The following is a 72,089-nucleotide window of genomic DNA, read 5'->3' on the forward strand; positions in this document are numbered from 1 at the left end:
GGACAAAATTAAGGGGAAAATATTTTTCCAAGGTTTCTTCACAAGCCTTGTATCGCACAGCTTGTGAAGAAACCTGAAAAAAAATAAAGGAACGTTTGTGCCTTCATGTGATCCCTTATTTTTTCCCCTCAGTATATTTAGGAGAAACCATTCGACACTATAGACATTCCTTTTCCAGCAAGAAACCACTCGTCTTCCTGTGCATATTCCTTTTGGTCATATTGAAAGCAGAACAATATCCAGGTGCTATCTCGATTCAGCAAAATATCTCCCACATTGTTCGTGAATTCTTGGATATGGTCTCGGGACCATTTGGACCCATCTCTTGTTACGAATATCATAATCTATACAGATGCCTCAATACCAAAGGCGGACATGGGTTGCAGGAGGATTCAGTAGAGATCAGAGGAGAGCCCAACACATACCAATATTTTCCTTTAAAACTATTTTGCTCCATTGCACGAGATGGTGACACGTACAATTGCACCAGATATTGCATGGTGTGTATGTTGGAAGAGGTTACACGAATAGTAGCGACTGGAATAGTGGTTCTGCATGCCACAATCAATTTACGCCATTCACCGTAAGGAAACGGACAGTTTCCATGTTAATAAACGAACTCGTTCTGGACAACAACAGGCCCAAAGCCAAGACGACATAGATTCAGTGATTCATAATTACCGCTTTCACGAACAGTATTTCAGATACCATCCTTACTTGACACAGATTACAGGCCATCATTCAGTCGGAATCGTACGGAGGCAGACACATCTTATGATTTTGAAAACGGTTGCTTTCATGTATGTCGTGATATGTCAGTTTAATTCCAGAGGAAATATGGCACAGATCGTACATGGTGAGCGGATCCTAGTCACTTCCAATCCATGCAGGATCAAGATCTCGGTCATGTATGAACAATAAGTTCCATATGATTCTGCTATTGTTAAGAACTGCCCTGCTGTATCCAACCCGTGAAGGCCCGGGTGAGAATTGATCTTCAGCAATCCATGCTTGTCGGAAGAGGCGACTAACGGGATCGGGTGGTCAGTTCACTGACTTAGTTGACACATGTCATCGTATCCCAATTGAGTATCCCATGCTGTTGATCACTGGATTGTCGGGTCCAGACTCGATTATTTACAGGCTGCCGCTATAACTGGAATATTGCCGAGTGCGGCGTAAAAACAACAAACCTACCAACCAACCTGCTGGGCCGGACGATGTACCAATAATGTGCGGTTATACATATTTATTTTGGACAGAATACTCACTTCCGGCCTGATAGACAAACTTGGAGGCTTCCGCCACAGGATCCACTGTGAAGACAGGACTTAGTGTCTGGAAAATGTCGGGGTCCGATAATGTCAGTGTGGCAATCAATGTCCCGGCCGGTGCGTCTTCGTTGAGTGTGACGTTGAGGGGGAGGTTCTGTACACTCGGGCGAGTGTTTAAGTCTGGTGGCAATGCAAAATCATTAAAAGCTGTTATCAATACATTGCACGAGTGCATAACAATTGATAACAAGCTCATTAAGACGTAGCGCTTTTCAGCATTTCTTAGGTTAGATAGCCTGCGAGTTCCTGCGAACTGCATCAAGACTACCGCGCGTGATGTATAGGTACACTAAGTCCCTTTTGATAAGGTTGTCTAGCGTTTGTTGTCGTTAGTCTATAGTCTGTTTTTATATATTTTATACTGATATACTTGATATGCTATTTTCTGTCCTTTGTCAACAGAAGGGTTAAAATGATTAGCATGTTATCAACGCTAAATGGCTGTAATATTGCCGATGCTATGTTAGATTTTAAGTCATTGACCACAGTTATTGCGTATGTTTATCCTCTACTGCATAGAGCCCTGTGTAACGTAGGACAATTCTTGTTCACGAACCGGCAAATATTGGTATGTCTTCCCTGACGTGACGTCTCTCTGCGTGGGTAGCAAAATTAACGTTGACGACTAAGTCTTGAAGTCTATTGAAGTCATTTTCCATCCTCTGGGGAAAGATGACCTATATATATGTCCACGCTACCACAGGTTTGTTGTAGAACCCTACTTGAATGAAGATAGGGTTTGAACAATCTTATTGCCCCTGATCCTTTACTTACTTTGAATGTTGACAGTGATGGTAAGGGGGCCTACAGTGTGTTTGCCGTCGCTGACGTTGACCCTGAGTGTCACAGGGGTCACGGTTGCCGTTAGCAAGTGTTTGGCTGCGGTAATGACTCCATCTTCTGCCGACAGAAATTGAGGGATCCATTTACATTAACCCGCAGTAATATAATTCTCAAAAAGAAATAAAAGTTTCGAATTTTCAATTGATAATAGTGCTGGTTACTTTCTGACTTAACGACTAGCCCTTCCGCTGTCAGATGTAACATTATTGCCAGGGACACATTTAAACATTTCCATACTCGTTTCCTTGAATAATTTAGATCCCATTTACTGTTATCAAGGTTTTGTTTGGTTTTCATTAATTTTGCAAAACTATTATGAATCTTTATTTGTATTAATGTGTTTATAGTCGCTAAACCAAAAGGTTAAGTAATAATGTTCATCGCGGTGTGACTATTCCTCGCATTGCTCTAACGAAAATGGATATAAAAAAATGAGAAGATACATATTCCCGTTTATTTGATATACTTACGTTGGCTGATCTGGAAGTAGTCGACTGTGGATGGGTCGACGGTCATCACATATGTAATGGGATCGGTTTCGTTGTCGGTCACTTGAACATCGTACACCAAACTACCCACTGTCCCAGTCCGAGCATCCAAGGTCACCGTCACTGAAAATTGAGGAGTTACTGCTAAGTACTTTCCTGAAGTAAGGTTCATCCATCCATCATCCATCCATCCATCCATCCATCCATCCATCGATTCATTCATTCATTTATTCATTCATTCACATATGTACTTGGATAAATGAAGGCGTGGTTATGGTCAAAAGAGTCTTCATAAAATATGAGAAAGATACCTTCATATGTATGTTAATGTCATCACAGGAAGGCATCAGCATTGGAACTCATTCTCGTTCTGTGGCTGTTATGAGGCACAATCCAATTACAATACGTTCAAATTCTACAATAACCGTTTTTCAGTATCAGCTCAAGCTTGGCAAACGTTATGGAGCATGATCTCAGATTTCGCCGATGACATATTACACTTTGGATCATACACTGTCATTTATACTCGGCTTGCTGAAGAATATTTCAAGTTACAGAACTAGTTCACATACACAGAGAGATGCTTGAGATTGAACATACACACGTAACACGAGTGTAAATTTAACAACTAAGCAGAGATTCTGCCAGATAACTGTCGTGTTGCCCCAGTGTTTAAACGGGGAAGGGGGGCGGTGGGGTAGCCAAGTGGTTAAAGCCTTCGCTCGTCACGCCGAAGACCCGGGTTCGATTCCCCACATGGGTACAATGTGTTAAGTTCATTTCTGGTGTCCCCACCGTCATATTGCTGGAATATTGCTAAAAGCGGAGTAAAACCAAACTCAATCACTCACTCACTAACGGGGAAGGCGTTGAATGTTAGAATGAAGAAAAGCGAATGCATGATATATTCAGGTTACCGGCTACGACAAGGCTTGGTGATGAAATGAATTACACTTGGTCCATATAGGCGAGTTAAAGAGGGTAGTATTATAATTAATTAATTTGCAATATACATCGATATGTTTAGTCAGGGATAAACTGACAGCACTTTCAAGAGACAAGATGAAATAGGGAATGTAAGACAGACGCTACCTCCGGGAAGGCCAGCCACGACTGGAGCCTGGTTGGGAATAATGTCAACTTCCAGTATCTGAGACGGGCTCGTAGTAATAGTGTCAATCCCGACACACTGGACCTCGATTCTGTACGTCCTGATGACGCTGTAGTCCAGGTTTTGTCCTTGGTTCGGGACGTACACGACGTAGAATTCTGTCACAGAAGTAACATGTTCAATTCAACTTCTTTGAATCATTGTTGTAAATCATGGAGATAATATTTCCTAGTTACCTGCACATGTATGTAGTTGTCAGTAGTACCAACTGAATGATGCATGTTTTCAGTAGAACCATTTTGCTCTAATTATGCATATGGAACTGAATATCTAAGTGAACTTAAACCTCTTCACACTGTTCGGGATGAGGCCACACAGGGGGACTTCAAATTAGAAGAACCAAAATCTTCAATAAACCGATCCCAAGTGACACTGAATATCAACGCCAGCGTTTGGACATCATCGTTTTCTTTTGTACCGTGCAACGAAGACGATGGCGGGGAAGAGATAGACATTTTGATCGTGATTTCTTCCGGGGTAAGCAAGACAAAATACACGAACCATTGGAATCCATTCGAACATCTGATAAACTGTTCACCTTTTTCATCAAATGTGACTGTGTTGACACAGAATATTACACATACAATGTTGATGCAGAAAAATGTTCACTTCAATTAGTTTATAATTTCATGCACTAAAGATATTTGTTGTCAAAAGGTTATATTTTTATGTTGCAAAGAACAAAGTGCTTAAATAGTGTAGTAAGTTTCATTGTAAAGTTTAGTTCAGATGAAGTTCAGAAAGTCTAGCTAGGCTATAACTGTTATTAGTTTTCCAATAAGTATTATCATGATTATCATACCAGATTACTTCCCCTTATTGTTAGTGTTGCTCCTCATCAGAGCACATGGCTTGTCACTGCCTCCATGTTGGAGACATCAGCTGTTGTAGTTGGCATGAACACAAATGTGAGTAGCATTGTTTGCTATTGTAATATATTTCAATGCATAATGAGGTAATATTATTTGAAGGTTTTGTTAATTGTACATTTTATTCATTTATTTTGTAACTGTTAATTTTGAAGTAATTTATTTAGAATTTTCATATTTTGCTGTTAAGAATAAATTACTTAGTAAGATTTTATTTCTGCTTTGTAGTTTTCTGAACCTCATCAAGCCAAAGAAAGAAGTGAAAGTGAAATTGAACGTATAAGAGAATAAACGTTTGGTGCGAGTAAAGCATTTTCGTGTCTTGCATCCACATACAATGCGACATGAAGTTTATGCCCCTCGGGAAATAGTTACAAATAAGCCCTATATAAATGTCGTAAAGCTGGAAAATCATTTCACTCGGGTAATAAAGTTGGTTCTGTATAAGAGCTCGTGTAATATAAAAAAAGTTGGAGGAATAATCAACGTAGATGAACCTATGGACGCGTCATTGTGTCACTGTCCCAAATGTTTGTCACCTACGTAGAAGATATTTTCATCTACGTAGACTTTGATGCTTACATCTACGTAAATAATACTCATAACTACGAAGACCATGTTTTACTTCGATTTAGATGAGAGTCTGACTTATTTTTTTTCCGAATATTATATTTTAGTCTACTCCGTAAATGTAAGCATCAACTTTGTAGGCGATAAGGAAAGGGGTAGACTCTGGCACAACTTAGGTCCCTTATGAACCAAACCTGCCACAAATAAGAACTTACGGTTGTTATTGGTCAGAAAATTATTGTTTATCCTGAACACATCGAATGGTCCTCCTCTTAGAAGAATGTTAGTATTGGTGAGACCGTTCAGGAATACGGTGCCATCGTTAGTGATTCCCACTAAATTGCACGTTCCACACTCGTTGTTAATAGCTCCGGTGTCTGTACAGTTGATGAGGGCCAGCGTCGTCTGTGCGACGTTGTCTTCGTGAATGTTGACTACTTGGAAGGGCTGAATGAGGGGCATAAGCATTGCAGTCTGAAACATTGGCATAATTCACTGTCAACATTGAATTAATCTAAAAGGTGAGAAAGGTGATTAGAACTGAAGGAATCCAGCACAGACAATTAATTTAATTTAAGTCCCAAGCGCAAGACCGCCTCCCTGGTGTAGTGGTTAGAGCGTCCGCCCGGAGAGCGGAAGGCCGCTGGTTCGATCCCCGACCGCGTCATACCAAAAAAACGTTAAAATATGGTACTTGTTGGTCCCCGCCTGGCGCTCGGCATTAATGGGTACAACAAGGACTGGTCGGCTCGGAGTCAGTATAATGTGTCTAAGTGGGGTATTCATGCTTCACTGCGGCAAGGTATCTCAGTGGGCTAGCACTATAAAACCAGCTTAAGTCTGGGCTAGTACAAGCAGCCGCACATACACATACACGCGCATGCACGTCGTCATATGAGCGAAATATTCTCGAGCACGACGTAAAACCCAATTCCACCTCACCTCACCCAAGCGCAAGGCAGGAATAGTGTCCGGTCACGGTTGATTACCGGGTTTCAGCTTTCCTTCGTATCTATGATAACCACAGTAGGTATGTCCTAGCAATCACAAAGGCTTATGGTAGGGCTGGCTATCGATATAGAACATAAAGATCGATACTGGTTAACTAACTATCGATTGATTATCGATGAATATCGGAGAACTAACTTTGAGCAAAAACATTAAAATTATGTCTGAAAGAAATGAATATATTTCACACCACTGGTGAGCGGTGACATGTTAATGCATGGGTTACCAACGAAACAGCGTCCTGAAAATACTTTAGAAGCAGCGTACGATTAAAAAGCAAACTTTGTGTATTGTGTGAGTAAATTAAAACTGTATTCTATCAATATCAATATTTATTTCCGTACTCCGGAGGCCGCATGCCTGTACAGTGAATAACAATTGACAGTTAATAGAATTCTTAAGAATGTATTTTTCTGTATGTGGTAGCGTGATAGATATACACAGATAATCTTTCTAAATGTACTTTACTAGGATTGGTAAGCCCAAATACTAGTAGCTACCAGATTCTATCAACAAATCATGAGATGAACAGCGGAATTGCGCAAGGCTTATTCTGAATTGTCTTACGTTTACCACAGACAGATACTGTTCTTTGTGCATAGATTGTTTAATCATTATATAGTAAACACATTTAAAATATTTGCTTGAAATGGATATCACAAACGTTTATGTCCGATAATATCGATAATTTTTTGTATCTACGATATTTCCGATTATCGATCTTTTTACCCAGCACTAGCGTATGGGAATTACATAATGTATGTATATTGTCAATCAGAGAAAAGGGTTTTGTTTGGACAGGCTGTTTTATTACTCTCTAACCACCATGCCTACACCCATACTCAGTCTCCAACTGCAATGCCTACACAGAAGGTAAGTGATTTCAGGATGTATCTCCTCTGTCATCGCTTACTCTCAGTCTCCAGTTTCCACGCTCAAAAAAGACTTCTACTCATTTGCACAATCTGCCTGCCCTCATACTCACTCCATTGTGACTACGCTTATACCGATACCCACCGTCCTTCCAATAATTGCAACACTAATCACTCAAAATCTAAATCTGAATCTAAAACGTCACTGTCGGTGAATAACCAATAACAATTGTCTGTCTAAACAGATTATAACAGGTTAAATCGCAGTAAAACAAGTGAATGGATCATTGATGACACGAGGTGTAAGGGTACCCCGATCTACCGTTAGCAAACGTTACACACAAAAATATATACACATTCAGTCGTTTGTTGTTAGTGTTCAAGTCAACATCAACATTCACATCCATACAAACACTCCCTTTCAAACATTAGAACTAGCACAGATTCACCCTCTATACACTTAATACGTAGCTGAATCGCAAGACTATTTCGTAGTTGACCAGACTAGCATAGATTGTAAAGCTTAACCGAAAGTATGTACAACCAAAACAATACAACTTCAGTTAGCAACTTTCTGACCTTTCCTTCTTATTCTCAGGCGTATGTTTCTTTTGAATATTGCCAAGAAGTTAACAGAAGAGGAATAAAAGCCACTAAAAAAAAGTATTTAACAATTAATCAAACAAGGGAATGATACTTACCACATTATAGAGACTTGTGATGTATAACAGGGACACCAGAAGGAGCAGCTGTCTTCGACTGTTTAATGCCAGCACTGCAGCCATTTTGACCGCAGACTGTCGACTGCCTGACTGTGAGACGTGAATGTTTATCTTGACACACCACACAACCCTGCTTTAAAAAAAAATCTATGTTATTGCCTTTATACTATGGACAAATGTGATTTCTTGAACTTTGAAACGCTAACTGAAGGATTGCCGCGCCATGTATCAATAGCTCCAAACATATATACACGAAACGTGATATTGGTTTTTTTAGCGATATGTATTGTGTTGTGAATACCTTATTGACGCATGTAGTTACTGGCGTATTTAAACTATTAATAATGAGTTTTATTGTCGGTGTTCATTATCACTGCGCTGTGCTCAGCAAATGTCGGGTTTTTTTTTCAACACGGTTCGACAAAATGTAGTTGAATACATTAAAGAATATAATGGGGTGTGTTTCACTTTCACTGTATAGTGTGTTTAGTTTGTGTCCGTGAGCATTTTGTATGTATCATTTAGAAATCTCGGCAATGACAATCCACGAAAACCGTTCTTTGATATATATAAGGCACACATACAAACATATGGGGTTGTCCCAGCGTCTTGCATTGCTATTTTCAAGTATATTGATTAGCATATACTGGATACATTTCTCGTCTGGATAAAGCCAATGAACATCCGCTGGGGTCATATGCGGATAAAGATGCAAATATGAAAGGTCAAGTAGGGACAAGTCATTTCTTTCAGTGGTTACAAGCATGGCGTCGACCTCGCCAGTCGGCGATCGAGGCAGAATTGAACATCGATAAACTACTGGGATAATTGTTATCATCATCAAAATAATCCACTAAGACACTGGAAATCGGTGAGTTTCCTCATCTGTGCCGGTAGACCATCTCACTGTACGCTTAGTAACGTTATGACATCAAAGGGACGTAATATCCTGGATAAAGACTGGGGTACCTTCCCTTTGATAAAGGGCGGTTACTCTGGCGAGTGGACTATAATTTAGAAACCGCATGTTCCGCGTATAGGTTATCACCGCGTTTCCTTCAACTCTTCAAACTAGACAACATTTCGGACATTGAACCATCATTTACCAATAGAGACTGGCCGCTGGAAAAATATACCAAGGATAAACAGAAATTGCCATCTTTGTAATTCACCGGCGATAGCCGGCGAATTCCTCTATTTAGATGTTCGGTTATTTTGACAACATAAGATCCCAATTTATCCCGACTTATTACAGTAAATGGACGAATCTCGCAAAATGTAAACTACTGTTAACGTTAGATGATGATCCACTTATTAAGAATAACACTATGGAAAGATAAACACACTAATATAGTCACTGTTACCAAGTGATCATAACAATGTATCATTTATGTTATGACTTTATTTGTACTGTTCCTATACCACCAATGTTGGTTTGTCAGAATACAATATTGAATTGAATTGAATTGTAACATCCTAGCACGCTATAGACCTGTATTCCTACACACAATACATCAATACATACGTGTGATAGAAGGAGTACAGTTGACCGCCACAAAGGTAGCCAGCTTCACTGTTTTACGCACAGTGCTTACGCTGATCCTCCTTGACTGCTGTCCATTTAGACGAAGTTATTGACTGACATAGTACACCAAAACACTCTCCGTCCGGTTTTGTAAACAGTTTATTTTAACCGTCATAGTATGTTAGCTGTTGTCGCCGCTTGTGCATAAGGAAAACTATGACGCCATGAAGGTGCAATAAAACTTCCACAACGGCCATGTAGACCTCCTTGAAACCCATACCTTCCCTATTGGATCGGTAATATTGAAATGCTTGTTTTGGATCCATACCAGTGCGAGATAAAAAGGTACGTTTGTGATTGTCCTAAGCTGACTTCATGTCCTTTTGATACGAGTCTCTTGCAGCTTCCAGCATGAAATTCCTCATAGAGAACTTTATTCAATTCACGAATCATCAAATCCGCTCCCTTGATGTAATATTTGTGGGGTAAAATTCATGCTAAACAGGTTTACATTAGATGTTAGCTACTTAAAGTTGTTGTTTTTCTGGTGAATACACATGACAAAATGTATTATCAGCGTCTATCAATGCTTTGAAAAACATTGTTGAACAATATACGTAGTTTTGGACATGGAGTTTTGAAGAATACAATAAACGTGCAAAAGAAAGTACACTTGTCCAATTCCACAAAATCCGTGTTGATTTGTAGGTGCTACTGTGGAAAGTCACAATCAAAATATTTTTCTAAATATTTACGTTGCGTTTGTCAAAATAATCCCAAAACACAAGGTGTGAACTTACTTTTGTACGTACGTGTATGGGTAATTCTGTTGGACTCAGACTATTCGATAAACCGTAATCCAGGAGCATTACTAATTGCCTTGGTTAATGAAACAGTAACAAACAAAAACTCAAATCCATGATTCATTTATCTTCATAGCGGCCAATATGCAGATTTACAGATAAGATGTTAAAATGTCATGCTGTGAGTGAGGTACTTCTGTGTTAGGCGTTTCAAAATTAGTAGCAATGCCATCCTGTTGTAATAAGTCAACATTTCACTACAATGCCGCGATGGTAACTCTGCCTAGTATAAAATTCATTTCAAAACATATGAATATCTTTAGAGTGAGTGAGTGAGTGAGTTAATATTTAACGTCACATCGGCAATATTTCAGCCATATAGAGACGAGAATATCTTTAGATTAATATGCCGTGTACATAAAGTATAAACTAATCGGTGTAGTGTTTTCTTTTGTACATAGGAACTAATGCCACCAGAAAATAATATTGTGTTGACGTATCGATTGCAAATTCGATCTTCACATTGAAATACTAAGGAGCCTATCTGCAAGGCGACTGTGTCTCCGTTAACATAATAGCTTCTTAAATGCCACTAAAAATATTTAATCCCCTGTGAAATAAGATATAAAATCAAATTAGCGGACTATATTATTGGTATTGATTGATATACTAGTGTGAGGTAGCAACATTGTTTCCGTGAGCACTACTGTGCGGCTTGCGGACACAAACAAACACTTACATCTTCATGAAAATAGTGTGGATAATGCAGGTGGGTAATGGTGTCACAGATTGTCCTGATCCATCTATATAACTTTCACCGATATATTTTCCACTCACACCTGTAGAATCTGTTCCGTTGTACAGCCATGTTGGTTATTCTCTGGCTTTGACGCTAACTTTCTGATATGAATACTAATTGTAATTACTCCAAGAATTATAGCTTTACCTTGTTGCCTACACTATATCTATGTATGAATATTAGTGGTTTTGCTAGCATCGTTCAGCTGTTGTCATATAATATAACGATTTGTAAAACATACCGATGGACACTAAAACTTAATGATAAATTGATATGTTTTAGGAAATGAAAACAATCATATACATGTATCTTATGTTCGTGTCGTAGCCTCCGGTTTCATAAGTGACGGTAGTTTTTGCACATGTACAAATTTCTTGGAGCGTTGAGCAGTACATTGTACCTTGATATGCTATACAGTGTATGAGTGAATGATCAGGTTTTTCCTCTTTTCAAAATTTTAGTCATGCTGTTTATCACTGGATTGTCTGGTCCAGACTCGATTATTTACAGGCCGCCGCCATATAGCTGGAATATTGCTGAGTGCGGCGTAAAATTAAACTCATTCAATCAAAATCTTAGGCATACCATCGCTGGCAACAAAACGAAAGCTTTCTCACATTATAAATAGCTTTGGAAGTAGTAACGGATCTTTTGCATCAAAACGAAGATTGTAACAACTATTTTTCTATAAAATAAATCTTATATCGCATTGAAATCTTATATGTCATTGAAGTTATTGTATCTCATGTATGAATAGGTAGGTGATCATTATCTTAATAATTTATACAGAAAATACCATGAACCATCGCTGTAGAAGAGGTTTAAGGATAGAATACTGTTATCAATTGGCTTCAACCTGAGAACAATATGACACAGATTATAAATACCCGTCGAAGACCAACATGTATGCAAGTAATGAATTCAACAAAAATACAACTATAACGATAACAATAACAACGAAAATTGAAACGGAGTATTATACATTTTAAAGAAGCCCGAATTCATTCTGAGGCTAATACGGTCGGTTTGACGGGAGCGCCCTCTGGTTGCCGCTTGGCGAGAAGCCACCGATGCGGACAGACTTGATGGAGCGAGGTCTGTTGTCGATATAGCCATCATCTGAAAAATCAACAGGTTTCATTGAAACAAAATACTGAAATCCTTGGTATCCTTGGATTGCCGACCTACGCAATGTCGAGTGGGTGAATGAGGTTTTACGCCGCTTTTAGCAATATTTATGTAATATCAAAGCAGGCGACACCAAAATGGGTTTCACACACTGTAACCATATGAGGAATCAAACTTGGGTCTTTGGCGTGATGAGCGAAAGCTTTAACCACGAGGCTACACCACAGCACAATGTGGAAATGTCAGAAGTAAATAGGTGATATTCTCTGGCGAAGATGTTGATAACGACATGGGTACAATGTGTGAAGCCCATTTCTGGTGTCCCCCGCCGTGATATTGCTGGGATATTGCTAATAGCCGCGTAAAATTAAACTCATTCACTCAGTCTTCATAACGACAGTAAAGGTCACGTGGTATAGTCTTATTATACATGTTTAAGCAACGTACATACTTTTACCAACTATGTCAAACGATATTTTACTTTTTGGTTTTGATATGTCATTTTTACCCTTCAAGTAACTGACATAAAATCTGCATGTAATTAGAATAATGTTTAGCTCACACAGATCATTAGACGAAGAGGCTGGTTCTCTTGTTACTTATTTTGTAAAACTTCCATATTTTTAAACGAAGCAGTAAAATTTTTGTTTTTAGAAAACAGTCGTTGAGGGTTTACAAAGGGGTTGGGTGCTGTACATAGTCGAGCTGACCAGTCAATACAGTGATTGATACTAATGGCAATCCTCGCCGTCGGGTTCAAGGAGGTCCATCCGATCCATTTGATCGCCTCTGGAGTTCAGCACAGGTCGGAACCTATTCTAAAGCAGCTGGGATCTAGGGAAATTTGGAGTCTTAAATGACGAGGAAGAGACGAAAGCCACTAGACCGAGAAATCTGCATACTGTTATTCCAGAAGTCATCCTTGTAGTCGCCCGAGGCCTTGTAGGTGTTGTTCCGGAACCCGTCCTGAGGGGGAGGAGTCCGTAGTCTAGGGAGTGCAAGGAACGATGAATTAATTACAAAACTAACACCAGTTATTTACTAACACCGGTAAATAAATGTTCATGATTTTATTGTACAAATTTTCAGACTATCGTGTATTACGTATCATTTATTTCCCGAGTTTAAATCACAACGGCAAATGCTTTTTTGAAGTTTTAGGAAAATTACGTTTAAAAATTGTTGACATTAACAGAATGAATACAGGTGTTTGCTTGTGACGATCACTTAGGCATATCTTCCACGAATGTCGTAAGGTTAAAATGAATCACGGATTCGACATAACTTTTCCGTTAAGGTTTGTTTTGAGTTTGATAGGAAGTGTATTTTCGCTGTCATTTCTTAACTTGGTATGCTGCTGTTAATATGTATAAAAACAGTTGTATGATATAGAATGTAGTTCCTACTCACTGGCCGTAATCTGGACCTTCCGGCCTGGGTCGGACCTGATTCGGTTGATCCCTGTTGGAAAACATGCCAAAATTATTTAGTTGCTTGAACCCCTTTAACAAGATAGATTAGCCAAATGTTATTGCTGGTTTGACATCAGATTGACGTGAATCACAGCATAGCAAATAAACAAATACAAAGAGTGTAAGATGCATTTTAAAGATGTTCAAGAAAACAGGAACGATTGTTAAAGAATGAAACTTATGGGAGCGAATGGGGCCTGTGCAACAGAGATGTCATTCATTAGATAATCGAAAATGACAAAAGATGTGGGAAGATAAATATGACTATTAGTTTAACTCACTGTGGTCCGCCACAGCAGTTTCCACACATTCCTCCGCCTCCACCTCCTCCTCCACCTATCGCACCGGCTCCATTGGGTCCGGTTGGGCCGCAACATGTACCGTACGTACAGTACCTGTACAGGAAGTAACCCAACACCAGCAACAACAGAAGGATCAGGAGGGCGATCAGTATACCCAAGACTGCCGCTCCAGCAGGAGTAGAAAATGCGTCAGATGAAGAAACTACAGCAGCTGCCGTGGTGGTTGTGGTTGTCGTGGTCGTTGTAGTGGTGGTCGTTGTAGCAGGAGTGGTAGTGGTGGTGACGAAGCTCACGTAGTATGTTGTCGTTGCGGTACGGGCTGGAGTTCCTCCATCAAACGCTATAATTTCCAGTCTACAATCAGAGCAGTCTTTGTTAGCGGGGAAGCGGTTCAAATATGTTATCCGACCGTCATTAGTGAATATAACGTTGCTTCCCAAATTGACGCTACTTTGGAGGCGTAAGGTGACGTCATTGTTGGGAGAGGTTAGGTCGGCGTCGGTAGCGGTGAGCGTTGCCAGCGTCGTGGGCGGCGTCAGCACGTTCTGAGTAATCACGACAGACGTGGCACTGCCCCCAAAGTCTGGTGTCTGGGTGTTCTGGTCTAAAACATTCACCTGAATGAGAGCGGATCCTGTCGCTCCCTGGTCGTCCGCTACCTCTATCGTCAACGTTGTTGATGCGGGGAAGGCACCACCGTCGACTACATAGTTGTTATTTATTCTGAGGTTGTCATTCTCCAGGGAAAAGAGATTGCTGTTGTTTGCGGGATTCAGGAACGGGGACAGAATTATGTCCCCTTCTGGATCTCTTATGGTCAGACCGAGAGCACACGTTGAGCCAAATTGCTGAAACGATGAAACACTATTATCAAAATATGTTAAACTGTTGGTGTAGATAATGAAGCATACAATTTTATTGGTGCCAACTTCTTGTTTATTGCATAGAGGAATGTTTCGGTGCAGAATCTTGCACCGTTATCAAGGTAAAGGTGACTCAACCAAGTGATGAGAAGAAAACATACATAGTGTGTTATGAGTGAGTGAGTGGGTGAGTTTAGTTTTACGCCGCACTCAGTAATAGTTCAGCTATATGGCGGCGGGCTGTAAATAATTGAGTCTGGACCAGACAATCCAGTGATCAACAGCATGAGCATCGATCTGCGCAATTGGGAACCGATGACATGTGTCAACCAAGTAAGCGAGCCCGACTACCCGATCCCGTTAGTCGCCTCTTACGACAGGCATTGGTTACTGAAGATCAACAGTGATGGGGTACTATTATTTTGATAGTAGAACTGGCTAGTAAAACAGCCAGGTAACCAACAGGCGTGTGTTGTGAAATTTTAATTTCACACGTGCAACTCGAACACCTGGCTGTACTACCAGCCGAAGCACATGAAATCATGTGTTGACGCTCAGCTGGCGGTTCTCATGCTCTGCAAATCATGCAATCGCCTAAAATCTGAAGGGCAGCCGCCATGTTGCTAATGAACCGGAACTGAACTTGAACTGAAGTTTATTTACACTGCGGCCGCGATCTTCGGCATCAGAGGTACAACTTTACATCATAATGTGCAACATAAATACAAGTATGAAACACGATGTGGTCATAAATACATATCGCTTGGTTGCAAGAATAAACTGTCCGTACATACATTTAAACCAGTTAAATAAACAATGTTACACTCGTGCGTTATTGGTTATCTTTTGTTGGTTCGTTGCTTAAAATGAGACATTATTTTGCAAAATAATGCTAATTTCCTAATTGTTCCTAGTTTGTTAGAGTGAAAAAGCTGGTTCCTTTTGTGCATATTCGGATTTCTGCAGAAATAGCTGTAAATATATTTTATTTTCGTTTCTACTTTGATTGGACTATACATGGACTGCAATTAATTCCATGCAAGCTGTTGTTTTCTATCGTATGTAAGTTGCTATTGTTCGACGAGTTAAGTGATAAGGATAGAATGATATATTGTTCCGGTTATCTTATTTCTAAGTCAAGATAGAGAGTAGGGACGGCTTGCTGAGAGGTTATACAACACCTTTCAAATAGAAAAAAAACAAAACAATGAAAAACAAGAATTAAAAGCTGAATAGACATGCATAATGTCAAAATCCACACGGACTTTCTCACCATGAACCGGTTAGGCATTGGTTTACCTGAGTAGCTGAAGTATCTCTACATTGACTTGGGCCAGTTGGGTAGCATAGTGGTTAAAACGTTCGCTCGTCAGGCCGAAGACCTGCGTTCAAATTTCTACATGGGTACAATGTGTGAAGCCCATTTCTGGTGTCCCCCGCTGCAATATTGCTAAAAGCGGCATAAAACTAAACTGACTCACCCACTCACTCACTCATTGCCTTACAATTGAGGTACCTACATTGCCTTCCAGCAGCGTGCAGAAATGAACAGGTTTGCTGAAGAACGGCGGTTCATTGACACTGGCGATAGTGAGAGAGATGAATGCGTTGACGGAGGGGAGGAAGCCGTCGAAGAGGGAGAAAGACAGGTTGACACTATTGACAGACTCGGCGTCCAGGAGAGTTGCACCGGTAGCAACTGTGTTCAACCGGACTTGATTAGCTAAAATATTGAAAATTACAAAAATTCTTGAGAGGCGAGTATATGGATGACAACGTCTTCTTTATTGTATAACATGACGTTTCTGGGCTACTTCTTGTCCCTTCTTCAGGTGATATATGATATATATCCAATTACAAAAATGTTTATCTATTCATATATGATGTGGGTTCAGTGATGTTAAAGGTTGCGCGCTCGTCCACCGCTTCGAAATTTGTTGCAATGAGATTCATTTTGATTGTCTAAATTTCATCATCATTGTTTCGAAATCCGATTTTTTGCATTGGGGTTTTATTTTTAACTGCGCCATACTCGCATGAGACTGACAGTTCATGATGAAGATACACTTGTTATCGACACCGAAAACGATACAAAATGTGAATTGCTGATCGATGTAGCACATGTCTGATCTTATTGTAAAGTGGCATCGTGTTCTTATCTAACATAGTTATATGTAAGGTACAAATAATTTTAAATATGACCATACAAATGAGATAATTCATGTATACAAAATATATGTCTACTGGTGAAGTGAAGCAAAATCTAAACTGACGGACAATAGAAAGTATACACTTCAACATCCACACTTTATTACTGTGTACAGTGAAACTGAGACCAATGTTTCTCATCGAGACATCACTTGTGATACCGATTAATTTGATGCAGGTGAGGTCGCCTGTGAGATCAAATACAACATCATCGGGTTGTTTTGATACAGGTGACATCGCCTACTCATAATCATTGAATAACAATCTCCTTTGTTACATATGTATCCACCATCGAATATTAACATATTCTTCTTTTGTCCACCAGTTCACACAACAATCAACTAAAAACTCAATGTCAAAGGAACACGTTAAATATTACAGCTAAACATTGTTTTATCTATATTCTACATTAGCATGACTCACTTCCGGTATTGAATATGAACTTGGATGCCTCTGAAATAGGATTGACGTTGAAGACAGGGGCTATTGTCTGGAAGATGTCTGGATCAGATATGGTCAGTGTCGCAATCAATGTCCCTGCCGGAGCGTCTTCGTTGAGGGTGACGTTGAGAGGGAGGTTCTGCACTGTAGGACGACTGTTCATGTCTGGTGGGAAATATATAGCATTGCTGTAAACATTGGTATCCATGTAGTCCAAGATCAGTGAGTAAAGAACCGACCCTACAACGCTCATAGAACATGGTTTTGCACACTCTGCAGTTGCTATTCCTAAAGGACAATAGGCCAGCAATTATCTTACCGGGCCCTTGACAAATTTAGATCATTTTAATCTTAATCCTATATGTGGCTGTCAGACAACAGCTGGTCCATCGTCCTCGCACATCTTATCTCGAGGGGGTGTATAGGTGAGGACAGTTGTGTCGCAAGCAGCATGTTTCAGGATGAGAAGTGTTTGTCCACCTTGGACATTATAATGACTAAACCGCTGTGTTGAGTGACCTTAAGAGAGTTGTTGAATGACCTTAAGAGAGATGTTAGCACTGGAATGAGTTGGAATGCGTTTAAAAGGCAAATTTGTGTGAGCTTATAAGGTCATACTATAATATATATATGAGCTTATAGGTCTCTAAAAGATAGGGAAACTTTTAGTTCACAAACCAACAAATATTTGCATGTCATCCTTTACATCGCTCTGCATTGCTAATGTCGTGGCTTTCCCAACCTAACAAACGAACATTCTCAATGTGCATATATTTCATAAGTTCTGTATCATAAGCTTCTAAATGAGTAAAACACTATACTTACTGATAAAATTGACAGTGATGGTGAGGGGCCCGACGACGTGGTTGCCGTCACTGACGTTGACTCTTAATGTCACTGGCGTGACGGTTGCCGTTCTCAGGTCTTTGATGACAGATATTATTCCATCCTCTACAGACAATAATTGAAGTGAGTGAGTTTAGTTCTCTATTGAATTTGGGTCCGCGGCGTAACCTGAAAACGATGTACCGGTAACTATTGGGCTAGCCCCAATACGGTGTATCAGAGATATATTGGTGTTTATTGCCCTAGCGAGTATCACCACTAATACTACTACAGTTTGAGATGTCATAACAATTCCCAACCGTAGACTTGCGACTTCACGGTGGTCACCATGATAAACGTTCCTGGTACCGACGTATACTCGAAAGTGCAGCTTAAATGAATGTTAGGAACAGCCTGTAGGTTTACAGTAGTACGTTTACTTGTCTGGTGTGGAATAAGCCGAATACAGGAACACATTTAGCTGTGTTACAGGACCCTGTGAAATATAGCTGAGGGTGGAGGTGAGGTGAGGTGAAATGGGGTTTAACGTCGTACTTGAGAATATTTCGCCCATATGACGACGTGCATGTGTGTGTATGGGTGGCTGCTTGTACTAGCCCAGACGTAAGCTGGTTTTATAGTGCTAGCTCACTGAGATACCATGCCGCAGTTAAGCATGAATACCCCCTCAGACACATTATTCTGACTCTGAGCGGACCAGTCCTTGTTGTACCCATAATTATAAGCACCAGGCAGAGACAAACAAGTACCATACTTTAACGTATTTTGGTATGGCGCGACCGGGGATCGAACCTGCGAGCTTCCGCTCTCCGGGCGGACGCTCTAACCACTACACCACGGAGGCGGTGAATCAGCTCAGATCAACAACAGATCAGCCACGTTCAAATAGTACAATCAGCATGTTAGTATAATATCTGATCCTGACGCCAAGTACACGACGGTACTAGGGACCTTGTAGACACCTGTATTCCGTAAATCGTCTCCCTGAAGTTAGTCTTTATGTTTGAAGATATTGTATGATAATTGTTTAACAAATCACCATATATCACAACGTTTTATATCTATTGCCGAACTATACGAACAATCCTTCCTTCATAAAAAGTGTAGAACTTCAATGTTCGAGTTGGAAATTTCTCTAAATATTCGAGTGATAAATTATATATTGCTGAAGAATATAGGTACCCTAGGGTACCCTACTACCCTAACAGAGTTGTATTTCCTCTGACATCATTTTTTTTATGGTCGTTGTGAAACGTAAATATACAGTTGTGTGGCAGAAAAATTATTGAAAATTGTAACCCACGCAGATTAAATACCGACATGTGGCACTTGCATGAACTGCACATGTGAAAATTCGTAGGTTTGCTTCTGGACAATTCCCGCAGGTTGTGTTTGGGAGACACCTCCCGTATAAAGATTTGTTCGTCTTATGGCAACCAAACTATTCAAAGCTGTTATGATGTATTTCAAATAAGCCTTCATAGCTGAAATCTACTGAATTGAAACATACATTTGCAATTTATAATAATCTTGCACTCTATTATATGCGCTCCATGTGTATTGGCCCGTGGTGTTTCATACACTAACATTTCAATATTATAAAATAGTGATGATCGTATTTTCTTAGATCCACTGTGTCAATTGAAGCCGTAAATGATTGTACTTACGTTGACTGATCTGGAAGAGGTCGATTGTGGATGGCTCGACGGTCAGCACATATGAAATGGGATCGGTCTCGTTGTCGCTCACTTGAACATCAAATACCAAACTGCCCACTGGACCATTCCTAGCGTCCAGGGTCACCGTCACTAAAATGTAGGTCAATATATTAGTCATTGAATGTATAGTGATGACCAGACACATTCCGTTAGTTTGCTACTATAACGGTAAGGCTATTTTTTAGGGCATTATCATTTGCAGAAGCCCGAGGTCTTCCATTAAAGACCGAGGGCTTCTGCAAATGATAATGCCCTCGAAAATAGCATTACCGTTATTATTGCTAAAATACATGGAATTTGTGTTGAAAAGAAAAAGGAAACAATGAAGGAATTAGACTGTAAGTTTACTCAAAACCAACTTCTGACGGGGTTGACTGCCCGAATGCAATTACGGCATCGAACAATTCAAGTGACTTGACAACAGAAAGTGACGATATTCGACCTTGACCTTTGACAAGACCATAGCTTGCAACATGTCAAGCTATGTCAGTGTTCGGGTTTTGGTCCAACAACAACGTTAATAGTGCAATTGTTGAGGTTAGCACCAGCAAGAAAGCCAATATGACCGCTATTTAAAGAGGGAATTCGGGTTGTTTTGACTTGTTTCACCCAGAATATCTGCCAGTCCAAAGCCAATGTCGAATGAACCGTAAGCCCATGCACCCACTATGACGTCACTTCACAACAGAACTGATAGTGTCCCGTCGTTAAGGTTGAGCGGTCCAATATCATTTGCAGCGGCCCGCAAATATCTGATAATGGGAAGGCCGCTTCATGATAATTCCATGTATTTTAGCTATAAAGCGGAATATACAATGACACACATGTATTATTCATTTGTTTGCATGATGTTTTACCGCCGCACACAGCAATACCCAATCTACATGACGGCGGTCTGGAAATAATCTGGACCAGACAATCTTGTAATTGATTTGATGCACATCGATCTACGCAATTTGAATACAATGAGTGAGTGAGTACGGTTTTACGCCGCTCTTAACAATATTCCGGCGAAGGGGGGGGGGGGCACCAGAAATGGCAACCTCTTCCCTACCCCCACCCGGCCGCTGACCACTAGATACTGTTTAACCCCTCTTACGACAACCATGGAATGCTGATGTTCAATAAACGAGAAGACGCATGTGCAAGGTACCATGCGGTTACTTATGAGATGATGTGAAAGCAACCAATAGTTATACCGATTCAGAGGGTTAACCTTTTTCAATAAAATGGTAATAAATAACATGGTAGACAGACTATAAACTCCATAACATATGGCGGCGTAGCCTATGGGAACAAAAGATAGTACCTTCACCTCATCATAGTTCTTAAAATGTGGAAGATGCGTTATAAAAACGGTTAGATAGTTTAGTCTACCTCTGGCGTAGTAGGTGAATAAAGTCATGGAATAGAGATGTACGCGTCAATAGAATGGAGGTTTGAGACGTGGACCAGACTATATGACTACTTATAGCACGGTAACTGGGTTCGTCATGACGTGTGAACAAAAAGAAAAAAAAGAAAAATCAAAATATTTTCCATCTCATTTTTCCAGCCGCTATGGAAATTATGCTTTGATGTGATGAACATAATACCGTGATCCTTGCACACTCCCGTTGATTTATGGTGGAGTAAAGAAACACATAAAATATTACGGATGGATAAACTGAACTTGAAGTGTTTTGGAGATAAGAAGAGTTCATATTTAACAAGTAAGCAGATACGTATCAGGTCAACCCAGTGTCTTAAAGAGGGCGAAAGTTAAAATAAAGAGAAGTGAACGCATAATATACATGTACACAGTAAGAGGTTACCTGCCGCGACAAAAACGTGGATGGGAATTACGCTGATGTCGTAGAGAAAGAACCTTCTTGTCAAAGAGGATCATACTGTGGTTAAATAAATTATAACATCATCTCGACAATAAATAGCGAGGGGTAAAATGATGATGTTTGTTTCAAGACCATCCCATCTTGACAAGATGAAGTACAAAACTGATGAAGCAGGTACCTCCAGGAAGGCCGGCCACGATAGGAGCCTGGTTGGGAATGATGTCAACTTCCAGAATCTGGCTTGGACTCACAGTGATGCCGTCAGTGGCGAGACACTGCACCTCGATTCTGTACGTCCTGATGATGCTGTAGTCAAGGTTTTGTCCTTGGTTTGGGACGAACACGATGAAGAACCCTGTTGAAGAGGTAACATATTCAAGGGGCCACTAGTACAATACAGTTGCACTATCATAATGAGTGAGTGAGTGCGTTTCGTTTTAAGCCACTTTTAGCAATATGCCAGCAATATCACGCCTGGAGACACAGGAAATGGGCTTCACACATTTCACCCATGTGAGGAATCGAACCCGGTCTTTGACGTGGCTACCGAACACCACGAGGCAACCCCACCATCCGCCAATAGAAACCACATGTCGATTGGTGAGGAATTCGAGACATCGCTGACTAATGTTTTTTCCTACTATGTTTCAGTATTTGACAGGGATAACCATGGTACCCCAGGCTACATAAAAGCGATAATGCTGCTAAGGAAGTGTATGCTATGCAGAGGAGCGAAAATAACATTCGAACATTTACTAAGATGACTGATTAACTGAAGTAATATGAATTTTGTTTATACACAGAGAGAAAGAGAGAGACACACACACACGCACACACAGACACACAAACGCAGATACATAGTTGCATACATACATGCATGCATACATACACTCATACATATATGCATGCATGCATAGATACATGCACACAGACATTCATGCATAGATACATGCATGCATACATAGATACATAAATACATAGATACATGCACACAGACATTCATACATAGATACATGCATGCATACATAGATACATACATACATACATGCTATACATACATACACATACATACATACATACATATATACATGCATGCATATATGCATGCATGCATAGATACATGCACACAGACATTCATACATACATACATACATACATACACTCATACATATATGCATGCATGCATAGATACATGCACACAGACATTCATACATACATACATACATACATACATACATACATACATACATACATACATACATACATACATACACATGCACACATACATACATACATACATACATACATACATACATACATACATACATACATACATACATACATACATACATACATACATACATACATACATACATACATACATACATACATACATACATACATACATACATACATACTTTATTTGTAAATGTTCCGTGGGTCAACTTACTGTTTGAATTGGTCAGAAAAGTATTACTTATTCTGAACACATCAAAGGGTCCATTGTTGAATAAGTTGTTGTTGACAAGATTTCCGGTGAAGAATAAGTTCCCGTCGTTGGTGATATCGACGAGGTTGCAGGTGCCACATTCGTTGCCGTTTGCGTTTTGCATATCGGTACAATTGATCAATGCCAGTGTGGTCTGTGCAACATTATCTTCGTGAAGGTTGACTGTTTGGAAGGGCTCAATAAGAGGCATAGGCATGGCCGCCTGAAAACGTTAACATTTCATCACAACACAACAGTGGAGGAGTAGGTGTGTGTCAGTTTGAGAGTGAGTGAGTGTGGTTTCACGCCGCTTTAAGCAATATTCCAGCAATATCACGGCGGGAGACACCAGAAATGGGCCTCATAAATTGTAAACCATGTGGGGAATCGAACCGGGTCTGAGGCGCGACGAGCGAACTCTTTAACCCCTAGGCTAGCCCACCACCCCGCAAGTTTGAGAGGAGGGTGTCTAAAGTGATAGGGAAGATTGATAGGGCTGGCTATCGATATAGATCATAGCGATCGATAATCGTTAACTAAATGTCGCTCCGTTATCGATAAATACTGGAGAAGTAACTTTGAACAAAAATGCCAAAGCTGTCTGAAAGAAATGATATAATTCCCACAACTGGTGAGCGGTGACAGTGGCCTGAACATAATTTAGAAGTAGCCCGTGATTAAAAACCTATCTATGTGTATTGTGTGTGTGTGTGTGTGTAAATGAAACTTTATTCTATCACAAAAGTGTTGGTCCGATATTATCGATGACACTAATTTAATGTCGATAATCGTTAATAATTGTTCCAATCTACAACATTTCCGATTATCGATCAGTTTAGCCAGTCTTACTCAGTAATGAAACCCATGAGCTGAAGAACCTAAAATCGGAAAACCCGGCTGTATTCAAGACCAATGATCATATTGTCACGAGTTCCAAGACTTGCATGGCTAAGCCAATCATGACTCCATCACATAAAGGCACTGAATCTGACAAATTAACATATTTGTCACCTTATTATATACTGCTTCCTATTAATACCCATATAAAGTTCTATACAGAAACAGTTATTTCACACAATGGCGATACGAATGTCTATCACTGGAGAGCCAACTTCACCAGGATTCACAGACCATGTTTTGTGGAAAAGGAACACATTTTATGGATAGACAACTTCTTCATTCCAAAGATGCGACGTTTCGGTGTAGATCCTAACACCGTTATCAAGCATCTATTGCAATAAAGTTGGCCATCCATAACGTGTGTTCCTCTTCATCATACCAGCTTCTAAAATGACACTTAAAGAAGTGTGTTTTGTGGGGTTTTAAAACCAAATTGGCTCGCCACGTCCAAGTCTCTGGTTCCAATTGGGACATGGGTACAGTTTGATGTCGTGACCTGATGTTCGAACGTTGACACAGAATACTGAACACCTACACACTCTACAAATAATGCGCACCTACAGAACACACTTAGAGGTAATTAAAGAACTTAGCCAAAGAATGAGATCAAGAAGCAGATCAGAGAGTGACACATATGTTTAACAAAACATATACAACAGACGTCTTTGGCCGAAACAGTACATCGTTTAACTAATCCCACAAAACACTTTTAAACTCAAAAGATGTGACATTTAACACGAGTAGAGGGCAAAATTATTTTTGGAACAATCCAGAATCTTCACTCCTACTTATTGTATCCATTCAGATATTCTTCCAGTTATGGTTAAAAGACCACATAATTTATAACGTTTATGCTGATTGTGGAGTACTGTTATATAAGTAATCTCAGGGTACATACCACATTGTTGAGGCTTATGATGGACAACAGGGACACGAAGAGGATACGCATTCCCCGGACATTAACCTCCTGCGTTGCAGCCATATTGGCCGTTGACTCCTGACTACCTAGCAGAGGGAGTGAATGTATATGGCGGCACTCTGTGTACAACAAAACGCTCCTTTGTCGCTTTCAATACGTTTTATTGTAAGCCATTTAAGTCGGGACAAATGATCAGCGGGAGATTTCACTTCATTGCAAGCGTCAATAGAATGATCACTTTATAGGCCGAGACGTCCAACCATAGAGTTTCTCACTTTCAGGACACACTTAGTGTTCAATACGTTTGCTTTCACGGATTCCGCACGTCAGGCTGCATGATTAGTACATTAGATAATTCCTTGGGCTGTATCGAAATTGCAAAATGGGAAAATCTGGACATGATTATCGTTAATTTCTTATACACGATCACTGAGTGAATACTTAAGTTCAACGACCAACTGAATGGTATTCAGCATATCTGGCATACTATACATTCCTGACAACTATAGATACAATAAACATGGCGCTTCCATTTTAATCCTACTCTAATAACATACTATCATAATGGGCGTTACTATCATATTTTACTGAACTAACATAAATTATTTTATAACTATAGTTTCTAACTTTACTATCATTAACAAGTATCATCATTACTATAACTTTACGGCTTGATACTTACTTTTTATCACTTTAAGTTGATGTGATAAGGAAGAACAAGTTGTGTGGATTGACTTCTTCATTGTAATACGTGCAACGTTTCGGTGAACACCGTTATCAAGTAAATGATTCACAACGTTATGCACAAGGAGAACATATATATGGAAGATAATTTAGTGTATACCACCATCTAACCAAGGTCAGTCAACAGTGACCCTTTTCTCACGTTGTCCATCTGTCTTCATATCATCCTTAATCACAACTATCAGCGATGTACTCACACTGCAAATCAACCCCCTCATCTGTATAAATCCATTTGTAATCCATCATGTATATGTTCTCCTTTTGCATTATTTTCGGTATAAACTTTCTTTTTCTCCTTTATATCAAATGTATCTTGATATTCCTACCATATACTTCATTTTGCCGCACTCAGCAATAATTCAACCAACCATAATTGGTTGTATTACTTGTACAACACCCGTAAACCCCTATTGGCTTCTACATATAATCCCTTGTCATCATATTGTTACTGTACATCCCAATTCACGTCCTTGTTGTTTTAGTTAATTATTTACTGCATATATAGTCACCTGTTATCTACCTTACTCATACTTGCTTGACAACGATACAAGAATCTGTATCGAAACGTCGCATCTACCGAAGTTGTTTATCCATAAAGTTTGTCTGTATATCAGCCATCACATGGATTGCTGAAGACCAATTCTAACCCAGATCTTCACGGGTCATATATATTTTATTGCAAGTTTAAATCAAGTATTTCTTCAATTGTTCGATGATTAATCAGGTCGTATTATATGTAATTTTCAAAATGACGTCAACGTCAATTGACGTTTCTTCTCATGCGTATGGATATGCCCACTTGCCAGATGCACTCGGTGGTCGTACTAAGCCGTCATTGTATAACACGGACAAACCGTCCCAGTATACCCCACCGTGTTGTCAGTACATGTAAGCTGAAGTTCCTTCTGCGACATATGTTATTGCCTATACTACTATATGTGGTTAATGTGCAATATATCCTACGATCTCTTTAAATGATTAACGCTTTTGTGTCACCAACGCACGCTTGAGTGGACAAGGCATACAGACAAATCATGTCAATTCCCTCTTACGGAGCTATACAAACACACATATTTACGACTGTTGGGATTTGTAAAAGTATTTGAATGTACAGTGACAAGGTTTTTATCAACGTGTTTACACTGAGAGTCCCCATGCGTCACTCCGAAGCTAACAAATAGAGTTTCTTTCACACGCAGTGTGATGACAGGTATAAATAATGTTTATGAAAGCAGCCTGTTGCTATCAACAATGCTATATGGTATTTGCTGTTTACATTGGTTTTCGATCCCTGTTGTTGTGTAATATGACACAAAGGTTTACTTATGTGATCGTTCATGAAATAAATATTTACAGCCGAATTAAATTATATTCTTATTTTGAAATATTCTTCAGACATGATTTCTTAAGATCATTTTATTAATGAAAGTTCACAATACCCTGTTCAAACTTGCAATGTACGATATATCAACAGTAATTGCGTGTATTCAATTATAATATTCAGGCAGTTGTTCACTAACCTCCTCGAGGGGGAAAAAGAGCTACCTTGCAATTAACAGAATGTTAGGATTGTGGTTCGGAACATGTGGGTTAGTTGAAACTACACATTATGTGTCCTTAGTTAAGTGGAACTAATGACGGAGGTAAGTTTTAATTTTCTGCTTGAACGGCTTACCAAATAACTCGCTTTAATGCCAGAGATTACAACAGGCCAGCTGTCAGGTCGGGCATTTCATTTGTGAACCTAGCTGTTGTTAGAAGGACATCGTGTAACAGTTATGATCATATTTGAGTCCCAAGTCATTTGTTATGATCCGTGCTTTAAATAGTCAGCTGTTAGTTAACGAACGACAGCCAATCTTGGAACAATATAATCTTTTCTATATAATGCCAAAGCAATAATGGTATAAACATGTGTTGCAGCTTTTTGTTTAGTAAAAGCGAAGTGAAATGAGTGTAGCTTTCTGCCGCGATTGTCACCTGAGATCGTATCTGTAATGCCATTTCAAATGTAAATAGTTTGTCGTATGTAGTGCATTGCGTCACATAAGTCACATCTGCTTCATGGCACCATTCTTTTGGATTATTCACAGACCGGGATTTTGCTGAGTGTTAGGCTAACCCACAGACAAACCACTATTACTACGACTACTGCTACCACTGCTGCTGTTACAACAACAACAACAACAACAACTACTACTACTACTACTACTACTACTACTACTACTACTACTACTACTACTACTACTACTACTACTACTACTACTGCCACTGTTGCTATTGTTACTACTACTTCTGCCGCTGCTACTAATACAATTACTACTATTACCTCTGCTAACGCTACTACTACTACTGTTGCTGCTGCTACTCTTACAACTATAACTACTACGACAAATGTTGATGTTGCTACTGTCACTACTATAACTATTTCATCTACTACTACCACAACAACAACAACAGCTACTATTATTACAACTACTACTGCTACCACCTACTGGTGTTGCTGCTACTCCTACAACTATAACTACTGCTAGTTTAAACGTAAACAATGGCATTATGCAGGAAGGAATATTTGTGGAGAATGTTCCTCCATGCCCGTCAATGTTGTAACGTTTGCAGTTGCTGTCGTAGTATAGGTTGCGCGAATGGGAATGGTAATGCCTGTAAATGGATACCCATAACGTGTAGATTCGTATTCGACGAGGCCCCAATGAAATAACTAAGATAGACTAAAGGTGTCTAAATTGCAACCTTTATAGGCACCATAGCTCACATAGAACACCGAATGAGTGAGTGAGTGAGTTTTCAGTTTTAAGCAGCATTTACAATATTCCCGCAACATCAGGTCGGGGGACACCAGAAATGGGTTTGACACATTGTACCCTTTTGGTGAATCGAACCCAGGTCTTCGGCGTGGGTCTTTAATCATTAGACTACCCAACCGCCCCACAACACCGACAAAATGCTGGCTACCTATATATGAGTAACAGTATCTGTCTGATACATAAGGAAATCCACAAAATAATAACACAACACGAATTTCATTATTGTAATCAATTCATCATTGTGCCATCATTTTGTGGATTCCATTATGTATGTACTACTGAACACTACTAAACACAGTGTAGATGTAGTTGTCGACGCTCTGACTGACTGACTGAGTTTGGATTTACGCCGCTTTGAGCAATATTCCAACAACATCACGGCGGGGGACACCAGAAATGGGTTTGACACATTGTACCCTTTTGGTGAATCGAACCCAGGTCTTCGGCGTGGGTCTTTAATCATTAGACAACCCAACCGCCCCACAACACCGACAAAATGCTGGCTACCTATATATGAGTATCTGTCTGATACAGAAGGAAATCTGTTTCTTGGAGCCAGTGAGTATGGTGATGACCAGAAGCATCCTCCAAAGTCCTGGCACAAACAAGGAACATAACTCTGGACCGGCCTTTAGATGACTGGCCAGCTCGTCCCCCTCGTTTGGATAAATTCACATCCTTGGTACTTTGCATACGGATCGATTGAAGCCAGGACAAACCGTATGTATATACTTGTGTTGATATTTAAGGCTAGTCTTAGTGGGCATTCAGCCAGTCAAGGGACAAATGAAAGGGGCAGCATACATAATTCATTACGAAAAAACAAGTAGTTGGTGAAAATAGGGTAGTTATTTGAAGTGGATTTGGTTACCCTGGTTAAGGTAGTGAGCTGTTGTGGTTACTCTACTTGTATTGCTGCTAACATAAAGCTTGTAGCCTCATTGTATGTACACAGTGGTTCCAGTTATGTTAACCGGGGTATGCATGTAAACAAATTATCAAGAGGCTTCCCGATATGTTAAGAATACACAAAAAAATCACACAACACGAATTTCATTATTGTAATCAGTGAATCATTGTGTCATTATTTTGTGGATTCCATTATGTATGTACTACTGTACACTACTAAACACAGTGTAGATGTAATTGCCGACGCTCTGTGTCGGTGTTGTCGTTGTTGTCTAACACTGTCACGACCACCGTGTATGTTGCCGAGCCACCAGCAAAGTCTTCCCCAAGAAGTACAAGGGTCACTGTGGTTGGCGGTGTGGTGTCATCGATGTCGTCATTTCCGCTTAATGTTAGCCTTGACCTTTGTTTGTCATGGGAAGTAACTGCTGTATGTGGAGGGCAGAAGGGAGATTCTAGACACGATGTCATTTTCAGGGTTGACAAATCTCACGTTGCCAAGATCACAATAGTTCAAATTCAGACTACTCTGTAACAATCGATGTTCTATTGATATCAAATAACTGAATATTTACAACTTTATGTTCTACGATGCCAGTAAGAATGATATCATCTGTCCCTAGTGAATTCTATAAATGGAGATTACAAAACGGGTGGGTGTTGAGTATGGAAAATATCAGCAGTTTTGATTTATTCACAAGCGAAGGCATGTTACAAATACATTGTCAGCAGTTCGGCAATTCGAACGGATTACACAAGAGTTGTTACATCACACAATATTCTTGCAGCCGACATTCATGCGCTGTGTAAGATAAGGATAGCAGTTAATTGATTATGTAATACTACATCGAGAGAGCTGATACCAGATACATTAAATATATGAACTGTATGTCACGAACATTATCTTTGGGAATACATTTTGATTTTAATTTGTAAAAATACTAATTATTCTAAATATGTCCTCGTAATTATGAGTGAGTATGGTTTTACGCCGCTTTGAGCAAAGTTCCAGCAATATCACGACGGGGGACACCAGAAATGGACTTCACACATTGTACGTTATTCATGTGGGGAATCGAACCCGGGGCTGCGGCTTGACAGGCGGACACTTTAACCATTAGGCTACCCCACCGCCCATCATAAGTATGAAGTAATTAGAGGAAGCTGGGATTATGATAATATTTTGATGGTCAGCGAAACGTGTTTTTGTGATTATTGATAGGCAAGAGCGAGAAGCCCTCGTTGATATGTTCATTAAATTCACACTTTGTGGATATTTCTGTACCCTAAAGATGAAACAATTATAGGCAACCTAGCAACAAACTTAAACACATCCTTACAAACATCAGGTTACACTGATGTTGCACGTACCTTGGCTCTTGCGAGCTGAAGTCAACAAGCTCAAACCGTAGGCACATCGCTTCAAGGTTGCACAAATGTTTTCCCTTAGACTTCCATAGTAACGTTATATGTTCTTAAAAAGTAACCAGGGCGTTTCAAGCTTTTACATGTACATGCACAGTATGGCCTTAGAGCTACAAACCGGGGCTTACTTCATCGATTTTCTGACCTATCCAAGACATAATAAACATATGATCACTAAACCAAGGCTATAATGAACAGCTATAGCTTATGTGTTTGGTAAATACATCTGCGAATTGGTAGTAATAGCTTTGATGTAATGCGTAAGTAAATTTAAAAAGGAAATAAAAGTGTGAATTTGAATATATATGGTTTATGGTAGTTCGGGCTGCAGTGTCGTTGGCATCATAACGGTTTCTGAAACAAGTAGCATGGGATAGATTTATATATGAGTGTAAAGCATATTGACTGACTGACTGACTGACAGAGTTTGGTTTTACGCCACTTTTAGCAATATTCCAGCAACATCAAGGCGGGGGACACCAGAAATGGGCTTCACACATTGTGCCCATGTGGGGATTCGAACCCGGGTCTTCGGCGTGACGAGCCAACGCTTTAACCATTAGGCTTCCACACCGCCCCAATGCATATTGAAGTCATCATCGTTCTGTTTACTGGCTTACAGTGCAATTGTCACGCAACAGGTGTGGACGTTTCTTCTTGATAGCAGTGTATGATATAATAAAAAGATACTTACAATACGTCTATAAAAATCATATACAATTTATGATCTATCAACCATGAAATTAATCAGTGCCAAAATAGGACAGGAGATTAATAACAATTAAAGTAACACTGTCATAAAATAAGCATTTAGTTTTCGTTGATATCGCGATATGTTAAAGACAAGTTGGAAGAATTACATACCTGCTACATGAATGGCTACTTTTATAGTCCTTGTCCCTGTGATCTGATTCTGACCACTGCAGGTCACCGTGACCTTGTACCACGGCGTTGTGGCGTAGCTGAGGGCAGCAATACTGGGCACGTAGTACAAGTGAAAATCTGAAAGCGAGCGAGTGAGTGAATACGTTTTTACGTGTTTTTTAGTTGTATTGCTTTAATATCCAGCGGGGGACACCACAATGTACCCATTTGGGTAATAGAACCCGGGACTGCTTTAACCACTAGTCTATCCCTTGGCCAAAATTTAAAAGCTTTTTTAGAAGATAAGGTCCGATTCAGTGAAAAGCTCTCATTCATGTCCGATCATCAATCATAAAATTGGCTTTCAGATGCTTTACATATCACTGTGATGTTATCGAAGTGGCATTACTTATCTTTCTGACACGAAAGCTCATTTGTATTCCTTTTACAATCAAGGAACTAGTTATTGCTGTTTTCAAAATAGAACTGCCGGTACTATACAAACGTGGAACACAGCTGCTACAGCAAAATGGAAATAGAAAAGCATTGTTTCTACCATAAAGCCTTCCAGCACCTACCTCAAAATATACCAACTTCCACTACAAAATATCTATCCACTATCCACGTTCGAGGCCGATGATCTAAGGGATCCCGGTGCATGCTCTCCCTGGATGTTTTAATTAGATGCTCTCAGATGCAATTTCCTGCTTTCTGAAGGTAAAATGACTCCATTTGTGTAATCTCCAATTTTGTATAAAATATTATTGTTTTATGCTACGTTTGACCAATTTTTTCATGTTTTTAAAAAGTTTCGTTGTTCAAAATTGTAACATCTGTACATAATGTTATAAACTGAACTTTAGAAATGTGTTTGGATATATCTGTATATATGCAAAACAACTGTTTTGTTCACTTTAAGTATTAATATACAATATAGTTGTAATATTAATTCAGTTGACAGTCCAGAAATTGCATGTGAAATGTACATCATATACATAATATCTTCAGGTTTGTTCAATATTATGGAGTCATGTAGATTGAATGCAATGCTTTTTTATAATTAAGTCTTTTGTTTGTTAATTATCATTAGGTATTGCACGACATGCCTTCAGTTTATAGGGTTCCGGGTAGTCTATGTCATTGCCCTGGATTCCTTATTTTATTTATTAATGGTTGTTGTAATCATATGTAAATAGGTGTATCATTCTGGTACCGATCATCTGTCAGATGGGCTGCCCGCAATCTTTGCGTCATTGTGCTGAGGGTATATGACACTCAAAAGTGTGTTATATCAAGACTTTGATGTACACAAAATGATCTGTAAAATTATTCTAGGGGGTTGGGGTTGGGGGGGGGGGCAACTGCCCCCTTACCCCCCCGGGTTACCTACGACCCTGAAGAATAAAAGGAAACATAAATTTACCAAGATTCCCAAGCATCTTCAACAATGTAAATCCAGCGAAGCTAGGATTAACAGACAAGATGGATCACGTCGGACACCTGATGTCCACTGCAGAACTTGCAGATCTATGGAAGCAGGTGACAGCACCAAGGTCCGTCACTTCACTGGTATCCTCGGGCAAGGCTACAGTCTCCGCACGGGAAATGTCTAGGGGCTGCATCAGCGATGCCTCAGTCGTAGAATCTGACGTTGTGGTACTCGTTGACGACGCCGGAAGAGTCAGCAACGGAATCTTGAAAGGAATGGTTACCCACAGGTCTTAACGATGGTGTCCTCTTTCACAATATAACTCAAACCTAATCGATGTAAGTGAAATAGTACCAACGGAACTGTAATGTTTGCTACCCATCTCAAATGCTTCCCCATTGTTCTGATTGAGGTCAGAGTTGCACGCCATCTTGTAAACCGTGCTGATCACAAACGCTGCATAATTATCACGGTTAAGTATAACGCCGCTAGGCGCTTGAACCACTGCTGTTCTGCTGTCCGTGTGGACGTTTTCTTCACTAGACCACGAACGCGTATATTCAGTATACGACCATGCAGAACAAAATACAGACGCTTTTCAATACACACAAACGTTAGGGGGTTCGCGTTAGATGGTCTTTTCTACAGAACCTATACACACATGGTGACAGGTAAGAAAGGTGTATTCTAACACTTAAGTTAAATTTAAAGCAAAATAAAAACGACCTTTCAAGTTTTACAATAAAATCTATGATGAACAGTGATTAGGAAACAAATTGGATATTGAGTCATAGCACATAGTTTTATGACGAACGGGTGTTTGTACTGCATCCATCGTTCATCCGGCTGACCACATCAATAAAATACTGATATAATATACTTACTATCACAGCTACAGCCAGGGTACGCCGCATCCTTAAACTGATCATCATCATTTGTCGCTGTTAGGAGAGGTTCAAATTGCAAGACTGTACCTTTTTCGTAACAGAGTTACTTGCGCTATATTATTTCTGGCTATTCTGGTTCATGAAAAAGATATCTTCAGATAAACGGTGCATGGGTATTAAGGTCATATTTTTGTTCACGGTCTGGATATTATGCACAGCTGTGACACCACGCAGTTATGGCTCAGTTATTACCCACAGAGAGCCTTCATAATATTAATGGAAAAGGCGGGTCGCATTACAAAAACGAACAATGGCTTTTTTTTCCACATGCAGTGTTATAGATATCGGTATGTTTGTTCGTAAGGTGAATCCCCATCTTACTGGGGCTCCTTTATAGATGTCGGTATTTACATGGGCGAGAAAACCAACATATTCTTTGTAATAGCAGCAACTGAGTTGGGTGATGTGTATCAAGGAATGTCTGACCTGACCCCATTATTTGTAAACAACGGTCATAGGGTTGAGTGCGGCGTTCATGAATAAGCAAGCACTTTATGGATCTATTTTATGCTGTAATGAGTGACTTGGTCTGTCTCACAGTCCCTGAGCCACATTATTTTCTCTACCGCCTAGCCCTCCCTGCAATGATAAAGCCCTAAATGAAGCAAGTCTAGATTTCCCAGGTTCGGGTTCCTGAATCTCCTAACTCGCTGGGGCTCCTTTTCAAATTAAATGGGTTTATTTGTTACTATCAAAGTAACATATATTCAGGGACTAAGCGTTAGTCTGTGGGTGACTTTATTGTGACCATGACTTTCATAACTGTTAGCAAGATGATTCATTTGTGCACCTTGAGATCGTGTACACTGGTCAGGTGAATATCATCTTTTTGTCAGGGACAGATCACTGACTTTAAGCTCTAACCACTACACCACAGAGACGGTGATGATCGCTCATACGCAACTAAGTGGCTCTTAGTATAGGGCTATTCATACAAGTATAAAGAATTGTATTACAAACATCCATATATGTCAGCCATTTATATACTAGCCACATAACGAAACTGTGCATTGTCAAAATATTATCCCAGTTGATAAGTACGATAACAATGTCAAAGGTACATATAAACTTTCATGGGGGATCATGAGACCATAACAAGTCGGGAGAATTTCAATTGAAAAGTCAATCACAATGACGTCACGAGTCCACAAGCGGGACAGGGGTCAAACGACCATGTCACAAGCTCAATAACGGGTATGTCCACCATCGGCATTGAGAACAGCAGTGCATCGACGACGCATGGAGCCTATCAAACGTGCAAGGAAGGCTTGTGGGATGTCACACCAGATTCTCTCAAGTTATGTTGCAAGGTCAAGGACGTTTTCTGGCGGATGAGGAAGACGGCGTAAACGTCTATCCATCTCGTCCCAAACATACTCTATCGGGGAGAGATCCGGTGCATTTGCAGGCCAAGGCAGTAAGTCGCCGTTGTGGTGTTGTAAGAAATCCATAGCAACCCTTGCCGTATGAGGGCGGGCATTGTCCTGATGGAATGTTAACCCAGGGCCACAACGTTGCAGAAAAGGAATTGCCACAGGTCGAAGAATCTGATCCCTGTAGCCCACACCAGTTAAGTGGCCCTGAACAATCACCAAAGGAGTTCTTTGGCGTGCTGTTATTCCACCCCAAATCATCACGGAACCACCACCAAAGCGATTCCTCTCCAAGACACAGGCCTGTGCATAACGTTCTCCCACGCGTCTATAGACACGTTGACGTCCATCACTATGGGAAATGTTAAACCTGGACTCATCTGTAAAAACAACATTTCTCCACCAAAACAAGGGTCTGCAGACATGATTTCGGCACCACATTCGGCAAGCTTGTCGATGACGTTGTGTCAGGATAGGCCGTATGGCGGAAGGTCGTGGTCTGATCCCGTGATGACGTAAACGTTGTCGAACTGTGTTGGGGTGGATACAGCGAAGTCCTGTGATGGTTCGGGCAGTCATCACTGCAGTCTGAAACCTGTGGCGAAGATGGGTCACCCTTATCCATATGTCCTGTCTTGGCGTTGTTACACGTGGACGTCAAGAACGTGGCCGATCGATGACGTCATTTGTGTTCTTGTAGCGTCTCACCAGTGTAGAAATGGTGTTCCGGTGGCAGTGGAAATGTGCAGCCACTTGTCGTTGAGACATTCCCCAACGGACCATCCCAATGGCCTCATGACGTTGTGCAGACGTGAGCCTTGGCATGCTATGCGTTTCAATAGCCGTTTAATTTTTTGAACGATCGCAAGGGCAGGGGTTGAGCTTTCCAAAGTGACAGTATGGTGTGGCATTCATTTGCTCTGTTTCTCTTTCCCGGAATGCACGTGCATTATATATACTTCTCAATAATGGCCTACATGGTAATATTAGCTTTACGTTCAATGAGTACTCATGCAAAAGCAGCTGTTAGATGTAACGTCTTTAACAATCACTGGAGTTGTTGAATCTTATCTCCAGATTTATTACGTACATTGATGAACTAGTTAACGACATCATAAACAGTATAGTGGCGCTTTTATTGATGAACTATAAATGGACTGTCAATTCTTCTGTTTGCGGATAACGTCAGAACCTACAGAGAAAGATTGTTATAGTGGGATTTCAACTTTACAAAGTAAGACAAAATAGTGTTTTTAAAAGAGAAAAATGGTCCATTGGAACAGAGAATATAAAAACTGTCTCCTATTATAAGTATTTGGGATTAACGTTATCTTGTAGAAATGCATTCACAAAAGCTTGTGATGTTTTGAGTAAGCAAGCACAGAGAGCCTTATTTCCTATTAATAAATTCATGTACAGATATATGACAATTCTGTTCGATATATTTTTCAAAATCTTTGATTGTAAAATCCAACCGATATTATCATATGGAGCAGAAATTTGGGGAACGGTTATCTGCCATGGAATAGAAAAAGCACGTCACTTAAAATTTTGTAACGTTGGTTATCGTACACCCAACAATTGTACTTGAATGCACTCTCTACGTTACATCTGCGCAGAGGTTTAACAAAATTTTGATGCGGCTCCACCAATCTGAAAATAGTTTCGTATAGAAGATCTAAAGACAATGACATTAGTGTAGCTATGTGTGATCATTGTAAAAGTGTACCAAAAGATGAGCATCATGTGTTAAGGAACTGTCCTTTATATGCAGCGGTAAGGACCCACTACAAACTGAATAACTATATTATGAACCCCAAAAACCAACATTTGTACATCTTCTAAAATACTAGGAACCATAATATCATACTCCGTCAGACCGCCTCCATGGTGTAGTGGTTAGAGTGTCCGCCCGGAGAGCGGAAGGTCGCGGATTCGATCCCCGACCGCGTCATACCAAAAGACGTTAAAATATGGTACTTGTTGGTCCCTGACTGGCGCTCGGCATTAATGGGTACAACAAGGACTGGTCGGCTAGGAGTCAGTATAATGTGTCGGAGTGGGGTATTCATGCTTCACTGCGGCAAGGTATCTCAGTGGGCTAGCACTATAGAACCAGCTTAGGTCTGGGCTAGTACAAGCAGCCACCCATACACGCGCATGCACGTCGTCATATGGGCGAAATATTCTCAAGCACGACGTTAAACCCAATTTCACCTCACCTCACCTCATACTCCGTCAAGCAATTTTTGTAAACAAAATCATGTCCATGCGCTCTGTAAAACTTTAATCCAAATCCTCATTTTGTACTAAAGGCCTCATGGCCACATTTATTAAATAAACCCGTCTGTCAGTCTGTCTGTCTGTTAAGTAAGAACAGATTAGAGCTAAATCAAACACCCCAACCCAACCAACCAAAACACTTAACAACAAAAAAACAGTCAGGTTGAAATGTTGAGCTACATATGCAACTGCACACTCTATATAGTTGTTATTCTCACACTGCCACGTCCTGACACAGGCAGGTAGAAGGGAAATTGACCCTGATGATGATCTTAGTCAGCTTTGAAACCGAATGAAGAGACAGTATTCTTGGAACTGGCAAAAAAGTAATATACAACTACAATAACTTGTATAATTTATTGATGTAAACAACTGTGATACCCAACACAATATACAGGTGCCTGATATCAGGGTGGTCCCTTGCAGGAAGGACACAATCACCACTCTGATAAGTAGCTCCAACACTGTACAACCCACATATCGCATATACACTCACACTCGCCCAACATCTGTGCAATGTCTGCATTCCCTCTCACATATTCATAAGAGTAACTCATACACCCACACACATTTCCATAATTCAGTATCATTGCAGTAAGCTGCACTCAGTATCAAACACAATGCAATAAGTCAACCAGGCATTAAATAGGAAATGTCTTTGAAAAACATACAATAATTCCCTCAATGAACTCCCTGCATGTGGATATTATCCCTCCATCATGCTCCTCACAACAAGTGTCCAGTGTTGCATCACAGAGTACAAAATACACATTACACAATGGATCTGTGCCACCTGTGTAGTGATCAACAAGTATTGTTCCTTTAATCTGAGAAGGTTCTGTATATGTCATTGTACATGTCACCACTGAAGATATGAGCAGGTAACTCGCATGTGTAGGTGAGAAAAAGGCAGTCACCCTCTCACATCACAGCATCTCTTCCCATGTCAAAGGATCAATTGGGTAATGTAGCCTTGTTACTAAGTCACAAGGTCAGGGTTACAAGGTCCACAGAAGATGTCTGGATGTCATATAAATCCTCCACAGACCACCTTCGTGTCCGTGAGTCATGACCCCAATCTTGTTGCTCTGTCTCATGCCATTGGATGATGAAGCAGGGTCAGAAGGAGACATGCATATCACCAATAAGAAACACCCAGATGTCACGTAAATGACTCTGGTCACAGGTTCCACTTAGTCATCTTTCTTCTCTTCTATAGTCTTCTCCTCTTCCTTCTTTGCCTCTGCTTTCTGTTTGTTCCTGGCCTGTTGTTTCAGTTTCATCTTCTTCATCTTCACCATCATGGTCCCTGTCATCAGCAGCCACATTATCTACAACAGTAACCATCTCCTTATACATTCATCATTATAACAAGACAGTTGACCAGCCCGCTTACCACAATGACAAGTCAGTTGACCTGCCGCTAACCACAATGACAAGCCAGTTGATCAGCCCCCACTTACGATAAGACAGATGAACAACTCTATGTACTACAATGACAAGTCAGTTGACCAGCCCACTTACCACAATTTACAAGCTAGTTGAACAGCTCCACTTACTACAATGACAAGCTAGTTGACTAGCCCCACTTACCACAATGACAAGGAAGTGGACCAACCCCACTTACCACAATGACAAGCCAGTTGACCTGCTCACTTACCACAGTGACAAGCTAGTTGACAAGCCCCACTTACCACAATGACAAGCCAGTTGACCTACCCCACTTACCACAATGACAAGACAGTTGACTAGCCCCACATACCACAATGACAAGGAAGTGGACTAACCCCATTTACCACAATGACAAGCCAGTTGACCTGCCCACTTACCACAATGACAAGACAGTTGATCAGCCCACTTACCACAATGACAAGCCAGTTGACCAGCCCCACTTACCACAATGACAAGACAGTTGACTAGCCCCACTTACCACAATGACAAGACAGTTGACCTGCCCACTTACCACAATGTACAAGCTAGTTGAACAGCTCCACTTACCACAATGACAAGACAGTTGACCAGCCCAACTTACCACAATGACAACAGTTGACCAGCCCCACTTAACACAATGACAAGACAGTTGACCAGCCCAACTTACCACAATGACAAGCTAGTTGACCAGCCCAACTTACCACAATGACAAGTCAGTTGACCAGCCCCACTTACCACAATGACAAGACAGTTGACCAGCCCAACTTACCACAATGACAAGACAGTTGACCAGCCCCACTTACCACAATGACAAGCTAGTTGACCAGCCCCACTTACCACAATGACAAGACAGTTGACCAGCCCCACTTACCACAATGACAAACTAGTTGACCAGCCCAACTTACCACAATGACAAGACAGTTGACTAGCTCCACTTACCACAATGACAAGCTAGTTGACCATCCCAACCTACCACAATGACAAGACAGTTCATCAACCCACTTACCACCATCACAAGCTAGTTGATCAGCCCCACTTACCACAATGACAAGACAGTTGACTACAGTCCGTTTGAGTCAGAAATGGACCGATGAATTGTAAATTTTATCATTGTACAAAGTTGCCACATAAATATAAATAGTACACATGTTTATCATTTACTAATACCCAACAGCTGTCTTATATTTGAAAATTTTCAGGACTCCACCAAAAAAGTTGTTTAAGAAACTATCATCATTGAAACGCAAAAGTTGTTATCTGTCGCGGCGGGGTGATACCGCAGAAACGGAACAGCCACTTTCTCGTCGTGCACGGGATACACATGCCTGATGAAAAATGAAGTTGAATGCTGACGTGAAACAGTTGATGATTAAAGTGTACGATTTTTTCTGTGCTGAAGCCGAAAGGGGCAAACCATTTTATGCCATTAATAAATTCCATGTGTTAAGGAATCCCTTAAAGGTCACATGCAACCAAAAAATCAAACATAATTAAAACACAATTATCACTTATTCATGACATATAATATACATTGCTGGTTATGAAAAAACATATAAACAAAATTATAAGCGTACAATCGCAAATCAAAAGTGCAATATTGTGTACTTGGGTTTACTTCCCAAGAAACAAAGCAGCCGGGATACTGAACCCAGTCAGAGCGGGTGGGTGTGCACTCAAGTGTAACGGCTGGTTCATTTGCAGATGCCCTCACGGCTCATTGTGTATGTATATATAGAGATGTTGGGTTTTGTAAATACATGCTCATTTTTGTGTATAACATTTTGCAATCAACAGACATCATAACATGTCATGTGTTCAAGTATCACACCTGCCTGTCTGTGTAATTACATAATGTGACAGAGATCGAACTTCGGCCCATAAATCAATGCATTTTGTTTATGGTGTATAGCCTGATTGGTGTTAAGTTCAAATTGCATGTGGTCAGTATAGCAGCTGTGTATTGAATATTGTCATTAGCAGACAGGCAGGCAGACACACAGGTGTCAATAAAACAAGACATTGAGTTTCTGTGACACAACGACATATCTATATCACAGTTAGAAATTCTGTCAACGCTAAATAATGACATTGCTTTTAAGTATTGAACTGAGAAAGAGACTCGGTTAGAAGAACGTGTGGTGAAATAGACAAATTAAATTATATAAACAGTTAATTTACTGTCATAACATATAAAAAGCTCGCTACCTGTGAGATATCAACAAAACATTAGAAAAATAGCTCACACCAAAGCCTTCACCGAAGTATTCACCAGACAACCCGCTTCCAAGCTCAAGAAACCTATTTCACTGCTCTTGACGCAAGCTATGAGCTGCAGCCCAGCTGTTGAAATTCAGTTTTCCCCCGAGAAAGTCGGGGAAAATTAGTGAATCGTTTGAACTCCGATTTCACGTGTTTTTTTTCATCGCGTTATTTTTCAACTTTATAAGTTGAATTTGCATTTTTGACGATTTGTTTCGGTAAGTCCATACCGAAAGGTATCAGAATCTGCAAAGTTGTGTTTTACGTTGCATGTGACCTTTAACAAAATCATGACTGAAACTTGGCAAAACTGTGTCATCAAGGTACCTAACGTCATTGAACAAGGTTACTGGTCTCGGGATGGCTTACAACAGGCAACTGTGGCACCCCTTGTCATCCCTTTAAGTCGTGACTATGACACTACGACGGACAAGGAACCGACAGGTCTCCCGGAATAGATTTTGAGTTTTCCCCTGCCATGACTGGCTGTTCCGTTTCTGCGGTTTCAACCCGCCGCGACAGATAACAACTTTTGTGTTTTCAATGATGATAGTTTCTTAAACAACTTTTTTGGTGGAGTCCGGAAAATTGACAAGACAATGACAAGACAGTTCATCAACCCACATACCACAATGACAAGACAGTTGACCAGCCCCACTTACCACAATGAAAAGACAGTTTATCAACCCACATACCACAATGACAAGACACATTATCAGCCCACTTACCACAATAACGAGACAGTTGACCAGCCCCAATTACCACAATGACAAGCTAGTTGACCAGCCCCACTTACAACAATGACAAGACACATTATCAGCCCACTTACCACAATGACAAGACAGTTGACCAGCCCCACTTACCACAATGAAAAGACAGTTGACCAGCCCCACTTACCACAATGACAAGACACATTATCAACCCACATACCACAATGACAAGACAGTTCATCAACCAACTTACCACCATCACAAACTAGTTGACCAGCCCCACTTACAACAATGACAAGACACATTATCAGCCCACTTACCACAATAACGAGACAGTTGACCAGCCCCAATTACCACAATGACAAGCTAGTTGACCAGCCCCACTTACAACAATGACAAGACACATTATCAGCCCACTTACCACAATGACAAGACAGTTGACCAGCCCCACTTACCACAATGACAAGACAGTTGACCAGCCCCACTTACCACAATGACAAGTCAGTTGATCAACCCACTTACCACAATGACAAGACAGTTCATCAACCAACTTACCACCATCACAAACTAGTTGACCAGCCCCACTTACAACAATGACAAGACACATTATCAGCCCACTTACCACAATAACGAGACAGTTGATCAGCAGAGGGACAGAGTACACTACAGATATGAAGAGTCCACCACTGTCAAAGTATTGCTGTTTTGAAAACTGTCTGCAAAGAAAATATAGAATGAACAATTTTACTGATGCTGTAAACATCTAGACACAGTATGCAACAATTACTGAAAAGGATTATCATAAATAAGCTACTTTATGTGTGACAATGTATTTATTTACTAACACATTGTTTCAGAAACCATAAACTCACAATGCTATGTATTGTTTAAATATTGTTATAGTCATCATTTAAAAGATCCAAACTCCAACAATGTGCAGAGCTTCATACTGATACTTAAATTCATGGATCTAGTATCAGAAGGATTGGGTAAGGGAATCCCTTTTGTTCAGAACAAGAGGGTCGTATTGTAATTCAAGGACCAATGACCAAGAGTCACAAGTAATCTGAAGACATTTAGAATATGTAGTCAGCAAATAAGAGAAACTTTGAAAAATCTGAATTTTTCTCAGCAAGATGTGAGACCTAATCAAAGGGAGATAATACAAAACTAAACATTTGATCCTAATATTGTACAAGGTGTACCTTGTCCAGGTTAGAGGATGTCAAACTGTGTGAATGCTGTGTTTAGATGATGTACCCTAAGCTGAGAAAGATGGCAGGGTTTTATGTTTTAATTGTAGTTATTATGCCAAACTGTGGACATGTGTACACAAAATATCACTTAATAAAACTTAGTTTTACTAACAAAACATCACATTTCTACAGAAATATTAAAAAACCCATTTAATGGTGCCCTCTAACACCACACTCAGTAATATATCAGGTACATGACAGTGTCCTGTGTATAACAGGCTCTGAACTAACCAATCCAACAGTGATCCTCTCCTTCGGGTATTGATGACATACTAAATGAGCCTGACCATACAATCCTATAGGTTCCACTACACTAAATCAAAATCGCATGGTCCCTGAGAGAGCACCGTATGTAAGCCACTGAAGAGACAGAGACTTGTGACAGCTGTGATTGGATGAATTAGTGTAAGATGTTTATGCTTTTTAAAAGTACATCCATGCAGTAATTAAAACTGACCACAATTTTAAGTATTTAGTGCTGTCATTTTTATCACCATGACTTATGCTCATTGTGTCTACAGATATTTTCAAATAGGTGACATTTGGTGCGGAACTGGGGTTGATGTGTTCCGCTTCCTGTGCTCAGAAAATGAGCCAGACAATTTGGCCAGAAATTGTGTTGTATTGTAGTTTAAAGGCCTGATTGTACCCATGTGTACATGGGATGGCTGTTGATAGCCTGGATAATTTAAAAAAAATATAAGGTTTACTTTAGAAGTCTATGGGAAAACATTTGGTGTTGTGTAACCATTATGTCTTCCCTTATGATCTGTATGTCTGGAAACAACAGTAAACCTTAACCCAAACATATCAGTTGCTCAATATTTAATGGCAGCAAGGGACACTTGTATTCCACGATAATTACATGCATTGTATCATAACAGTAATATTTCCACTTACTTCCACTTCTCAGCAGCAATTGTATTCAGATTTTCAGCAAAGTATACCAACATCACTGAAAAGGACAATGATAATGTACATGTACCGGTACAAACAATATATAAACAATTACATGAGATAACAGTTTCATTTGTCTTACCGATAGGGTTTATGTGTTACCATGGTTACAATACTTCCAGTCATACATGATAATGTAGACCAGGGATGACACTTAACTTGCATAACATCATCTTTGTATCCTTTTTACAATTGTTTTAAAAAGACATTTTGTGAGTCCTATTTGTGATATGTTTGTCATATATTGTCATTGCTATGCATTGTACTTCAGTGACAATTTTGGGTGTATTTTCAAAGTGTATTAACAGTGTAGGAAAGATAGCCCGTCCCAACATCCGAGACGGGTGAATTTTGTGGAGGACGGGTTAAAAAATATCTAGTCCGTCCTCATGTTGGGTCAATTTTAGCAAACCAATGACATATATATAATGATTATAACCTTTTTGAATATTTACTGCCGAAGCTGTTTTATTTATATTTGGAGGACAGGCTAGATTTTGGCCGGACTGGTAAAACATTTGACCTGCCAGTCCTGTGGACAGGCTAGATTTTCTTCATCTTTCCTACACTGGTATTAATCTTATGTGTATTTAGTATTTAATCATTCTATTTAATGATGATGCACTTGATAGGCACAATTTCTGAAAGGAATTCGTTTTTCTTCAGTACCGGCCTAAATAACTATCTCTCAAAGCAGACCTCAATGTTTTTTTGAAAAGGTGTCTTTAGGCTCCTTGTTTTCTCAATCTTTAACAAATCAGTGTTTTAAACACTCTACAGACTCACAAGTCACAGAGAACCAACTTCAAAATGAAATAAATTTGGTGGAATGAACTGAGCGAGTGAGTGAGTTTGCTTTTACACAGCTTTTAGCTACCCCATCGCCCCTGGTGGAATGAAAATTACTTTAGCAGGTTTATTACACATACTAGGTGTGTAGGCGTGCAGGCACAATATGCTGACTCTGAGCAAACCAGTCCTCTTTAATTTCATTAAAGCTCAGTGCCAGACAGGCATAATTATATTAATGCTCAGGTAATTGGAGTCTTCGAAGGATTCAGGCTTTTACTCTCAATAAACAGTATTTCCGTATGTATCACATATCCATATGTATCATGATGCATTCATATCAATCTTTTAGGAAAGCCACACTGGCGAGACATTTGCCAAATGTTGGAAAATCAAACCTTGACAAGTGTGGACAAGTAACTACTTAAACAGTTGTCATCAAGTAGTTTTGCAAAGTAAATGTGAGGATGTGCTACAATCTGATTGGCTGATATATGCTATGACATTATATGTACATAACACAAACTTGACTGGATTTTTCATGGCCAACGAATATGTTTCTTCATTAATGTTATTAATGTGGAATTTGTCATGTATTTTTAGACACGTAGACTCATTTTGACAAACATGTCCCATGTGGCGTGATCTTACACCAATAATATAGCTTGGTTAGCAAATTGCATGCCAAGGAATTACTTGTCAATTATTCATTCACCCATAACCTGTTGTATTGCCAATGTCAATACATAAATTATATGCTTTCAGGCTTTTCTGTCATAACTGATTTTAATTCAGGGCCCAAAAATTTCATTTCCAAAGGTGATGAGCCATTAACAAGACTAAGTCATCATCAGAAAACTTCATAACTATCTCCCAACTGACATCATGTTCATCAATGTCAGGAATGCAGAAATTCAAACCAACATTGTTACCAAACAATCAAAATAATTTATTTATACTATTCCATTAGTAGGCTTAAAATGGGCTCATTGTTAGGGGCAAACATTCATGCCATCCTGCAAATCTTGAAATGAATGGGCTTGAAATATTTTAACAACTGCAAAATCATACTGAACAGCAAAAGAAACGCAAGTTTAGCTTTTTGTCAAGTTTTTGAATAGAAGACAACCAAACTCATGTCTAATTATGTATTCTATAGAAAACACTGTCAATTTAACAACTGAAAGTTGCTGTTGACATTGAATTGCAATAAGTTCAAATTGATCACAGTCCGTCAAATGGAGATACCCCTGAACACGAAAAGTGACAGTCTCTTTAGTAGCGTGTATAGCCACCTTGAGCTTGCACACAGGACGTGCAACGTGGCCTCATTGAGTTTAGTAGAGTCTGAAAGAATGCCTGAGGTAATTGGTTCCGCTCAAACACCAATCTCTATTCCAATTGTGCAAGTGTGAGTGGCTGTCTAAAAGATGTTAATGTTGTTCTGAGCAAGATAATCCATCGACACCCTGGCTGTGTGAGGGCTGCAAACGTCGCTGGCGTTGTTGACGTGCCAAAATTGTCCCCACATATGGCCTTCGGCAGTGGATTCCAGCAGCACGAAGACGATGCCTAATTGTATCGCTGGACACTGCTCCCCTTGACCCAAGAACTAAGGCTGCTGTTACTGTTGCTGCTTGAGATCGGTTCCTTAGATAAGTGACCCGGCTGAACCGATCTTGCGTATGAGTTGTCACTCGTTGCCGTCCGATACGGGGACGATCAGCAGCAAACCCGGTTTGCTGATGAAGTTGAGCAAGTCATGTAATGGAGGTAAGAAGAGCCCAGTTGTCTAGCTACAGGGATGCAGAGCTACCTCCGTGCAACTTTCCAATGGCCATTCCCCTCTGCTCAGCCATTAGTCTAGGTATCGTTTGATGTGGCATGTACACCTCCTAGCATCAATACTGAACTGTTTTTGACACAAACCTTTATAAGGAATACCTCATCAGTGAAATGCATGCTTTCCATCCAGAACCGTTGCTGCACATGCTAAAATTATGGTTTTGCTGCACTGTTGGTGTGTTTGTGAGAATGGTTACGTATGGACGTCAAATTGCATGACATCATCTCATCTGGGATCATTACGTCAGTTTACCATGAACGTTCAATAAACATGAACGCTTACCTTCATGAAATTTCGTTTTTCCAAAACTTGCGTTTCTTTTGCTGTTCTGTATATTTGGTTCCATATTTAATTTAGCAGGGATAAATCTAAAGGTAACATAGTTCTACTTTTAAATACAGTGAGTGTATTGTCTAAGTACTTGTGTACTTGATACCTTTGATGGAATGTGCTATAAAAGAGGACTTAAGAGATAACTTTTTGTGAAACCTTTCCCTATTTGCAACAAGTACATGTTTAATTTCAGACTGCGGGTCAGCAATGTCCCTTTGCTTACAATACAGCAAAGGAATGGAACAATCTCCTGCTCAATCACAGACAGTCTTCAACTCTTGCCTCCTTCCAATCTCAGCTAAAAACCTACTTATTTAAAACTGCCTATCTAGAATGACTCTCAATACCCACCCATATGTGTGCTTAGAGCATGCACTGAGCATGGATTAATGCGCTATGTAAATTCATTATTAGTAGTAGTATAACTAGTAGTATCATATAGTATGGAGAAGAATTAATGTTGTTTTCAGAATCTCCTCCCTGACACAGTGGAATAGTAAAATCTCTATAAATGTGGTATGTGTATCTGCAGGAGCAGCCCCAGCCCTACATTGGAGCACTGTAGTGCAGTGGTAAGGCATCTGCCTATCACGCTGAAAGCCTGGGTTCGAACCCCAGTGGAGGTACCTAGGTTCGGGTCCCGAGGTGGGCACATTTGCATAGTATCCTTGGACAAGATACTTAGATCCACATTGTCTCAGTTCACCCAGCTGTAAAATGGGTACCGGTGAGGATGTGCTGGCAACGTGAGTGTTTAATTCATTGCGCCCAACAGGCAGCATGGCTGTATGCTCCCCAGGTAGTTGAAAAAGTATCAAAAGTATGATAGTGTCCTACGACCGGGGATAGTCATGTACGTAGCACCGTGAGCAGGCAATGTGCCTGGATATGAGCGCCATATAAGCGGACTATTACTATTACTATTACACTGTACTCACACAGAACCACAAAGTATGCAGCTTGAACAGGGCCCCCTTGTCGGGTCAGGTAGGTCATCAGGGCACACACCACGTGGAACCCTCCCAAACACCACAGCCAACGCTCGGACCAGTCAATCTGAAATACCAGCGAGAAGTCATTAAATCCTCTTTAAAACACATCTTTGAATCAACTGGACACAAAAGATATCACAGTAAACTATGTAAGAACATGTTTTGTTTGTCCCAGCTCCGTGGTGTATATTTCAGCTGAAACACACATAATGATCTACAGTTATTACAAACTAGAATTAGTGATCCTTTGGAGTTCGTTACAACTGGACATTACTTTACATAAAATCAATTTGCCACAATGACACTTGATTGATGTTTTATTTTACATTTACAATGAGCCTATCCATCTTGTTCCCTTGTCAGTATGAAGTGCCGGGGATATTTTCTGACCCTGAACCTCCAGAGGTCATCACTTTCATCAAAATGCTCAACCTATATATATCATCACCAGGTCATGACAATCTCCACCCTGCCACCTACAGGCCATATCCCTACACCTTGCAGTCTGATATTGTACGCAGGGGTGGAAATAACCCATTGCCCGACGTCCAATCCAGTGTTTTTTTCTGTCGGGCAAGCAAATTTGTATATCACACTGTACCGGTGTCCAGTTGAGTTTCAAATGTTAATTATGTTGTTTATTTAAAAAATCAGCAAGAAAACGGTCGGTATAGTGGAAAAATTATCAGGGCAAGTGACTTTACATGTGCCACTGTACCGGAGTACACTATCAATTTTACAGTTATTTCTACCCCTGGTACGGTCTTTGAGAAGACCAAGATCTGGACCTCCTTTGAAAAAGCACTGATGTGATCGTAAGTCAGTAAGGTAACATTAGTGCAATGTAAAAGAATGGGAGTTAAGGTTAACTTTAGTAAAGGATGCTTTGTGAAAGGAGCCCCAGGTGGTATAACCTGTACATTCCACTTCTGTAATATCTCTTGTTCAGACTTATCAATGTTTAAAACTGAGTACAGAAGTTGAGATGTCCTTGTCAAAACCCTCAAGATATACATTAACTTATGTCAGTTCCCTCATTCATACCAGCAAAGACTACAAGGACTCTGGAACCTAAGTTATCTGTATATAATATTCATTGTGTATTCATACATTTCAGCCATGCCAATTACACTTGTCAGTGCGGTACATAAAAACGTGACCTGGATTCTCAGTAGTTAAGACTTGTGAAAGCCATCGTGGCTGGGTGGGTAAGATAACTGACTTTGCGTGCTGGTGAGTAGGTGCCTCAATCTGAGAGCGTAGGTTCGAATCCGAAGCAATGGGAAGCAACCCAAGACTGAGTCTGACTGAGTTTTGGTTTTACGCCGCTTTTAGCAATATTCAAGCAACATCACGGCGGGGAACACCAGAAATGGGCTTCACACATTGTACCCATGTGGGGATTCGAACCCGGGTCTTCGGCGTAACGAGCCAACGCTTTAACCACTAGACTACCACACCGCCCCAGCAACCCAAGAATACACTAGAATCTGTAATATACTAAGGGAGAGTAATCCCAATTTAACACCTGTAACAAATGTAGAGACAAAATACAAATACATGTAAACCTTGTTCAACATGCTTAATCAAGGACAAAAAACTAAGTAATGACATTCAACATATTACACAAACTCAGTCAACACAGTCATAGCATCATGAGATCACAAATGTCATTATCCTTACTTGAAACATGGTCAATAACATGAATGAGAAATAAAATATATGTTGTCAATTCAAGAGAGCATCAAAAAGGTTCTATAACTGAAAATATTCAACAGGGAATTTCCAGTATAGTTATACTACACATTTCCTGTCTTATCAAACCCTTGTAATAGGAACATATGTATACATTGTGTCATTGACCTAACATATATTTTCAGCGTGACTCTCAACTGAGTGTTTTGTGCGGCTGGCATTTTGTTCAGGGGTTACACTGGGTTTACATCTATCAGATGCACAATTGTAAAAGTCTGAGACTGAAAGTGGGTCTAACTTTGACGTCTTCTGGTAACGAAAGGCAGCCTGCCCCTTTTAAAACCAAATTATCTACAAAGTTGAATATAATTCATTTGTACTTGCTACTGCTAACACCTACTGCAGTTGAGGGAGTGGTGATTCATTATATGCTACTGGGAGGGAATTCATGAGGAGATTCATTACGAAGGAGTCCATTAGGGCGGTGAAAAGAAACAATACACATATATTTGGGAAGCAAATGAACATCTTATCATAAAGTATCAGTGTCCGAAATAGCTATATTCACCCGATAGCCTGAGATGGGTTAACTTTGTGTCATGCTTGAAGACATTAAAAGTTTCCTGACAATTTATTATTTGAACAATAAGTTGTGCATATGCCTTTCTAGACATACCATATCTTCTTCTTTATCTTATTGAAGAAAAGTTCTAAACAACGTTAGCCCAGTGGTCTGGTACGAATGTTTGGATAGTTTCATATAAGACTAAAAAATACATTATTTTTGCATTTTTGGGGAGGTTCGAGATAACAGTTTAAAAGTATATGGTGAGTGTCATTATTTCTGTGAATCAGAAACCTCTTTAATCTTATTGTTTTAACAATAACAGTTGACAGACTATTTAGCGAGACCCAAACATTGTAATGAATTTCGTACTGATCATAAGCGATATCTGGCTGATTAAGACATGAGTTGTTATTCGTACAGGTATGTCCATGTTGCTCAAACGATACCCTTTTAAATTTGGATTTATGAGAAGAGTTGTACGAGAAGATGTGAACGAAAACTGAGGGCCTCAATACATCACATCGGTGAGATGGATATCCAGGCTTGTAACAGAGACTCCCACACGTGTTCTTACAGAGCGGAGGTAGCTCCATAGCCCCACGATTTCGTCTGTCCTTGTCGGCTCCATCACGCCTTGCTTTTCCCAGTTTTGCTAGCAATCCTTTTCGTTACTTCTCTTCTTCGACGGTTGTTAATAATAAAATGAAACGTGGCTAAAACGGAAGTGAAGGACAACCATACAGGAAGTCATTGATATGTACACTATAATTTTCATTTTTGTTTGTAAGCATCGGTGGTCTAGTGGTAGAATACTCGCCTGCCACGCGGGTGACCCGGGTTCGATTCCCGGTCGATGCACATGTTTTTTTTTTTTAATTTCATTTGTGCACAGATTCTGTGTTGCCATATAAGTGACATTGTATACTCAGCCAAGACTGTATTTAAAGGCGAATATTAAAAGTATACAATAGCAAATGTTCTAATCTACGATATTAGAGGTTGACCGTGTCTTGTGCAGTACACAGGGGCGTGTCACGCTTAGAAACAGCGTTAGAAAGACATATAGGTATATAGACCCTACCCTAGTACTGTATAAAAGGACCTCCAATATATAAAAGGACCTTTTATATAGTAATAGGGTAGGGTCTTTTTACCTATATGTCTTTCTAACGCTGTTTCAAAGCGTGACACGCCCCTGTGGTGCAGTACGCACCGTAGTTTATAACACTCACATGAAGAACTGAAAACCCATTTCTCTCAAAGCTATCTCAGGGTAGAAACAAGCAGTTTTAACTATTATTTACAAGAATGTATTTATTAGAAGTTTTGCATTGAGATTGAACTTTTTCCGCTTTCAATATTATCTGGATATATATTCTTCGGAAACATCATAAAATCCATACGTACCCTACGTACAGTACGTGCAGGCCAGAACCACATTTCCTTCTTTAAAAAATTCTATCAGTATAATTTGTGGCTTTTGCGCACATTCACTTGCCTGTCTGCATGTCTGCATGCTTTCCAGACACAGCCATTACGAAAAAAATGAACCCATTAATCAATATAACTTGTGTAGGAAGTTAATGAACAGCGTTTATTGTTGCCTCATATACGGCCGTCAACACGTGCACGGTTAAAACGGTAAATTAATAATGTTTTTATACATTGGAAAATAATATATGGGATTCCAGAGAAAGCTGATACACCTTTGAAGACGTGTGTACCTGTACCGCTCATACTTAAGAACTTGTCCTATTTGTAGCAGGGTGGTGGCTATACCTCTGACTGAGTAATGACCACTTAAGTACCACCCTCTCATAATCCCTCACAGCCTTATTATAAACATCTATATATACACATTGTCATCCACATCATCATCATCATCATGTCATGCTGTATGCATTGTATGTTGTCCTTGTCTGCAGTTGAATGTCAGCCCACTAACATCTAATACCCTTAGCAGCCTCTGAGTTCTCCAGCTTCACCTGGACTTCCCCTTCTCTATTTTTAGACACTTTCACCACCTAATGTAACTGTCCAGCATCTGACTTCCTTTGACACCTGTCAGATGCTGCCTGTATTCTGATTGGCCTTTTGGTCCCCATCTCTGAACTTCCTTTCTCACCTGCCCTCCTCATGCATTCTGCATGAACTCTTACAGGAGGGAGGTTCTCTCTTTTCAGGTGAGAAAGATTTCAATATTCTTAGCTTTCTGTACTTTGTTCTGTAAACAAATACTATTCATTAAAGGGTATCTCACAACTTCATAATTGTAAAACATATTTAATTACAATATTATTTCATACATTTATCTAAATATTTACCAGTTACTGTATATTTTGTAACTCTGACTGAGCACATGGTCTTCAACCATGTGCTTCAGCCATTTAAACTATTTGGCTTAAATTATACATTTCTGCATGAACTCTTATAGGAGGGAGGTTCTATCTTTTCAGCCTTCCTCCCAACTTTGCAAATAAACTGCATCCTTCATCTGAAGAACTGTTCTTGTAATGACTAGCAGCCCAGTGGCTGGACATTACACACCACACCCGGCTACATGTTCATGCACAGACGGTCACAAATTGAATCAGACACTAACGACAAGACATCACCATTTCTCGCCATCCAATATTCACTGCCAGGCCGCCAGCGTGGTCGGGTGGATACCTAGCGCCCACCTTGAGATCGGAAAACCAGTGCTGCGATCAACTGGTGTTATACACTTAGACACGTTAAAAACTGGTACTTTTCTTTACCCTGTCTGGGGTTCGGTATTAACGGGATAAAACAAGAATTGGTTGACTCGAGGCTAGTATATATGTTTGAGTGTGCACATGGTTACAAACTGAATGATATGCTGCGACCTGGTATCTCAGTGTGTTAACACTGTAAAACCGGCATAGACTAGTCCTGATCAGCAGACGCACGTACGCCTATGCTCGTCAGTAAAAAAGTGCACTTACCCTGTACATTTTAAACATGTTAAAGCAAATTTCACTCACCCTTGGCCTCGCTCACAACCCGGTCAGTGAGCTCAACACGTGTCATCTGTGGTTTAGTAATGACTATTTTACGTACGCATCACACAATAACACCGTTTTCACGTTTGGATGGACAATCGTAAGGTTCACTGTCCTGCGCTACGGCCGTCATATACTTGGCATGGGCGGATCCAGGAATTTTGAAAAGGGGTGTGGGGGTGGGGTGCTTAAAACCCCCTGAACCCCCCTTGGCTCCGCCAACGCCCAAAAATTTTGTCAATGTGGTCTTAAGTCATTTTCAAAGGGGACCCCCTGGATCCGCCACTGCCTGGAATATTGCTGAGTGTGGCGATCAACAACAAACAAACAAATAAACAACAGACCTCGGCCCGAGTAGATAACGCACTGACACTCCGATTACCACGCCTTCTCCCTAGAAGAGTTTCCTCAGTGCGACCATTCTGTCACTTGTTGACCACGGTGACAAGGTGTGTGATGCATACGTAAAATATGCAGCTATTGTGGAAAGTGGACACAGGAACCCGTTATCACTATATAGGCGAAACATACACCATAGATCTACACACACGCCATATATATAAATAGAGACTCTTTCTATATATATGACGTGCATGTAGATCTATGGGCTATGTTTAACCTGTAAACGGGTTCCTGTGGTTATGGAGGAGTCGGTGGTATAGAATCTTGGATAGCCTTATTTTGTTTCAGACCGTTTACTAAGAAAGTGTAATCCCAAATATAACACATGTTACATTTGACCACTTTCTAAAATCGCATTGTGTATGTCATAGAGTTGTTTATTTTGCTTTTTGCGGATGATATCGCTTTATTCGATATGACTGTCAACGGGTTACAGAAACGTCTAGATATACTACTTTTACTACTGGGTCGTGGTGGGTAAGGATGTGCGTCTGACCAGTGTAAGGGTTAATGATCTGCAGATTTCGGAACACTTCCTAGTGACATTCCATCTGGATGTTGACAACCCTCCGTGTCCTAAAACTTAGATAAATTGCAGAAATATCAAAGCTATCGATCACCTAACTTTCACTTCGGATTTGTCTCAGCTCAAACTCTTCTGTGATCAGCCGACGGAACCAAATGCTCTGTCACATCTGTACAATACTGTCCTCCAGGAGCTGCTGGATAAACACGCCCCTCTGAAGGAGAAGCTAGCCCCTCAACGTCCTGTGTCATCCTGGGTCCCGTTCCACAAAGCGATCGTAGCGCTAAGATGATCGTAACTCCCATACTTTAACATAGACTTATGACAGTCGTAGCGCTACGATAGCTTTGTGAAACGGGCCCCAGGCTGGGCCTAGATTTTCGAAGCTCTCTTAGCGCTAAGATAGTCGTAAGTGCTATACATTAACATTAACTTACGACTATCTTAGCGCTAAGAGAGCTTCGAAAATCTAGGCCCTGACCGCGGACGTCATGGCTGCCAGGCTAATCGCCGTAGAGCAGAGAGACCTTGGAGACGGTCTCGCCTTGAAATCCACAGGCAGTTATATTGCGCTGCCAGGAACCAGGTTACCACCGTCATTGCACATGCTAAACATGTCTAAACGGTAAAATCGAGGCATGCATATCCGACCCAAGAGCACTCCCCAAGCTGATGTCTCGTCTTTTGGGTAAGGATTCGTCATCCCCGTTACCGTTTAATGACCTTGTACAGTGTTATGGCGCTCCAGATTTCCACTTTCATGATATGACTTATGTAACTGTATAATGGGCCTGTGGCCCCTTTATTGAATAAACCAATTATTGCAAATTATCAATTATTAATGAAAAATTACGGACTGGTCATATTATTGAGGAGATGATGTCATGAATACGAAGAGGCACGAGAAATGTTGCACGCAAGAGATGGGGTAGAGTGGGTGAAAGGGTTAAGGGAGGCGCGACAAAAGCCCACTATATGACTTACAATTGCCTACGCTCTATGACTGGGCATTGTCTGTCATCAGACCCGGTGAGGTGATAATTATACCTTAAGGCCTTTCAACAACATGCACTCCTTCATATGTTATGTAAATTGCAGTGATATTGGATTGCAGTTATAAATCATATTTCCTTGAGTGAACGGAGGTACACATTGCTTAAGCAGCCCGTGTATATACGGCATCCCATAGGCGTACAAGTATTCCAATTGCTTACAAAGCGTCTGATACATCTCAGCAATAACTAATCGAAGAACGTTAGGCGGGATTTAATGCTTGTATTAGATTACTTTAGACCTTGTGTTGATGACAGACTAAGTACCACAGTGACGCACGCTCGCATCTAACTCGTCTCACTGCCAAACGGTATGGCATGGATGTTACTCAAGCTTAAATATGTCCCTCATTTGTTGAATATTGCATACGTCAGCTGTCCCACTCCACTGAGTAAATTTATCAAAATGGATCAGATCCTAACTGGTCAGACCAAGAGTCACGTAGTAAGATACAATCTCAGCCTCCGGTCCGCACAAATCACGTTACCGCGGCATGAGAGTAAAGGAGCAGTTCAAACACAAGGTCGCGATGGATTCTTGCTGCTTAGCCCGAATAATCAGATCCCCGTCTCTCATTAACAGCCCTTCATCTGGCCTTATCCATTTATGTGCCACTTGGTATCAATTACCTGTTGTTGGTAATCTCTGCCTGTGTACATCATATTATGCATATATACTTCTCATGACTTGTTTCTAATGAGTGTGAGTGAGTGAGTTTACGTTTACACCACCTTTAGCAATATTCCAGCAATATCACGGCTGTGTACACCAGAAATGGGCTTCACACACTGTACCCATGTGGGGAATCGAAACCGGGCCTTTGGGATGACGAGCAAACGCCTTAACCACAAGTCCATCCCACCGCCCCGACTTTTTTGTAATTACCTGAGTTTGATAATGGTAAAAATCTACATAGAAACGACGTTCTATCCAATAGAAAAAGTTCTTATCCAAAAAGTTGTTTGCTTCGTCGTAAGGTAAGGCCTATAACAGTTCTAACGTAAGATCAAAAGTTTCGATGCCTCACGGCTCGCGTTATGCCACATTTTAAGCATTTCAGCATTTTAAATTTTTTATAAACTCGACTCATCTTAACCAGAGGTAATAGATGCATGTCGGATGAAATATTTCATAGGGAAGGGTCTCTCTCCAGATCGACGGAGGATCTCCGATTAGCGTTAGTAGGTGAGCTGGAAGGACTCATGAGAAATGAGGATCCGTATATAGATAGCATTGTCTGTTTGCCATCAAATTCCTACCACGATCGTTGCCAATGTTTTCAATCAATGACGTGTATTAGTTTGCCTGGAGTCGAATACTTACAGTGCCTCAGGGACTTGGGATTAACGCCGCTTTTGACATTGATGCTACTATATTATGACATGTCAGCTTAACGCGGGAGGAAAGCCCGAGGTCATACCATGGTTATTTACAGCTTACCGTGACATAGCTTTAACATTGTTGAACAAACAAGTGATTGATATAGTGAACGACATTTCATACCGTCGTCATGGTACGATGCTCCGACGTTACCACCCGATCAGGAATAGACAACTCTGGGTCTCACGTGTACCCTCTGAGTTATGAAACTCCATCTTTCAAATGAAACCGTAATACCTGACTTTAGAAAGAAATACTGCTTCACAAGTACATGTAAACACCTACTGTTCCAAATGTATTAAAATGACTTACATTCTTTGTAATTCTTTGTAATACAAGAGGACATATTATAGATAGATATGTAATCTTTATCTAATATCGAATCAGTCATATGAAAACAAATGATAGGAATACAAGTCATAAAGCGATGGTTTAAATAAGGTCGTTATCAGACAAAACAGGGGTCGGTTTCGCAAAGCTATCGTAGCGCTACGAAACTCTTAACTCCTGTACTTAAACATAGACCTACGGCAGTCGCAGCGCTACGATCGGTTTGTGAAACTGGATCCAGGATCTTACAAAGAATGGTATTCACTGATTCTTGGTCAAGGATGAAGTGCCAATAAATTGAAATCTGTTACAGCAAATCGATACTGCGATTTCGTTAACCGACAGGCAGGTGACCGCTGTTGGAGGGCTGATTCTGAAGCGATGGCCCTTGATCGTGTGTGAATGACTTGGGTTGCGACCCCCGAGAAACCAATCTGTTTCTTATATTGCGAAGGCATTTCATTGTTGAAGCCATGCTCTGCCTGATGGCAACTGTCACATATTTCATAACAGCTTCGTTTTAAGCTGATAGGATCTGTTCCCAAATTCGTAATGCCAAAAGACGTTAACGGATGGTACTTATTGTTACCTTGCCTGGCGATCGACGTTAAGGAAGCGACAAGGTGGCTCGAAGACAGGATATTGTGTTTGTGTGGGTTGTCGATATCGATAGCCCCATAAAACACCGCCGTTAGTTCAAACTAGTACAAGTTGCCACACACATTCGCGCGCGTGCATGCATGCCAATGTATAAATGCAGTAAGCTTGAGCGCGACGCTGAACTCAATTTCATCTAGCCTGATGCCAATCATTTTCCAAATCTTTGGTAAGCATTTAGAAGTTGAGAGAATATAAGGACGCTAACATATATATCATGTGACATTGACAGCATTAGTCATCCTGTTATTTTGGGGTGTTTTTCAAAAAGATGTTATTTTCCAAGACATATATGTAATGATCACACCGTGTTCAGTGGGCGAGTAACGATATCTTACACTTGATAGATATTCAATGTATGTCATGACAGTTTTACATGATGAACGCATTCACCTGACACAGGGTTTGAGAAGTAGGCCAGCAAAGTCGTTACAAACAATGATATGTTATCCATAATGGTTTCATTTCTTCAAATCTAGGAGTTAATCAGATCGTGGTTGGGTTATGATGAGGCGATGAGAAACACAGACTCACTACAGGAACCTTGATTACATTCCTAAACATTTCTGGGACGGTGGCGTAGCCTAGTGGTTAAAGAGTTCGCTCGTCACGCCGAAGACCTGGGTTCGATTCCCCAGATGGGTACTAGGTGTGAAGCCCATTTCTGCTGTCCCTCGCCGTGATATTGCTAGAATATTGATAAACACGGCGTAAAACACACACACACACACACACACACACACGTAAAACACACACACACACACACACACACACATATTTCCAGATGCAAGAATATAAAGTAAACGATGACAGGGTTGATTCAACCAAGTCACCGAGCTTGAACCTCCAAACCACCTCTTACGACCCTCATCGTTCTTAACCCACTAGAGTACTTGTGATAAATACATGTGCAAGTTTCGACTGTCTTATCAGACTGCACTGATCACGTTGACAATGGATAAATAACTTCATACCAGAACCCGTCTCCGACGGTACAGTCCTGAAGATGATACGTAATTACAGCTGGCATTCTGACTCAATGGTGACCATAGTATCTGAAGGCGTGTCACTGGTATACCTTGAACATATTCCAAAAAGGGACTTTTGCGGCAAGTCAACTTTACCGCATGGAACTTCCGATTACCTTTCTTGGTGGAACGGGACCCCATCTCTGGTCCCTGCCCGCATCTTGACGTTATGACGTACCAGGTCGTGTCTGGTCCCTTCCCGCTTCTTGTCGTTATGACGTACCAGGTATAATGCATGGTCCCTGTCTGCGTCTTGACATTATGACGTACCAGGTATAATGCCTGGTCCCTGTCCGCTTCTTGACGTGATGGCGTACCAGGTATAATGCCCCGTCCCTATCTGCGTCTTGACGTTATGACGTACCAGGTATAATGCATGGTCCCTGTCTGCGTCTTGACGTTATGACGTACCAGGTATAATGCCTGGTCCCTGTCCGCTCTTGCGTTATGACGTACCAGGTATAATGCCCCGTCCCTATCTGCGTCTTGACGTTATGACGTACCAGGTATAATGCATGGTCCCTGTCCGCTTCTTGCGTTATGACGTACCAGGTATAATGCCCCGTCCCTGTCTGCGTCTTGACGTTATGACGTACCAGGTATAATGCCTGGTCCCTGTCCGCTTCTTGACGTTATGACGTACCAGGTATAATGCCCCGTCCCTGTCCGCTTCTTGCGTTATGACGTACCATGTATAATGCCTAGTCCCTGTCCGCTTCTTGCGTTATGACGTACCAAGTATAATGTCTAGTCCCTGTCCGCTTCTTGCGTTATGACGTACCAGGTATAATGACCCGTCCCTGTCTGCGTCTTGACGTTATGACGTACCAGGTATAATGCCCCGTCCCTATCTGCGTCTTGACGTTATGACGTACCAGGTATAATGCATGGTCCCTGTCCGCTTCTTGCGTTATGACGTACCAGGTATAATGCCCCGTCCCTGTCTGCGTCTTGACGTTATGACGTACCAGGTATAATGCCTGGTCCCTGTCCGCTTCTTGACGTTATGACGTACCAGGTATAATGCCCCGTCCCTGTCCGCTTCTTGCGTTATGACGTACCATGTATAATGCCTAGTCCCTGTCCGCTTCTTGCGTTATGACGTACCAAGTATAATGCCTAGTCCCTGTCCGCTTCTTGCGTTATGACGTACCAGGTATAATGACCCGTCCCTGTCTGCGTCTTGACGTTATGACGTACCAGGTATAATGCCTGGTCCCTGTCCGCTTCTTGACGTTATGACGTACCAGGTATAATGCCCCGTCCCTGTCTGCGTCCTGACGTTATGGGGACGTATCAGGTAGAATGCCTGGTCCTTGTCCGCTTCTTGCGTTATCACGTACCAGGTAGAATGCCTGGCCCCTGCCCGCTTCCTGACATTATAACGTACCAGGTATAATGCCTGGTCCCTGTCCGCTTCTTACGTTATGACGTTATGACGTATCAGGTATCAGACTTATAAGTACTTATACGGCCTATGAAAACGGAATAGTATCTACGTATACTACATGCCTGTTCCCTGTTCGCTTCTTGACGTTGTGACGAACCTAGTATTAGACCAACATGTACTTACATGGCCTCTGAATAGAATAGTATCCTTCTTTCATGAAAACTTTATGAAAAGACTGATGTTGACATGATGTATATTATAGTTCAAAGTGTCAATCTGTTATGCAGCTTTGAACATTTGACATTACTTCCTTTCTTTAAGAGACTCTGTTAATGTTAGACGTATCATCTATCAAAGTATAAACTTTACAGCATTCAACATGTACTTTTTGTCAAACGAAAATATTATTAAGTGATGAGTTGGAACTGTTATAGCAATAATGAGGGACAGTGGCAATATTTGGTTTGTGATCCGCATGATTTGATGTTACACGTCTTTGTATTCCACACAGTGGCTGAATATAGTTTTACGACGCAACGAGCAATGTTCCAATATCATAGCGCGGAACACGAGAAATAGGTATGGTCTATTGTATCTATGTGAGGAATCAAACCCGAACCTAAGGTGTGGCGATCGAACAGTGTTACAGCCCGGCTATCAAATCGTCCCCGTGTACCGAGTCACCCGTGGGGAGTCCGGGTAAGACCACCACCCACCCTATCAAGCTATACGCGTAAGAAGCGACTAACGGGATCGGGGATGACTTCCCTCGGAGGTTTAGTTGATTGCATGTCAATGCATGCCAGCTGTGTTATTCGATACTCATAATGCCAATCACTAGATTGTCTGGTCCAGGCACGTTTACGTATCATCATCAAACAACCATGGTACCATTACTGAGCCCTTGTATATTATATCATTGACACATGCCGTCGGTTCCAAATTGCGCAGATCGATGTTCATGCTGTTGATCACTGGATTGGCTGGTCCAGACTCGATTATTTACACACCGCCGCCATATAGCTGTAATATTGCTGAGTGCGGCATAAAACTAAACTCACTCACTCACTCGGCTTGACACTACTTTGAATAGCGTTTCAGTAACATAATGGCACGTATGATGTAAGAGCAAGGCTCGGCAACCTCAGTGATGGAATGGAAGAAAAGTTGGCAGCGGGTCGATATACCAAGGAATACACTATCAACCCAGGATCACCGGAACTTGGAACAGCTGTCTCAAAACAGCAAAATTTGATTCCAAAGGAATTCCAAAGGACAGCTAGTTATACATGGACATAACCAATGATTGAGGTATATTCGCATGAGCGTTAACCAGAACGGCCCCGTTCTCTGTCAATTCACCCGGATGATAGAATGTCTGCCTCCACGTTCATCATAAATGAACCATGCCTGTTTCAAAGGCTCAAACTGTTTGACATTAATCTCCGGAATTCTGGGTCTTTAAGGAAAGTTCTCTGTTTGTACTTGATCCAAACTGGATTTTAAAAGGCGTAAATGTCAAATTCACTGTCAAGTACACTCCGCATCGAATGTCTTCTCAATTGGGGCTTAATTTTTCAACTGTAGGGTACTGTATGTGAACACTTGCGAGTTTTCCTAACGGAGAGGAGCAGAGCAGTCATCGACAGTAAAGAGAGGGTGTGGATCTGATTGGCCGACTGACTACCTCTTACCGAGCATTCTTCAGCGTTCACTCCTCAACATGGAGTTTGACAGATGATTCTCGCCGTCAAGGCTGAAGTTGCTGCACTGTAATTAGGAATTTCATGTCATGTTTTCGACGTGGACTAAAAACAGGATGAAACCTTTCTGATGTAATGTAAGTTGATGGCCAATCGCCCGTCGAGATATCTACAATTCAAAAACCTATTATAGCTACACAACGTTATTTTTAGGAACACCGTTGGGATCACCTGAAGTCGGTTCTGAGACTAATGCCGTTAAGGTTCTGTTTGAGGTTGTCATTACACGTTTACTACCGAGTCTGCCACATTGAATTGCGTTGCTGCCCTTCAGCTGATACTCCAACCTGCTGAAAAAAACTGCTCATGAAATAGTCAGAATGACTGTTCTTACAACCTTTCAGGACGAATGAAAAGAAGAAAGTGTCGTCAAGATTTCGAAACTTACATCAAAAGAAAATGTGTGTGTGTGTGTGTGTGTGCACAATTTAATAAACTTTCAGGACAAAGGAGGTGGAGGGGGGAGTGCGCAAGGGGGGAGAATATCTAAAGCATTTCAGCCCGGCCTAATACTGAACCACTCGTTTGGGGACTGCGTAAATCCCCGGCCATGAAAAACCGGACCAGGCCATCGGTAATACTGAAAATGGATTGCGGATCTTTGAAACGAAACCTGCACATCTTGGTAGATACACTTCCAGCGTTCGCAAATGTACCATGTTTGAATCAAAATGTATGTTTAGAAATGAAATAAAAAGAAAACAATGACTACATACCGAGTGTCCCTTCGAAAAGCTACTGCCTTGATGCTATGTGATTTCTTTGATATGTCCAGCTGAGAAGGTTACTTACTGCCTTTAGTTTGACGCTGTAACGTCCTGGGCAGGACATGCCAGTGTTTTGACTTCTATTAATTATTGGTTAATGCTGAACTAGCACAGGATGTCCATTTTCATTGGAAGTGGATATTGGCGGATGCCAATGGAACTAACATAACACAGGTTAAAGCTCTTACAGCACTGTTAATGTTACTAAAATTACACTAAAAATCAAAATGTTTTCATAGAAATATCTATTTCGATAACATTTTTCACCATAGAACTTACGAGTCTGTCTACTCACAATTGAAGTATACTAGTAGTCGGTAATTACCAGATTACAATCACTATATCGACAGACAAATAGCATTGATGGCAGAAGAAAGTTTCATCAGAACGAACGTGTAACGAACCCGTGGTCAAAGTACGTCTCAAATTGGACATGAGCTTCATAGAGCTACAAGTGTGAGTGGACAGACGATTCGTAATCCTTGGCACAACAGAGAGGGGCGTACATGGGGTGAACATTTTCGGGCCGTTGACGTAAGACAACAGTCGTTTTGGGAGTGGATCAGTAATAGTGTGGGGTGGCATCACTGTGACTGGCAGAAGACCTTTACATGTTATTCACGGACGTGTCACTGATCAGTACTACCGTGACAACATCCTGGACGTACACGTGGTGCCATTTGTGGACATGGACGCTTGGTATTTCAGGATGACAACGCAAGAGCACACATAGCTCATATTGTTACTAAGTACACCTTACCATGGCCAACACTCAGTAAAGTCTTGTCATTCATAGACCATATCAGGGATATCCTTGTAGGGTGCCGTCAACAACTCACGGTCACTCTCACGGACATCACCATGTCCTGGAGGAGGAGTGAGCTGGAATGAACCAAGCTGACATTTGACGTTTGTTAAGAAGTATCTAGATTATGATTGTCTAGAGAATGATGATTGAATGAGATTTCATGGTGAATGCCGCGATGACAGTGGGGTGCCTTTTCCAATTATCTAAAAACATGTCATGTGACGTTCAACGACTACTTGTCCCTGTTAAACTGTTAAACTATTTATCTAATAAACAGTCTGAGATATCAAGGGGCGGTGTGGTAGCCTAGTGGCCAGTGTTGTCACGCCTAAGACTCGGATTCGATTCCACACATGGATACAAGCTGTAAAGCCCCTTTCCGGTGTCCCCCCGGTGATACTGCTGTAATATTGCTAATTTTGTAGCGGCGTAGAAAGTAAACTTACTTACTCCCGCTGACATATCAATAGTTACGGGACGTTCACTACTGGACAGGGGCGGTGGGGTAGCCTAGTGGTTTAAAGCGTTCGCTCGTCACGCCGAAGACCCGGGTTCGATTCCCCACATCGGCACAATATTACTGGACTCATTACTGGACACCCCGTACTTTCTTTAAAAAGAACATTTCGCGAAACATTAGGTTTCTGGGATAAGGCTGTCAAAGAATGACGGTATCCGGTGGGGATATTTGAAGATAAATGAACCAACATATAAAGTCGGGAAGGTTGTACTTTCAGTGACGTACTTTTTTGCGACGGTAGCTTTTGGAAACACACAGGGAGGAGCACTGTCAGCGAGGATGCAAGCGATAAACCTCACTGTATTGTCAGTTAAAATCATCATCACGCCACTATGCCACGCCGTTCCTATTCTGGTTGAGATCACTCCACAATGAGAAACTTGCGTGTTGGTTGTTTCAGTCCTTCTAAACGAAAACACACAAACTACCTTTCAAACATCAAAAAAGTATGAAGTATCATCTTATATCGTTCATGCAAGAAAGCGTGACAACCAACAAAACCAAACAAGGGAATCTACAGGCCAAAATGAAAGTTATTTGTGTGTAAAAATGATGTTATTGTTTTGCTAACTAAACGATTTAGGTCGCACTGACCATGACAATGACAGTGTGTCTATTTGATATGTTCCTCAATATTTTTTATAACGCGTTTACTTTTATGTATGTCGTGATTTGTTTCGTTTGGCGTTTGACTGGAATGAAATCTTCAGCAGTCGTTCTCAATCTTTGAGGATTCAGTGGATGAACATATGCCATTAATTACTAGATTAGCCTCTGGACAAAAGAAAGTATACAACCTTGTTTCATAATCGCTTAAAAAACAAGCAGGAAATGGTCATTCGATGGTGATGTGCTGTGTTTTAGAGGTTATACTTACTGTGTTTCAGGAACTGTTTACAATCTTGTAGAAATGGAAACTTTCGTGTTTGGTTGACAATATTTTTCCATTTATACAGAATTTTGTTTAACATTTGCCCACACATCATAGTTTAGCTGGTCCTTTGTGATTTGTGATCCATAATTTTACAAAGATATTGATTTCACAAATTTGACGGTGAGACATTTCTTTCAGCAATTGAACCCGTAGCCCCACCCTCCTTTTATCCCCTTCCGGACTGATGGTGTGTGTGTGACCTTTGGTCTGTGATTATTATTCAATTATTTTATGATCGGTATGAGTTTGCTGACTCAAATGTTCACACTGCAAAAGTTTCTGCATTAGTGTAGTGCATATGCAGTGCATATGTAGGAGATTTCATATCCTCGTTTAAGAATGAAATCTGATGACAGCATAATCTAATTTTAAACTGCCTAGTGTTACCTCACTTGTAATGACTGTTTTGATTAACAGAATGCGCTTTTGATATTTCACGGTTCCAACATTGACCTAATAAATAGCGTCTAAATTCACCTCATATATATAGTGTCATAATATTAATTTTTCAGTCACAAACATTACCTGTTCTATTCCCAAAATACTCATAAAAAATGAATTGTTTTGGAGGTACATGGATCCACCTGGTTCCATTTGTTTGCATAACATTCAGTTAGCCTCTAGCAAACATTGTAGTCCCTTGAAAGTAAGGGTTGTTGGCCATCATGTAATAAGTCATTTATGTGTGTGCCACATTGATCTAACACGGCCTTGCCCGACACCTTGTTTAACATGAAATGGTCTGTCATTATTAAAGGAGGGTGGGGCCGCTTTCTCATTGTCGAGAAAACTCACTGTCCTTTAAGGTTTGTGACGTCATAATCAAAATGGCTGATTTGGCACTCAACCCCTCCCCTACAACATTCGTAAATCACGTTTTCAAGCATATACTTTCACGCCGCATTAGCAATATGTGCTTGCGGTCGGTGAATACATATTGTAGTCTGGACGAGACAAACCAGTGATTGGCATTTTGTGGCTCGATCTGTGCAGTTGGGATACGATGACATGCATCCACTGACTTGGCAAGCCTTTGCCACCAGATCCCACAAGTCGCCTCTTAAGATAAGCATGGGTTGCTGAGTACGACTCTACCTGAACTAGATCTTTAGGGGACTTGCAAGAGCTCTCGGTACCATTATACGTGCACAAAAGAGCCCTCCTGGCTGGTTGGTGGAAACAGCCTAGCGTTGTAAATCATTTTCACCCATTGATTGTCTTGTACACTAATGATTTCTCTATTGTTCTGTACGATCATTTACTTTGTGGAGCTAACGTTGTTTAAACTATAAACTCCCTGGCCGCCAGTCCAAACAAATACTGGGTGTTGACGAATGACCCTGTATGGCCACAAATACTTTGAGATTCATCATATCTAATTGCCAAAATATGATATGACAGATATGCCATTCAGTCTTTCTCAGCGGGGACAGCTACATCATTTCTTTTCCGTTGGATATTGCAAGGACGTTAATAAAGGTTCACTATAGGCTGTGAGTGATAATCTCGCGAGATATTACAAATATCGTTAGCTCACAGGTTAGTTCGACTCAATCAGAAATATTCATTCAGTTACTTGAGACCTACATTCAGAATGGACGTTGCATTTTTTTAATCTAACTTTACGTCTTTTAATTTGATTATTTTATAGAAGATTTTTACAATTAACTTTATTTCCAGTTAAAATTCTATTTACAAACCCTTTACACCTTACTTGCTGAATTGAATAAAATATTAGTTCATTGATCATATATTAGTTCACTGATATATCTGTGGTAACTGTTATTTTTCTAACTCGTGAAGGTCCGGGTGGCACATGTCATCGGTTCCCAATTGCGATGCTCATGCTGTTGATCACTGGATTATCTGGTTCAGACTCGATTATTTACAAACCTCCGCCATATAGCTGGAATATGGCTGAGTGCGGTGTAAAACTAAACAATAGCATGAGCATCGATCTGCACATTTGGGAACCGATGACATATGTCAACCAAGCCAGAGAGCCTGACCACCCGATCCCGTTAGTCGCCTCTTACGACAAACATAGGTTACTGAAGGTTCATTCTAAGCCGGACCTTCACCGGTGTAAGCGACATGTAATCCATAACTGACATGTTCAGCTTACTCCACAGTGGTGTTATGTAACAGAAACGTTCGCTTGTAACATCAACACACATTGACTTGTATCTCAACATTCGAGAAAGTACGTATAACACAGCTTCATTGCAATGAAATAATCTGTGTATGTACACGAAAATAAATAACGTACAAGCTTCCCAGCGACGTTGCAATATCTACAAATACATCATTAAACGAACTCCCATTCATTGTTGCACCATTTCGGATGAATGAAGAACCGTGGCTTTACAGAGTTGCACCCTTTAGCTGCGCAGGGATCTGCTACTCATGCGTTTGAATTATCATCTTTCCATGCTATGTTTTGCTTCTTTTCCCCCCAACACTGACACACCGTTACAGAACTCAAATACTGTTCAAAGCAGCGTTCAGCTCACTCTGTTGAAGATCGTGGAGGAATATCATAATCAATCAGATTGCCCTTCGTTTTGGGTTGTGCAATTAGCGTGTTTCTTCTATTCCATCTCTCCTCTTCAACTCCTCTATGAAGTGACAATGGCATATCTCATGACCGGGCGCCATATTGATTGATCAGTCCATCACCCCAGGCTTCTACAGAAGACAACAAACAATAAATTGTTGCGAGTCCCTTCTCAAAAGGCTTTAATTTCTATTTTTTTTAAACTTCAAAACATATGTCAAAATAATTTCCACCTCTCACTGAGATAGTGAGATTGATGTGACAATATATTTCGACTAAGATCTTCGAAGTAGACATAAAACCACATTAGCTGTCCTATCAGTCGTTGTAACTGCAGATGTAGGAGATCTAATTTAAACATCAAACTGCTTCTCATTCCTGTCGCGCTATTACCCTCCTAACGAATGGTCTCCATTTAGATAAAGAATAACTCTGAAAAACCTCAGAGAAAATCATGCGCCATTAATAGCTAAAATAGGTGAGAGTTTTTGGCACACACGGATCAGAGGCAGTGGGGATTTGTGAGGACATTTCGACACCACGGGCGTCGCTTTCGCTAAAGGTGTTGTCAGTGACACGGATCTGAGGCGGTTGGTGGCTTAACGTAACGCAGTTGTGATGTTGTTTTACACTGCCCGTGTCTGTGAAAGGTAATCAGAGGAATGGCTCGTCAACAAAAGTGTCACACGAATAGGATTCCAAAAGCTCCCTCAATTGAAGTGACGAATCGCCAGTGTGCTACATTGCGGCGAGCGAGACTCCTGAATGGCAGTGAAGTTATCAGCATAGTCTCGTTGTTACCCTGAGATTTACACTGGCTGTACCACGTTTACTTTTGTCGATAAACGGTGTCACTTTTCAATAACCTAAGTCATATTATTAATAACATCACACAGACGATGTTATACATTCAACCGCTCAAATTCAAATTCAAATTGTACAGTACAGTTACGGTTCAGTTTCATAGCCTGGAGTTTTGTTTTTCTTCCATAACAAATCAACTTCTCAACTTCTCGTAATCTCTGACTAAAGGACCCGTGAAGGTCCGGGTTAGAATATTGATCTTCAGTAACCCATGCTTTGTCGTAAGAGGCGACTAACGGGATCGGGTGGTCAGGCTCGCTGACTTGGTTGACACATGTCATTGGTTCCCAATTGCGTAGTTCGATGCTCATGCTGTTGATCACTGGATTGTCTGGTCCAGACTCGATTATTTACACACCGCCGCCATATAACTGGCATACTGCTCAGTGCGGCGTAAAATTAAACTCACTCACTCACTCCGACAAAAGTGTTTTGTAATACTAGCACATGCTTAAGAATATTAAATAAGCGTTTTTAACGCCAGCTATTTGACGGTGGTCTGTACACAGCCGCGTCTGGACAAAAATATCTAATGATTGATGGCACTGGTATCGATCCATAGGGTTACGGTGACATGCAATCAAACCATCGTGCAAGATCTTTGACATCCTGACGCCTGAGCTCGTTACAACATCTGAGCTCTCAACCCATGGGTATTCCGGGTAATAGACTATAGGCCCCAGCAAATTTTGCTTGTGGAAAGATGTGACTAAAGTTTGGCCGTGTGGTCAGGTTCACTGATGGCTGAGTCTCCTCGGACATTGTTTTCCCGGGAATGCACATGGGTTTACTTTAGATGTCTTGGTGGCAAAATGGCTGAAAACGATGCATTATAAATCGCCACTCAGATGTCTTGTTATTTCCTCGATGTTTATTCAGATGGTGTGCTGTGTAGAAATGTGTTTGTTTAGTGTTTCGGCTTCTGCGATGTATTCCCGTGATGGATTCAAATGTGCACTCGTGGTGGCTTGCTGTTTGCAAAATGTTGTTATGACGAATTCGATTAAGTTCCGGCCTCAGGTTTATTGCAGTAAGAGATACACGGGGCGTGTTCATAATTGTGGAGTTACAACCTAAACCTATCTTATCACCTCATAATCGACATTAATTCCTTTTTCACGTATCTTACATCGTTGAAGCGCCCCGTTCAACGTGGTAATCAATGAAACAGTTTATTGTATGTCGTGCCTATTTGCCTCTATGGTTATAGTAAGACTCCCGTTCATAACGGAGGACGGTTGTTTAAATATAGGAACAAGGAACATGTAAATCCAAGGACAATGTAAGTCATGACTGTGTGATCATGACGAAGCCATTTTACACGACGAATTTATTTTTTTATAATGTTTTTGACAGTCACACTTGAAGCATCATTGAAATGTCAGGTTGAAATTTTGAGCTGGGATTTGAGACGTGTTAAGCCATATATCGTTCAGTTGGTACGGAAACCTCATCAACATTTGTAAAATAATTTGCTTCCTCATAAATATGCAACACACATGGAGAAAACGTTTGTTTCCTTGTCAGTATATTTTGATTTCGAATATCATTCACGGGTATATCTCCTCCTATCTGCTTACCTGCCATATCTGGCACCACACAAAGTACAGTAAGCAGGTAATCCTCTGACGATTATATTAATCAGGCACAAAAGAATTTTCTAAGTTTTGATTCATAATATTCCGATCGTGCGACCAAATGCCATTCAAAGACCAAAAGATGTTGCTCGTTTGCTGTTAGATGTGTTTGTTCTGTATCACCATGTCTTGTAAATTATAGCTGTCAACGCCAGAAAATATATCAACCTCGATTATCCATCGAAAGATATGTTGACCGCCTTTATCCCTTCAATGACACCGTAGGTTAGAGATAGGGTTCTTATTGCCAGTTTCTGGTGAGATTATTTTGCGTTACATCACTATGCCTTCAAGTTGAAATTGGATATCGTCAACGCCTGAGAATATATACTTTGGTTATCCGTGGAAAGAAATGTTTGACAACCTATATCCCTTCAATGACAAGAATACGATCGAAATACGATAAAAAAGCCGTGGACATCAACTATTGTAGAATGACTGAAACGTGTACATTGTTCATAACAAACTCGAATGTGATGATGATGTCTGTGCCAATATTAAATTAGAATTTATCATTCTTAAAATAATCTGACACATACACTGATTTCTATGACTATCTGCCCACATACAATCACGCGTTGTATGGGATGGGAGGTGTGGGGTTGGGTTTATGCCGCCATTATTGCCTCGAGTGGAAAAGCCGTTCATCTAATTTCAACCCTCAAAGAGAATCAATTAAACATGTGATTGAAAACCCTACACGTGATTACATCTGTCACACCTGTCACTTAAATGTACAAAAAGTGTTATCTTTCTAAACACAATAACCCATCTGAATTAATGATTTTAGGTGTGTTCATCAGTGACATAAATGACACTTCCTTAACTCTTCCTTCGCATGGCGTCTTTTTCGCAATTGCTTTACATCAATCGATTACGCAGTTGGGGTATAAATGAGAAACTTGTAATACAAATCTCAAGCTCCTTTTTAATTTATCCAACAATCATCCATATCATTTGAAACGAACGCAGCTGATATCTCCCCTGTGCGAACAGTTGCCACAAGACACACCTACACCTACAGAGAGGGTCTTCAGCTACGGATATAGACTGTGTCAGCATGAAGCATCCACAGAGTTTGTTGTGAGGTCATGTGTGTTGTCTAGTTCTCATCACAATATACTCCAGATATTGGAGTATGGGAATACTGTAAGGAACGCATGCCTTCAAAGGACAGCACAGGTAGCATTTGGTAGTTTCCAATCTGCGCTTCACCTTTTGTAATCATGACCTTCTGAACAAGTCAGTCGTCTTGGTACTTAAAATGATTATTACTCATATATATGACGAACTACAATGACGATGACGCCGATGATACTGCTGAGTGAGAGTAGGACAGGCGAGTTTGTACTGCCACCGTCAAGTGCCTGGTCCCATGATACACTGATATAATTCTTAAATGTTGGCAACTGAACTTACATGTTACCATGGCCAGACTGTTTCCGCAATATTTGAAGATGTCCGCTGATCAACGATTGTTGATGGCAAGAGCAAATATGGGATTAAGGAATTTTGCTGAGAAGTTTGAATTGGAAATAATTTTTTTCCAACTCACAAAACAGTGATTAAAATATAAACGTCAATGACGCTAAATGTCAGAGCTTGGATTATAAGAATATCTTCAGGGGCTCACCGTAAAGTCAAAGGTGATGATATTTTTATGAATGAGTTACGAAAACCACGAAGAAGGTGA

The 72,089-nt window shown here is 40.6% G+C and overlaps 3 protein-coding genes, 1 long non-coding RNA gene and 1 other non-coding gene across 6 annotated transcripts in view; 1 reads left to right on the top strand and 4 right to left on the bottom strand.

The window, feature by feature from the left end:
* The window catches only part of LOC124257383 (cadherin EGF LAG seven-pass G-type receptor 2-like), a 6,881-nt gene extending 4,029 nt beyond the window's left edge, over nt 1–2,852 (bottom strand). The window contains exons 1-3 of the mRNA XM_046691430.1: nt 2,648–2,852; nt 2,109–2,234; nt 1,272–1,454 (exon numbers count right to left, since the gene is read on the bottom strand). Of these exons, the coding sequence (XP_046547386.1) occupies nt 1,272–1,454; nt 2,109–2,234; nt 2,648–2,852 (514 nt within the window). The remainder of the gene's footprint in view (nt 1–1,271; nt 1,455–2,108; nt 2,235–2,647) is intronic.
* Nucleotides 2,853–12,016: 9,164 nt separating this feature from the next.
* Nucleotides 12,017–25,185, bottom strand: LOC124257384 (cadherin EGF LAG seven-pass G-type receptor 2-like). Its single transcript, XM_046691431.1, has 10 exons — nt 25,102–25,185; nt 23,265–23,526; nt 21,993–22,169; nt 19,932–20,072; nt 18,244–18,369; nt 17,401–17,583; nt 16,290–16,492; nt 13,886–14,754; nt 13,035–13,120; nt 12,017–12,123 (listed from the first exon to the last, which is right to left on the bottom strand). Exons 1-10 carry the CDS (start codon nt 25,183–25,185, stop codon nt 12,017–12,019), a joined length of 2,238 nt encoding a protein of 745 aa, XP_046547387.1.
* Nucleotides 25,186–31,078: 5,893 nt separating this feature from the next.
* LOC124257399 lies at nt 31,079–34,382 on the bottom strand. Its single transcript, XR_006893258.1, has 4 exons — nt 34,203–34,382; nt 33,313–33,583; nt 31,890–32,027; nt 31,079–31,379 (listed from the first exon to the last, which is right to left on the bottom strand). It is a non-coding gene; the product is annotated as an uncharacterized LOC124257399 (long non-coding RNA).
* Nucleotides 34,383–38,264: 3,882 nt separating this feature from the next.
* LOC124257415 (transmembrane protein 18-like) lies at nt 38,265–51,495 on the bottom strand. Of its 2 annotated transcripts, XR_006893264.1 has the most exons (6): nt 51,332–51,495; nt 48,441–48,558; nt 44,478–44,532; nt 42,944–43,037; nt 38,788–39,252; nt 38,265–38,714 (listed from the first exon to the last, which is right to left on the bottom strand). XR_006893264.1 is itself a non-coding variant. In XM_046691462.1 (5 exons), exons 1-5 carry the CDS (start codon nt 51,383–51,385, stop codon nt 39,115–39,117), a joined length of 459 nt encoding a protein of 152 aa, XP_046547418.1. In that variant the 5' UTR covers nt 51,386–51,495; the 3' UTR covers nt 38,265–39,114. The 2 variants fall into 2 exon arrangements, 1 of the variants encoding a protein (XP_046547418.1); XM_046691462.1 differs by having other exon boundaries at nt 38,265–39,252.
* A 49-nt stretch (nt 51,496–51,544) lies between these two features.
* Nucleotides 51,545–51,615, top strand: Trnag-gcc. The gene has a single exon. It is a non-coding gene; the product is annotated as a tRNA-Gly (tRNA).
* Nucleotides 51,616–72,089: the final 20,474 nt, after the last annotated feature.

This window comes from Haliotis rubra, unplaced genomic scaffold, assembly GCF_003918875.1.
Source record: "Haliotis rubra isolate DU_JTF1 unplaced genomic scaffold, ASM391887v1 Scf66, whole genome shotgun sequence".
NCBI lineage: Eukaryota > Metazoa > Mollusca > Gastropoda > Lepetellida > Haliotidae > Haliotis > Haliotis rubra.

Coding starts and splice junctions, on each gene's coding strand:
- LOC124257384 (XM_046691431.1), bottom strand. CDS start 25,185: ATGGCTGCAACGCAGGAGGTTAATGTCCGGGGAATGCGTATCCTCTTC. Junction 14,755..16,289: donor GCACGCTGCTGGAAGGCAAT/GTAGGTACCTCA, acceptor TCATCGTTTCAG/CAATTTGGCTCAACGTGTGC. Junction 13,121..13,885: donor AACTGCTGTGGCGGACCACA/GTGAGTTAAACT, acceptor TGCACTCCCTAG/ACTACGGACTCCTCCCCCTC.
- LOC124257415 (XM_046691462.1), bottom strand. CDS start 51,385: ATGGAGCCGACAAGGACAGACGAAATCGTGGGGCTATGGAGCTACCTC. Junction 48,559..51,331: donor TATGGAGCTACCTCCGCTCT/GTAAGAACACGT, acceptor CTGGTATTTCAG/ATTGACTGGTCCGAGCGTTG. Junction 39,253..42,943: donor TCAACTGTCTCGTTATTGTG/GTAAGTGGGCTG, acceptor TTACTGTTGTAG/ATAATGTGGCTGCTGATGAC.